The sequence below is a fragment of the Haemaphysalis longicornis genome, unplaced genomic scaffold (genome assembly GCF_048455015.1).
Source record: "Haemaphysalis longicornis isolate Haplotype H1 unplaced genomic scaffold, Haemaphysalis longicornis Haplotype H1 scaffold_6, whole genome shotgun sequence".
NCBI lineage: Eukaryota > Metazoa > Arthropoda > Arachnida > Ixodida > Ixodidae > Haemaphysalis > Haemaphysalis longicornis.
The window spans coordinates 144,898,528-144,970,442 of NW_027526407.1; the positions used below are offsets into that span (position 1 = coordinate 144,898,528).

Sequence of the window (71,915 nt, forward strand, 5' to 3'; positions counted from 1 at the left end):
GGAGAGACGCTGCCAGCCGAGGCGACCATCGCCGAGGCGAACGACCCGTCAAAGAAGAGCGCCCGCCGCCGGAGTCGAAGATTTTCCAAACTTACACCGCGCGCGCTTTCAACACTAAGAGATACGATCATCTGGCCGCCCGTCAGCTTGTTATGCCGAATGACCCTGCCACCCTCGACGCGACAGAGGCACTCAGGCTAATCGCCCCCATCCTTTGACACACAAAAGGACGAGCACAACAGCTCTCCGCGGCTCCGAACTTGGCGTCCGCGCGGCTACATGAAAGGGACACGGGAAAGTAGCCACCAGCGGAGGCGACGCCAATACATGGGCCACCGGCGGCCTTCATTAATTACATGCGGAGCCCGAACTTAACACCTCCGCACTAAGAATGTTGTCCGTACACTAGCTGTACGTACAACATTAACTCTCCTGCAGGTTATGTCTTACGGCAGAGTCAGAACTAAAAAAAAACACACTCAAGCCGTTACGCAAGTGCAATACAACGCGGGTACAATACAGTACAACAAAAAAAATTAACCCGCTACACACCAACTCAAACAGCACAACGCGCCGGCCAACTGCACCAAAAACAGATACAACACGGCATACTCAGTGCCTTTGCCTAGCCATGGCTTGCGCAACATAAAACAATAAACAAAGTTTTTGCCGAGGAGGGTGCGTCGTTAGACCACTCAGACTCCTGCCGCGACGAAGGTGATTGGTTTTCTTTTCTTCTACGAGAAAGTTTACTTGTGAGCGTCTACTTGCTGTCGAAGCCGCGCAATAACGCGTACAGTTAGCAACCCGCAAATTTTAAGCAGTTTCTTCCGACATTTTTGTACTAGACCACCCATTTTCTGCCCAACTCTCCATCGCGTCTGGTTGTCTAGTTGAAAGCACGTCTGGTTCGTGTTTCGTGGAGCACTGATTCAAATCCCGTTCAGCGGCCCATTTTTTTCCCGCCGCTCCTACATCGTCTCCGGGAGAGGTAATCGGAACGGAGCAACCATTCGCCCACTAAGGACGAGCGGCTGGGGGACTGACCGCTCCTTCCCTCGAATTTACACCCGTAGTGGAATATTGGTCGTGGTAGCGTAGTTTGCCGCCCAAATGAGCAATGAAACTCCCCCGTTTCTCTCTTCTGACTGAGAATGAAAACCTACAAAACGAACGCACAAACTGAACGCCTGAAAAAGACGATCGCGGACATGCTATGTACATGGACATTGAACATAAGCACTGGGATGAAGTACTCCGTTATATCGTGTTTGCGTACAACAACGCTATCTAAGAAACTACGTAGATGACACCGTTCGAGCCTGTCTACGGAAGACCGCCGACTACGATTCTAGACACCACACTGCCGCACGTAGAACACGATGACCTCAACGCCAACGTCCATGTATACATACAGCGTGCGGAGGAGACTCGCCAGCTTACTCGAATTCCAGGAGCTTGTAAACGTCGGACGCTCAGCCTCCAACACCGAGACTTCGAGTATCACCCAAGTGATCTTGCTTGGCTTTGGGCCGCGATTCGACGACGCGAACACAGTGAGAAGCTCCTGCGATGGAAAGTCGTAACCTGCAGTATTCTAAGACGTGCTTATAAACTTGCCTGCGAGATTCTCCGTGACGCTATCTCCGATACATTACGGTGATGCACCCGGCCCGAAGTCGTCGACGTGTTTCACCTTACGCTTTACTACGCCAGATGACGGAATTTCCTAATTCATGAGCACTTTATGGGCCAGGCTTTCCGTCCTAGCTCATCCACAGTAACTGTAGTCACCGCGCCACGCACCCCAACAGTGCCTTCGAAAAGATGCCCACTTGCCCTCGTTTGGATCGAATCGTTGCTCATCGCGTTACAATGCTGATGGGTCTCCTTTAGCCCCACACAGGCACACGTTACTCATTTGAAAAGTGTTGGGAGAGATCTCTGCGCTGCGCCGTTGCTAAAGAGGCTACTGCTGCCCGGCCGCAAATACGTACGCAATAATATGAAATGTAGAGGATATCATAAATTAACACATTCATCATCATCAGCAGCAGCCTATCTTCTCCCAATGCCGGTCAAAAGCATCTTTAATAAATCTCCAATTATCCTGGTCCTCTGCTAACTGCGACCAATCCATCCCCGCAAACTCTTCATCTCATCTTCCCAGCTAACTTTCTGCCTCCCCCTGCCACGCTTGCCTTATCTAGGGATCCACTCTTAATGACAAGCGGTTATTTTGTCTTCGCATTACACTCCCGGCTTACACGCATTTCTTCTTAATTTGTACTGATATTTCCTTATCGCGAGTTTGTTCCGTGACCTACTCCGCTCTCTGCTTGTTCCTGAAAGGTACCCTGCAAGACTTTTGATAAATGTTTTCACTCTTTCCTTCGCGTCTGTAAGCACTGCGAAAGCTACAGTTATCGCCAGCACGGAGCGGCACTGCGAAATTTGCTCGTCGCACCAGATACGCCTTCCGTTCCCGCTTTGTTTTTGGGCTTTGTTTTTATTGTTTCTATCGAAAAGCGTCCATTGCTGCAACTGAAAGAAAACCTACCAACGGCCGCTACATGGCCTCAATGACGTAATTCGGGCCATCGAAGAACGTCAAGACAGGGAAAGATAGAAAAATATATTGAAAGAGTTTCCAAGTTCTCTGATGGGCATAGAGCAGTAATTTTTTGGCTGAGGTTCTTTGTGACCCCATAACCTAAGTGTTGGGCATGTTGGCTAGGTTCTTCAAGCATTATCATTTCAAAAAAAGCTGAAACAAGTGTTGCAGGGTCCCTTTAATGTTACACCTATCATCATCCGTTCCGTTGCTCTCTGAGTCGTCCGCAATTATTGTGAACCCTTTTAGTGAGCCTCCAAGTTTCTGCCGCGTAGGTTATTACCGGTAAGATGCAGCTGTCATACACTTTATTATTCAGGGACAATGGTAGGGTGCCATTCATTACCTGAGAATGCTTTCCCAATGAACTCCAGAAGACCAATCTTATCCTTCTAATTATTTCTGCCTCATCAGTGGGTTCTGGGGTCACTACTTTGCCTAAATAGAAATATTCCCTAACCATTTCCACTGCCTCGCAACCTATCTCAAACCGCTGTGCTCCCGCGGTTATTAAGCATTACGTTAGGTACCTACAGACTAATTTTCTGGCCCACAATTCTACTCTGCTTGTTCAGTGCGGTAATCATGTTTTAATTCATTAGTATAACCGCATGAATCCCACCACACAATGAAAACTAATTCGGATGTGTCGTTTTAGGCTTTTTCAGGCGTTCTCGTGCCCGCTCTTGACTACTTTCGGTGTCAACACCTGTCTGATACTCGAACTAGTCAAGACAGGGCACCACAGCCCCCCTGTTTAATCACTGCTCCGCCGTTCGACAGCTTTTACGTTGAGTAGCACTGTTATTATTTCAATTTTTCTTTCGACAACCTGTTTTTTTACTATTCGATCGATGTATTCTTAGACGGTGGTAATGCCGTGCACTATGCCTCCTGTTTTCTTTAATTTTATGTTTTGTTGCCAGCGTCTGACCACGAGCAATTGTCTATACTATAATGGAAGCGAAGCACGTCTTTGCCAGTCGTGTTCTCTATGCAGCAGAAGCTATATTAGCTCATAGGATGAGTGTCGCTCCCTGTCGTCACTTGACTTGTAAGATATCCCAACTTCTTATACGCCCTCCCTCACGAGCCCTCAGGTTACGTAGCGCTCCCGTGCGCATCCCCAATTATGACCAATCCATCCACCAAACTCAACACCTCCGCGTCTTCTGCCTGCACATACAGGCCAAACGCATCAAAATACACGCCATTGTCTACTTCGCACAGACTATACAAACACTTGGCCTCTTGAAACGTACGTCCTCACACAAGTGTCATCACGAAAACCGAACGCCTACTGCTTTTAAAGTTTCTTTGTGAGTCGTTTCTGCTACCACCTCCCGCACATCACCCTCACCAATGCACAAATATGGTTCCTTTGACGCCCGCTCGGCAGAGCGTTCTTGTCGGAACAATACCTACATCCACAGACACCTTCCCAATGACTCCGCTCCCTAGAATTGCATCTCAGGACTTATCGATCCGCATAGAACCTCGCAATACATGCGCCTCTCTCAGTCACCCACACACCGACACCATTGCCGCAATATAGAATTATGCGCCCCCGTCTTTTTCTGGATGATAGCATGCACATCAAGGGTCACCTGCGTCCCTTGATACACATGCGTCCACTATACTACATTATGAACCCCACCTGTCATCAGAGGCGTCGCCTGGCTTGCACTCGCGCTCACAGCTAAAATTACCCTCCCAGTGAGTTCACGATGTACGTGGATGCGGTAGACTACCGAAACCCTTCCGGTTTCGTCCTCGTCGTCATAGGTTAATCCACTATGCAACCAATAACATCCCCCGCATTCCAACCAGACACACCAAGTCAGCAACCAGTGTGAAGGATGCGGCCATTGCTCTACTTTTAATATTCAGAGTTTTCCAGGTGAGAAATTCCCCAGTAGCGTCCACAACTGAATATTTCACTCCAGGTTAGCCCAGTCCTAACTGCTGCTTCCTAAAAGAGCCCGCCTAACTTAAAATTCTAGGAAAACGTTACTTGTTCACATGCAGGGAATAACTACGGATAAGCATGTATTTCATTTACGCCATTTACCAGCGATCCAAATACCCCACTACGGATAATCTAAGATCTACAGGATGAAAACGACGAGTAGGTTCTACCAGCTTTAGCTGATACCGAAGAAGTCGGTTGTTTCCAAGCTCCTTGCAAATACAATATTCAAACATGCTTGCACAAATCTACTGGGCAAACAAAATTATAATGTAGTTATTCTTGTGCACAGAGTGTTTTTCGAAAGAAACTGGGTTACGAGCTTACTCACACGCAGTTTTTTCTAAACAAGAGTGTAAATATTTTACCGTTTTGCAGTTAAGCGGCTTACGCTGCATTTTTACGGTCAGTTCGTGCCGAAAAAAACGCTACGTTACATACGTACCTTACTAACTGCTCTTCCTCAAAGGAGACCAAAAAATTGTTGATAAAATATAGTCAGGCAGATGTTGCCGATTTGAATGATTCTGGAGAGGATATCACCACTGATTCTTAACTTTTGAGTGTTGCGGAAGGCTCCTCGAAGACGCTTAGCCTGCGCAAAGTGGCTGTGTTGGACCACCAGACCAATGCGCGAGCTTTAGTTGGCGCTACTTTACGAGCGATTATTCGAAACCCGGAATGCATCAGGCTGTTTCCGCTTTCGAGAAAGTTCACCATGGCCAAGCCTGAAATTTGTGTGGCGATATGGTAAGCTTTACGGCTCAATTGTGTTTCTGCATACAGCGTGAACGCTGAGTACACTGAGGCAACTCTTGCTAGAAATAGTGAAATATAAAGAATGTGCTTAAAGGGCCACTGAATTAGTCTTTCCACACCAGTGAAAGTTTCAATAAACGTAATGGACACAGCAATGAAGTCTTGGTTTCGGACTCCACTTACAACCGCCCCCGTATCACAGTTATACAGAAATATGCGTTACGTTGCTGTAGTATTGTACTTCGTTGGGTTTTACGTGAAATATTCTCGTGCGGCGTTTCATTCTGAAAAAAGTGAATTACTAACTAGGGAATGCATTGCCTTGAAGAAATCTTGCCTAACCTATCTTTAGCTACCCTAACCTATCCCTAACATAACGTTGAACCTCGATTACCCCAATACTAGAGTTATCATTAACGTAACGTTACACCTAATGCAAACTACTCTTACCCTATCCTAAACCTAACCTGAAAGTACAGCTTCGCGACACTTACCGTATCCCTAAACGTGACGTGGCAATACTCAAGGTGTGTGCTTTACTCCGCCGTACTGTGCCGCACTCTATACGACTACCAGGTCAGGCGCAATAAAGGTCCGCCGATAAGCTACTTTAGCATGTTGCAGTGGCCTCGAATTTTTGTGTTCATTTTTTTGGTTTGGTCATGTGAGGGCTGAAGATTGCCATATTTTATTTCGCGGCCTGATTTTAGGTCAAGTGTTTTTTTTTCTGTTTTGTTTTCGTGGACCAATAAGCTACAGTAGACTATACTTTAACTATTAAATTTGTGACCTCCCCCAGTCATTGATATTTGTGCCGTGACAGGGTGTTACCCGGTTCGTACTCTGGGGCGCCAGGTATTACAAGCTACGTGGATATTATGCTGATCACAAATATAGCAGACAGTCAGTGCGCACCATCATAGCCACACTGTGCCGAGGGCTTTTGTTATTTTCTGGAAGCACCACTTCTCACCCGTAATTAGGTCGCAATGCTCGCTACGTTAAGGTGAATTTCCAGCGTCGAGACGTCTCGACTGCCACAATGCTTCACCGCTTTGCGTTACTCGACCAGACTTAGGGGAAATCCCCAAAATGGAGTGAGACTTTAACAAATGCACTGACTACTCGAAATGAAGGTGATCCTTTTGTGTGTGCTGTTTACGAGAAATTGTGGGCGTTATTTTTTTCATTGGTAAATAAAAGCTGGCCTTGTTTACCTTGTTATAGTGGCCAGCCCCAGTGCCTCAGTGGGTAAAATTTGCTCCAAAAAGAATTAATCCACCGCTACATAAATAATGCTAATTGTGTCCGAATTCAGTCGCACTTGTTCGTCACTCTCCTGTTTTTAGGCTTTTTGAGGTAAGCGTAGCCGTGAATCGCAGACACCAGCTAGACAAAACCTACACAAATCTTGTTCCGATTTTCATCATCCTTAGGTTTCCTTGCTGCAACGAAGGAACGCCTAAAGTGTCGGCATGCACCCCCATGTGCAGCGTCACCGACATTTGCACTCATCACTAATACAAACAAAAGGAGTAATATGTGAGAAAGGAAGATGCACTGACCTCTTTCGCTTGTCCATGTCGGAAACGGGTAGGGGCGTGCTGGCAACCATGGCGCAACCGTGGTCCCTGGGCCCCTCCAATTCCGGCAGTCAGAACCACTGTCGCGGGCCCAGCTGGTAGCGAAGGCAGGAGCCCAGCGGCCGGAGAAGGCCCGTCAGGGTGCGATGGCCGTTTAGTCCACCTGTGAATGCCACGTGAACACCTTACTTATGATCACGTAGATACTGTTCTGAAGCAAATAAATGTGCTCTTACTAAGTGTTATCAGCCCCCGTACTGTCAACTTATTAGAACCTCTGCTTTGAAGAAATACTGCCGGGACGCGTTATCCGCCATCTTGCGTCCTCGAAAAGATGGAGCCTCAAAGCGACAGACAACCGATTTTTGCCGACTATATATTCTCTATCCCAAATGAAAGGGCATCACTTAAAGCACCTTAACGAGAAACGGTTTTGCTGATAACGCCCTAGATCATTTTAAATCGAAACTTTTAGATCTACGAGCCGTATGTGTCCGCTCAAAAATAATGCTGGAAACCATGACATACAGTAGCGCGGCAACATACTTTTGTCTGTATGCGAAATGAAAAGCGATATTTAAAAACTTGTCCCTAGTTAAAAAAAAGTGTGAATCACAGGCTTTGTCATTTTTTTATGGATTTTTTTAATTCACTTGTCTATTTCGCAGGAGGGCGCCATCTGTTGGGATGCACGATAGGTAGAATCTGGTGTCACATTGTGCAGGTCGGATGTTCGATTCTGCCCGGAAGCGTCCTGTTTTTTTTTTTTGTTTTTTTTTTAAGCTGCCATTGGTGCATTTTGAAACTGAAATTAGATATTTTGGCAGAAGAAACGCCCCTGACTCAGGTAAAATCGTCAAACTCCTTCACTGGGTCAGTTTACTGAAGGCTACCGTTGATTCTGGGCACGGAGGCTCAGTTCGCCACACTCAGAGCAACCTAGCGGCGGCGGTCGGCGTGTCTTAAAAATTTTCAACATAATGTTTAAAAATACGTATGCAATTTAAACTTATACAAATACTTGTGTTAGAAGGTTTTCAATAAGTGAGTAAACATTTCAGCAGTTACAGTAGCTGCTAGTTTGCAGGTCACGTGACCGAGACACATATTGTCGACACTACGAACCGCCACCCTTCCGGTTTCAGAAAGTTTGCTGCCAAATTAAAATTATTTCCGCCAATTTGTTTATAAATTTCTTGTGGTTACCGGGCTATATGAAACGTTGGCTTCCATATGAGCTAGAGATCATATACGCGACAAAAAGTGGTTGTTTGTCCTTTAAGAACAAATTTATCTTGCCTGCTTTTTGATCTTTGTGTGACACACACGTCACAATTACCGTACCTCCCCTCATACACACACATGCTTACAGCGGAAACAAAAGCTGTCAGAAATCACGATGCAAAAAAATTCCCTCGCACTTCCCCGAGGGGGAGAGTGTGTAAGTGCGAATGCACGGTTGTTGATTGCGCGATTACGGTGGATATCGTGATCTTGGAGTGGAGAGGATGCGCCCAACACCCGCAGTCACTGAGCGGAGAGAGGAGGAGGAGAGTTGCGCCCGCCGTTACGGCGAGGGCTACACGAGCGCCCTCACGCGTCGGAATGCGGAGCGCCCGCTACGCGAGCGAGAACTCTCCCGCCCGAAGTGGAGAGGAGGCGCCCAACACCCGCAGTCACTGAGCGGAGAGAGGAGGAGGAGAGTAGCGCGCGCCCATCTCCCCCCGTTGCTAGGGAAGACGAGGAGGAAGACGGAGCGCGCGCACCCGCAGCTGTTGCTATGCGGACGACGGCGGCGGACAATTCAGGCTCGCTTAAGAAGTGCATTCGCACTTAAAAGTAGACGTGAGGAGGACTCCATTCACGTTACGATAGTCGAAAGGGAGACTGACAATATCTGGTTGTGGGCTTTGAGAATAAAGAAATGGCGAGGTATTATGGATGGAAGATAGTGCCCTGCATAAAATAATGACCCAGTGAGCTATAAAGTGGCTGGCAATCGAAGCTGAGGTGACACAGAATGTTGAACAGTGGTACGAACTCAGGGCAGTGATGGCATTTTTTCCTCCTAATGGAGTTCCAACCGTGGAACGACACCGGCGATTATCGTGGCACGTGGACCATTCAGTTGAGAAAAATCGCTGCTACTACAACGCTCACCGTGCGGCGGTGTTGTCTCATGCTCGGCGTCCGAGAAAGTTTCTGACCCGGGGGAAACCTCCTACGATACCATCCGCTTATAAGCAAACACGCAAACAGCAAACGCAAACACACGAACGCCAACGCTTCAACGTTATGTGCATCCTCGGGATGCTTCTACAAGAAGAATTACAACACGAGCAAGCAGAATGATCGACACAATGCGCTACAACCAACTGAAACTTTAGTGCACAATGGAAACTGAAAGCGCAAATTAGACACAGACAAAGAAAAAGAACAACAGGACGAGCGCTCGTCCGGTTGTCCCCTTTCTTTGTCCGTGTCTAATTTGCGCTTTCAGTTTCCATTATGCATCACCAACAGGCCCAAACCATGACCCTTTTTGACTTCGTGCACAGTTGGCCGGAATACCGTCTTGTCAGGCAAGAGCACGAACGCAACTCTAAAATAGGGGTCACTGACCAACTAAAAAATATAGCATTTCGACGTTTCGGTACGCCCAATTTACTTTGCAGTAACGTTGGGTCCCCTACGGGTACCTTGTTCACTTTGTGAACGAGGTACTCGGGGGGGGGGGGGGGGGGGTATGCAGGAACGTTTTCTGTTGTTCTCTTTGTGAAAAACAACGTTGTTTACTTTGTGAACACCGTCACAGCTCCGTTTGTGTACAAGGTACACATTCGGGTACAGAAACCTCAAACTTCTATATTTTTGCTACGTCAGTGACCCCAATTTTGGTCCCAAACAACTGAAATTTTATTTCGTGACGGACGCTTATAAACACCAGAACGGTTTCTGTTAACGTAAATAATCAGAAAATCGAGAAACCGTATCAGGTGTCCGCATGTGGAACCAACTGAGTTCTTCTGTTACCAGCCATGCGCCAAGACAAAGTTCAGTTCGTTTAGTTACTGACGCCACACTGACACTGTTCTCATGGCAAGATCTCCCCCTACCAGCATGATTTCTCCTGTGATCTGATTTTTGTGCAAGCCGATGACAGTGAACTTGGGCTCACTGTCGTCGGCTGTTAAGGGGCCTAGGTGTCCTCGGAGATTTCACACCTAAAACATCTGCAGTTGCAGTGCGGGCGAGTGTTCCGCTGTTGATTGTAAGTCGGAGTTTTCCCAGTCTTATTGATTATGTCGACGTCGTCTTCCACGATGGCCCCAGGGTGGTGGTGCCTAGACTGGGGTAGTATGGCGGCCCGATGTCACTTGTCGTCCGCTTCCTCGCACGACACAACGGCACAGCCTGATATCATGCCATATTTGTCCCCTGTAATGTCGCCTACGCCTATCCCCAACTTTCTGGTCCCGAACAAAGTACACATACCAGACTTGCGTAATCTGCGGAGTTCGTTAAGTACGATGCAAAACTCTATCTGTGCCTCTATCGATGCATCTGTGGCTGGGCACAAAATGAACGGGTAAGTTCGATATATTGCGAAAAGTTCAGCTTCCCAAGGCAGATTCATGCCCGAGTTGACAGAGCATTTTTTGCCCTCTAAGACATTTTTTTACGAGAGGCCGTATCACCATGGCATTGTTTTTCACTGTAGTCAAAATCAAATCCAAAGTAGAGGTTATTTACTAGGCCAAAGAAAACTATGTGGGTAGGCCCGGCAAAAAGTAAGCAAAACGACTTGAGGGACACCGGAGCTCTCCTACGCAAGACATATGGCGAAAACGCAGTGGGTATGAGCATCCCTTCTCTCCTTTCATCCGTACCTGGAGAAAGTTGAAGGAAACGTGGAAGCGGCGATTTTCCGCGCACTAAGTGAACGCATCTACGACCAATCTAAACGTTATACCGATACATGCTTCATGCAACAGAGGTATAATATTGTACTCCTTCATATGATCGAAGCGTGTGTTGTTTTATCCACAAATGTTCCTTTTTTCGCGATTTTCAGCAGACCGTTTTAATGCAATAAAACAGTCACACAAACACATACGCTTACCATCGCTGCCGTCGACAGAACGCACGAGTGAGTGCTGCCTCAGCGCACCGCAGCACTCAGGAGTAAGCGCTGAACAACGACTGAGCCCACCGGTGGATGAGCTTCGCGTCCTCCTCGTTGCGTGGCTTATCCAAACCACGTGACTTTGCGCAGAAGGGTCAAACACTATTTACAGCAACAGGCTCGGCGGCGGCGACACGATATGCGATAACGACCGAGTAGCGCGCGCCGCCGTGCGTTCGCTGATCACGTGATCCCTTCCTGAGACGCAGCAGTTATGCCCCGCGACCGAGAAGACTGCAGTAGGCGCTGCACGCAAATTTTGCATTAATCGTCAGCTGCTTTTTTGTATTTCAGGTCAGAACAGTGTTCTCAGCGCGCTTTTTGTTTGCTGTTGTATAAAAATCGAGCACACACCTGCTTTAATTAAACAACACTCCCAGTATAAATAATTATTGATGTGTTGCTTCAAACGTTCCGTAATATTTTCTTTTTGCTCACCAATGATGACAGGTGTCAAGTATGGTACCGGATGTAGTAGTTTGGAAAGGCATTTTTTATATAATAGGCTACTTGTTAAGAAGTACTGTAAAAGTTTGTTAATTGGACACTGGTGGAATCGCGAAATGCTGTCGAATTATCGAATTGTCGAAATATCGAATTGAACAACAAAAACGCGACATTTTCCCCAGCATGACGTACCTTTATTTGCGAAAACATTTTGTAATATTTGTCTGTTTGTTAGGACGAATTGGAGCGGCGAGAATAGCTGCAAATAGCTGCGACGTGCTCCGTGGCAAAGGCATCACGCGGAATTGGGTCACAAAAGTCCTCCAGCACGGACAAGGCTTCTGCGGCTTCGTTTCGATGGTTGGGGCAGTTGGTCACAATTGTCACCGTTCGACGAACCGTCGTTGTCGCCGCCTATCACGTCCTGAATTATGTCATCCTCGGTAAACTGCATGGATAGATGTAGGGGCTTTACCTGTTGTATCGGGCGGCAGCTTGTGCCGCCTAGCCTATGCATCTACCCGTTTCGGATAATGCTGATGACAATGCGGTTAGCCTATGCGGCATTTCTTTGTTCTTTTCAGCTGTGCGGTAGCGTTGCTGTTGGCGGTGGTGTTTTTTTTTTTTTTAATTATTATTGATTGTAGGGTTTAACGCGCCGACGCAACGCAGGTGATGAGGCGCGCCGTATTGGAGAGCTCCGGATTAATGTTGACCACCTGGGGATCTTTATCGTGCGCCGAAATCTCCTACACACGGGCGTTTTTGCTTTTCGCCTCCATCAAAAAAGCGGCCGCCGCGGCCGGGAATCGAACCCGCGACCTCGTGCTCAGTAGCGCAATTGTTGTTTGTTTTTTTGCTTCTTGCTCTTTGCGCATGGACTGGGCGAGCTCTCAGGCGGCGACCCCAGGTCCAATTAACCGGTGCGCGCTGAAATGTGGCCGAATTAACGAGACTTCGCTTGTAGGGACCACGCGCGCAGGTCGAATTAACCGATTTTTCGAATTAACGGGGGTCTAATTAACGAGCTTTCACTGTACTTTAACATTTAACGGCGTGGCTGAATCGGGGAGGAGAAGTAGGAGGAAAAACTTTATTTATCCCATCCGTTGAGCGAAGTCACTCTGGACCAGTGACGGGTGTCCTCAGTCCAGGACTCCCTGGCTGTAGCCGGCCTTCCGTGCCCTATTCACCAGCCGAATCTGGGAGCAGGGGTCGGAGCTGGTCAGCGCCGCCGCCCATTGTGAAGGGGTAGGGTTGGGATTGGGAGGGAGGTCTGGGATGTCCGGGCATGCCCACAGTATGTTGCATAGTGTTCCTGATGTGGGGCAGAAGATGCACTGAGGGGAGTATTTGGTGGGGAATATTTTGTGCCAGAGGGTGTTGTGTGGGAAGGTGTTAGTTTGGAGCTGGCGACGTATAACACCTTCCTCTTTGGTGAGTTGGTTATGTGGGGGAGGAAACTGTTGGCGGGATAGTTGGTAGGACAGGCAGACAGATGAAGAGGAGGCAAATCGTTTATTTGGAAAAAAATAAAACGGTGGGTGGCCGCTGGTCGTGTGGCCCGGTGGACCAGCCTACGCTGCTCCTGCAGGTCCGAGACGGTCAACGCGTATTCTCACTTCTCGGGTGTTGGGGAAGGGAGAGGAACAGGGGTGTTTAGGATAGATTTGATTGATTGTAGGGTTTAACCTGCCGGCGCAACGCAGGCGATGAGGCGCGCCGTAGGGGAGGGCTCCGGATTAACTTTGACCACATGTGTTTCTTTAACGTGCGCCGAAATCTCGTACACACGGGCATTTTTGCTTTTCACCTCCGCCAGAAAAGCGGCTGCCGCGGCAGGGAATCGAACTCGCGTCCTCGTGCTCAGCAGCACAACGCCTCAGCCACTGAGCCACAGCGGCGGCTGTGTTGAGGACACGGGAAGACGAGGTGGACTGTGGCGGCGGAAACACGACAGGCCGGAAAGTTATACTCGAAGCGTTAGGGGGAGATTTGGGAGACGATGGTGCCGTTACAGAATGTGCCGGTTTGTGGTCGGCGTCACGTTCAGAGAATCCAAAATTTTCGGGTTTACGTTGCCGAACAAACCACTCCGTGTTTGAACACACGCGCTTGAGGCTGCGAGACTGAAAGTCTGACCTTGTGTCGCCACCTCTTGGTACTCGCTAACAGCATTAGGGCGCTGTGTCTTCGTGCGTTCGCCGGATGGCAGCACAGGTTGCAAATTTGTTTCAGCATTCGTTTTACGCGCTCTTCTTTTTTGTTCAAGGATTTTGTTCAATTTTTATGTTGTTGTTTTTTTGCCGACGGGCTGCGCCGGGCTATTTTATCTGTGTTATCCGTGGGCCAAGTGAAGCCCGTGTTTATATTCTTTATGCCGCACGTGTTATCTCCTTTGACAGAGAAAGTGTCGCGAGCTAACGTCACCAGCCTAGAATAATCTATGATCTACAGTGTTCTGGATGCCATTAGACTGTTCGAGAAGCCCGCGCACCGAGAGATAAATGACCGCAGATCAGACGCTTGTGCTAGGAGTTAGAAGAATTAAAGGAAGCTCACACCAACTCATGGCATCTCACGTCTAGTACGTCAATGTGCTTAAGCCGGTGGCCTTCAGTGTTCAGGTAAAAAACCCAGCTCCTTCTAGTCCGCCCTCACGCCAAACGGCACATCAAGGAACACATTCGACCACGGCTTGATGGCCAGACCATCACTCTAAGCCCCAGCATCAAGGTCCTAGGCCTACATCTCGAGGCTAACACCAAGACTGACGCATCCTTGTATCGCCTCAAAAACAAGATCAATCAAATCATACACGTGATCAGGCGAGTTGCCACCAAGAAGCGAAGCCACAAGGAATCCGATACCTTTCGATTATATCAAGCTTTTGTCCTCTCGAGAATTACTTAAGTCAACCCCTGTCTTCTTCTCGTCAAGGAGGACATAAAGATGATTTATATAATGATTAGAAAAGCGGTTGAGCAGGCCATTGGTCTTCCCATGAGTGCGTCCACAGAGAGGCTGCTTAGCACGGGGCTCCACAACACGGTGGAAGAGCTGATAGAGGGCCATCTTTCTAACAAGAAGCTCCGAATGAGCAGAACTGCGGCGGGTCCCTTCATCCTTCACCATATTGACTGGGCAGCACAGAATGTCACTCCGCTTGATGTACTCCCGGACGTTTGGCGACAAGAACTACAGATGCTCCCTTTGCTTAGAAATATGAACCCCTCACACAACGAGGGTCGCCGAGAAGCACGGGCTCGAGCGCTCAACACCACCCTCGGTGGGGGATCATGCAGTTATCTACACGGACGCCTCCCAACATCGAGGGCAGCAGTACGCCATCATCATGGCTACCTCCACAACGAACCTCCTTTAGTGTGCCTCACTGAAGACCCAAGACATCACGACAGCAGAAGATGCAGCCATCGCCTTCGCTCTCAATCAACAAAGGGATCGGAAGGTAGTCGCCGATTCACAACAAGCCTACCAGAATTCCTTGTCGGGTTCGGTGTCCCAACCAGCCCTGCGTGTGCTAAAAACCACTCCCTAAACGGTTCCATTCACCTCATCTGGACGCCCGCTCAGGCTTCCATGGAGGGAAACACATGCGCCCACCCAACAAGCCTGCGCTATTGCCTCCCGTGCTATGGAGCTGCACGAGGACAGTCGCCCGCTTGTCTGGTTTAGGGAAATAACCCAGCATTATCGCCTTCAGAGACAGATCCGTAACTTCGCCTTACCCTAACCTTTCCAGAGAAAACAAACTACCCTACGGCTCATGCAATCCGGCTCTTTCCCACACACGACACGTCTTCACTTAATCCATCCAAATCGCTACGACGCTGAATGTAAACTTTGCTCAGAAGTAGGAACACTCCGCCGCATAATGGGGGTGTGCGACTTCATCCCTGATCACCCTCCTCTCTTTCCGTCAACTACCCAACAAGAGCAACTGGAGATACTGCTGTCCAGCCCCTCTCTGCCTACCCAGCTTCAGCTGGTGGACAGAGCACAAGCGGCGCAGAATATGGGCTCCAGTGAAGAAGGAACTACTCCCCTGGGCCGCACTCTGCGTAGTTCAAAAATCTTAGAAGAATGTCCTCCTCCATCTGCTCATCCGCCTTTTCCTTCGACTCTGCCGCCAATCTCGTCGCCTCTGTCCGCGGCGGCAGATACGGAGAAGTGATATCGTCTAACACAAGGATTGAGCTTCCTTTAATTTTATAAAAAAAGTTTCCACTCATGCGATACACCACTACAACTCCACCAAACACCGTTCATGCATAATGCATTGATTGAATCTTACTAAGAATATCTCTTTGGAGTAATAAAGGGTTTGGGTTACTGCATTCAACTTCTCTCTGGTTTCATAACTTGTAGTGCGACGTGAGTGAATTTTAGTGACGTCGCATAGATAATCGTTGTGGGTGCCGTTTACAGCTTTGCTTTCTAACCACATTCACAGCGTGGATTGGCGCGAATTTTTTGAGCAACCTCTTTGCCACAGCGATGACGACAGTGCCAGGGGAACCGGCCGAGTGAAGCCTGCCAATCTGATTGATAAAACTGTCCTGCATCTTGTGAGCACACGATTTTTGAAAAGCAGATTCCAATTTTAGTGGAACGATTGCCCTTTTCACTGTTTTTGAATGCGCCGATTCATAGGGCAGCAGTTCTTTCTAAGCGCGTGGATTGTACCACCAACAAACATTTTCTTTAGAAAACCTCGTGGTAGTGTCTCAAAACTGCAATTATTTGTCAACCGGCACTTCGTGGGCTGGGCCTTTCCTGTGTCGAATAAAAACGTTTAAAATCTTCCCTACCGTTGCAAGGTGAGTTTTCCGGGGTTAGTTTCTTTAGAATCACCAAAAAGTCACCAACATATCTAAAAACGGTAAGAACAAGGTTAGAGTCAAGTGTATCATTAATGGTTCGGTCTAGACTGCTTAAAAAGATGCTGCAGAGAACCGGCGCGACACAGGACCCGACACAAATACCATGACGTTGTGGGTAATGCTTTCCGTCAAATGAAATAAAAGTGGAATTAAGATAATACTCAAGCAATACCATGAAATTTGCAACGCAAATTTCAGTGAATGCTGGAACTGCCCCGCTCCAATCTCATCGATGCAGGACTGTGTAGAAGCGAGCAAATTTTCATGCGGTATAGAGTAGTACAGGTCTCTCACGTCAACAGAAAAGAAAACCCAACTGAATGGTTATCTTTCAAGACTTGTAAGACTTCAACGCTGTTTCTGCTTCACTTTCCGCTGGGCAAAGTTCTTTGTGATCGCGGATAGGGCTCTTTCGCTGAATTCACCAGACAGCATCACCACAAAGTATCCTTCTTTATCAGACTGCAAAAGCCGCAAGTCGTTTTCTTGAAAAAAGGGGACCACATGCACGTTGGAATTCCGTGAGTTCCGTGGCCGTTTCTCGGCGGTCTTTCCTAAGCAGTCCACCCCATCCAAGATGCATCTTTCACGATCCTCGGTGGCAGCTTTCTTAGAGATTCACCTGTTAATGGCAAGTAGCTCGTGATGCGGTATCCGGGGTTCGTTGCTGTACTTTGAACCTTTTTCGAGTACCATGGACACATCATCCGGAAGGCCAAAATCTCCAAACACAACCATCTTCCCAGCTCTTGGCTGCCTTGCTACTTCGACGTTAAGCAGCTTGAATAGAGGCACCCTCCATAGCATTTCGGTTGTCTGCGCCGTCAAGCACCTCAATGATCTGTACTTGTATTCAGCAACCACAGGCGGGCAGTTGCTAAAGCACAAGACTATGAGCCAGTTATTATACACCCGTCTGTGGTGCCACATTTCCGATCTTAGTATTTTGCACACGCACTTCCAGTGGCCAAAAGAAGGCTGCACAGGCCCAAACATAGCACTCACTTCTTCAGGAATTCTTCCTTTCCGAAGGCAGAAGGACAGGTGTCTTGCGCCGTTTTCCGTTGCAGCGCAGAGAGCGACTAAAATGCTTTCCTGCTTTGTACTGTACGAGGCAGAGTTACAAAAGGTGCGGGCCACAGTAGAAGAGATGTAGCTGAGAAGAACTTCTGATTGGGCTAGTTGGTGAATAGATGCTATGATTTGAAGCGCAACAAACACACACGGACGAAGAACAGAGTAGACGCGACAGGCGCTAACTTCCAACTATTTTATTCGGCTACGCATGTGCTTATATTGTGTAAGAAATCGATGTTATATACGAAATTCCGCTATCTTGCGGAAGGTCTTACGTTGGCCACGCGGGCCGTTGCGTCAATGGCAGAGCTACGGAACATGAATTGTCGCTTGGTAAAGATAATGGAGCACATTTGCCACCCACTCTCGTTCCTGCGGTTGTGAGCCAGGCTTCAAAGAGATAAGAATACTAAACAAAAGCAAGAACAAGGCTGCGAGGGAATTATCCGAGGCGTTTTATATCAGGGAGAGAGCGGATGACTGTGTAAGTGATACCTCGTTTGCTCTGTACAGTAGCGAAATGGTTTTTCTGAAAAACATGCTGTTAACATATCTGGTTTTGTTATCATCGGTGTATGTGTACGCTTCTGTCTCGCCCTCTCTTTTCCTGGGGAATATAACCACATGCTATAGCGAATAAAATAGTTGGAAGTTGGCGCCTGTCTCGTCTACTCTGCTCTTCATCCATGTGTTTTTGTTGCGCTTCAAATCATGGCATCTATTCACCAACTAGCCCAGCAAAAAGTTCTTCTCACCTTGCTTATGACCGCTTTCCCGTAGCAGTGATTTACAATAGGCTCCATTGCATGGCCCAGACACTTCCGCCACAGGATTAAGGCTCATTGCTCTCTGGAAAGCGGTTACTGATACAGTCGAGACCGCTTATAACGAACTTTAGCGTCACGCGGCCTCGTTCGTCATATCCCGAAGTTCGTAGTAAATGGACCACCGTAAAAAAATCAGAAGTCAAAACACAATTTATTTTTCTAAAAGAAGTCCGTGATGGCTTTCTGTTTATGCAGTGCAGACTTGGTGAGGGCGGTCTCCAGTTTATTTAGAGCAGCCGCGTACTCTTCGCCGAGGCCCTTGGCGTAAACAAGTTGTTTAAGGTCATCTATGTAGCCCATTGCAACAGGCGCGCTTATTGGCGCAGGCTCAGAAGTTTCGTCTACATCCGCGTCCGATTCCTCCGCATCGCTCTTGCCCCGCACTTCATTAACGATGCCCTCGGCCGTGCACGGTTCCGCAGTGCAGGCATCTTCATCGGCACAAACGAAATCGTCCCAGCCGAGGTCACGGCCCAGCTCTGCATGTCACAGTCAAATTCGCTCAGTCACTCGGCGAATAAATCGCGCGTCATACACCCCTTAGCGCTGTGCCTCTATAGCGCACGGGCACATAGCTCCTAAAGCAACGCGGCTTCTTCTATTTTCCGATGACGAAGGGCACGCGCCCGTCGCTGCCATCCATGTTAGTGAACAGAAGTGTTGTGACGCGCACTTTGCTTGCTTCCCGCAAGTGCATGTGTCGCCTTTCATGGCGTGCGTTTTATCCGGCAACATCTGGTAAAATAACGCAGTTTCATCCGCGTTATAGACGTCACACATTCGCATAGCTTGAAATAACTTCTCCGTTCACCCGGTTTGCCTGCGAGGAGGTTCGGGAAAGCGACTTGCGGCGGCAGAGCTGGGCAGAGGCCGTCAGTTCAAACAACATCGCAAGGCGGCCGTTCACTGTAACCGATCGGCAGGGCTCAAAGACGTTCGTTGTACGTGGGATTTTATGCCATTGAAATAACATATATTTTGACGGTCACGCGGGTTTTGTTCGTTATAAATGAGAGTTCGTTTTAAGTGGGGCCGTTATATGTAGGCTCAACTGTATTAGTGTTTCGTGAAAGGGGGAGGGAATGGAAATTACGACTTCGCAAGGGAAACGTGCGCGCTTTCAGATTTCCCTCAACACAAGGAACTTCACAGGAAATGTGTGCGCGCTATTCCACAAGAGTACCTATGCCTTTACAGTAACCTACGGAAAGCTACCCGCTGAATTTATTTCGTGCTTCCGAGAGCAATTGGAGCACCAATGTTTTGCCTTCAAAAAGGATATTGTATGAGAAGTCGACGTATGGGTACCAGAAAACGACAGATTTAAACGAGGACTTCTTTTTACGGGTCTGCGAGCAGCTTCAATCTCTGCCCTAAGATGTAATTAAGGGAACTTCGCACGTTGACAAACAAACTATCAGAATTTTGAGAAATGCAGAAAAACATTGACACTTCATAGGGCGATTTCATTAGGGCAGGCAAGCATTATATCCCATCAGAGCGGTTGATCAAGGAGTCCTTGTGAATCCAGCAATGTCTGGTGTAAATACTGTTCCGCGTAATACCTCCTTCGTATAACCATTATCACAACATGAAGTGTTATTGAAGGTATCGAACCAGCACCAAGTGGTTAAAGACCTCCCCTCGGAGCTCCTGCCACGACGGGTAGTCAAATTATGATACAGAAGGCGACGGACAAACCAGCGAGCTAGTTTTGAAGCACGTGTTGTGGGGTAGCACAGACTTTATCCTGAAGAACGTCTGTAGAATAATGCATGACGAGATTTTGATAGCTCGTTCGAAATAAAAAGAAAACACAAAATGGCAAAAGATAGCTAGGAAAGTTCCTTTATTTGCGATTGTTTCTAAAAATCCTCTCAGTTTATAGATCTCGCTTTAAAGCATGCCCAATGTCTTACAAACTACGCACCCTTTGGCAGTGGCATTTGTTTACTACCTGCCCATACCTACCCGACTGCTGGCAATCGCAACGAAGAAAGTATAATGCTTGGCAAATACGCATTATCTCCCTGGGAGAGTCAACCTTTACTTTTGCTAAACTTCGAGTGTCAACGCGCTTGTACAAGTCATTTCTGTTCATTTAGGCTTTTGTGAGTGCTTTTCGTGTCCTTCATTGTTCCCGATATGCCACTACGCGGCCAGACCATTTTTGTCTCATGTATGATTTGGACCGAAATTTTTGTTGCCTATTGGCTACATAACTAAACTCTTAAAGGAAAAATGAGCTTCGGTCATTAGATATCTATTCCTGCTTACTACCGCGTTCCAAACGTGCTGGAAGCCAGACTATAGCGACGTTTTCAAGTGCTTGATGTTCCTTTTGAGCAAGCATTTTTTGGCGGCTAGAAAGCAGTAAAATATTAGAATTAGTGAGGTTTACTTTCCATTCCATATTTCTCCCTGTATACCTTCATTTTTAGCTACGGGTCTAGCCTGTTTGTTAATGCACAGCGTATGGAAAATGCACTACTCCCGGGCTACCGAGCGCGGCTTTTGTCTACCCTTTGTGACGTCACGGCGGAAGCCTTGGGGACTTAAAATGATGGAGGGTGTTGTGCACGTTGAGTCTGAGAGAGTAGGGCGGGGTAGAGAGGTCATCGCAAGCGGGCTTCCCTGGCAAATAACGCAAATGAAAACTTCAGTAGCGTTATGGTACGTCTACTACTGCTGTAAAAAGAATACCGCGGGTCTCTCACTTCGAAGTTGAGGCAGTGAAATTACCTTTTAGGCACGGTTCAATATTGCACGAACCATGTTTTGGGTTTCTTTGTTTATGTTTTGTTTTTGCTGACGGGCTGCGCCAGGCTATTTTATCTGTGTTATCCACGGCCCAAGTGAAGCCCATGTTCTATTCTTTATAGCTAACGTGACCAGCCTAGAATAATCTTCTATGATCTACAGTGTTATGGATGCAATTCGACTGTTCGAGAAGCCCGCGCACGGAGAGATAAATGACCGCAGAGCAGACGCCGCGGTATTCGATTCGCCGACACCAGCCTGAGCACGTTACTTTGGTGGCTGCTGTTTCACCGCCTGTGTATTCTGAGTTGTTAGGGGAGCACAAGTTCGCTCTAATAAACTTGTTTTGCCTTCAAGACAGCTGCGTCGTCTTTGGCTACGTGACAATATTACGTTTACCAGGCCCCGCGATTTCTTCCGCCCCTAAATTATCGGATTGCCGCGGAACATCTTTGAAGACAGTCCAAACTTAAACTTTCAGAACTGTTCCGAAAGCAAGGGAAATGAAAATGTCCCACAGCGCATTCAGACCACTTGTTTCTGCTTTTCTGGGGAGGGTGATTTCTCGATGTCTATTTTACCTGCCTTACAATTCAGAACTGCAGACAGGATGGCTTAAAAAATTCCCCGCATTTCCCCGAGGGGAAGAATGTGAAAGTGCGAATGCACGAGTTGAATTTGCGCGGTTCGGTAATGTTCGCGAAAGAGAGGTCACACACACACACACACACAACTACAAAGAAAGAAAGATGCATTTATTCACAGACACCTATTTGTGTTGTCGTTGTACTTGATTGCTAGAGCGGATCTCAGCTTTGAAATTTCGTGTCAGTACTCCTTTAAGCGGGTGCATTAGCCCTTCTCACGCCCGATTCCTGGCCAATCCCCCACGTGGGTATGTGCCATGTCAGCGGCCAGGCAGCGCGCGCCCATCTCCCCCGTTGCCAAGGAAGACGAGGAGATTCCTGGCCAATCCCCCACGTGGGTATGCTATGCGGACATCGCCGGTGGACGCAGGTTCAGGGTCGCTTAAGAAGTGCATTCGCACTTAAAAGATGGTTGGGGCGCGTACTGCTACATTCGACCATCGGTTAGGGGGAGACCTTACCCCTCCTAGTACTTCATGCAAAGCGGTTCCGGGGAACAACTCCCCTGCCACAATGAAATCGTGCTCCCGCGAAGTAATGTCTTCCCGGTAAAAGCGTTTATAAACGAAGGGTTGGGAATGTTTCTCCAAGTATAATCTAAGAACGTTTGATCCCGCCAGCTTACACATTCGATTAGGCATCGTGTGCCGGGTAGGCGGCTGATCGAACCGAAGGAGGAGGCCATCACCCTACAGTGGGCATAAGTGCGCCGATTGGTCGGTATGGCGGTTTATATAAGAGGTTAATTTAGGTAATGATCATTATAAACAGCAATGCTTCCTATAACTCACACCAAAGAGTTTGTTTTCCAACGTACGTCTTGACCTACACTTCTTGGGTGAGCTACCTGTTATACAGGTAGCTATACAGATATACAGGTTCAGGTAGTTATACCTGCTACAGTAAAAGCGCGTTAATTCGACTCTCGTTAATTCGGAAAATTGGTTAATTCGGACACGTCATCTGGTCCCTGTAAATATACGCATCACTCTATGAGACAGGGCGCTCGTTATTTCGGACAGATTTGACCGCAAATCGGATAATTCGGCGACTTTCAGGCCGCTGGCGAGGCTCAAAAACGAAAAAAGAACAATTCGGAACAAAAGTGAAGCTCAAACTTAAGCGCCATGGACATCAATTATCGACTTGGCTTGACTTGAGACTGGTTGAACGTCTTTTCTTCGCGTGTAGGTTTGGCGGTGCCATCGGTGCCATTTTGTGGCTTTGTTCCCGTTGGAGTGCAGCATCGCTGAACGCCGTTTTAACGTGGAACGATTCAGCGCGGCTCCTTTAGCTTTCTCCTGTGACCGCACTCTCCGCCGATGGCAACGCCGGCGAAGCGGCCCAAGTACGAGGCCAAGATAGTCCAAGTACGAGGCCAAGATGACACTGAAGATAGCATGCGAGCTGCTCAGCACCTTGAAGGGCTCAGAAAAATTGTGTCCGCGCGAATTTCTGCTCGAAAGCAGACAAGCATACGCGATTACTTCGTAAAATAAAGGTATGTAGAAAAAAAAACTTGCATTTATTGTGTTTATTTCGACCATTCGATAATACGGACATTCGGTTAATTCGGACATTTTTTCCGGTTCTTAGAAATCCGAATTAACGAGCTTTTACTGTATACAGATGCCTCTTATACAGGTATACAGGTACCTGGTATACGTTTTACAGGTTATCCATGGATAACCCGTAGCCCTGTTATCCATGGATACATCCCTGAATAAAAATTGAAAAAAAAATGAAGAATGGAAATATTAGGGGAATACAACGCAGTTTGCACACGGACACAAGAGAGAAGAACTAGACACTTCCAGCGCTCGTGTGTGTCTAGTTACCTCAGAAGCCACCAAACTCAATATTTTTACTGTTTTTTTGAAACGCTGTCTCCCTCTGACATGCCACGTGTAGCAGCCAGAAGGGTTTGCAGCGAACACAGTTTTGCGATTTTGCACGCGCACCAACACGCGCGCATCTGTTTACGCCGATTGTGCGTGGGTAGAATATAGTTAAAGGGACCCTGCAACACTTGCCATCGACCACTAGTAATGTATTTTGGGATAAAGTCTATTGTCCCAGAAATCTCCTCCCGCAAGAATTATGAAAATCCGTTCACAATTAACGAAACTACGCGCGATGAGAAATCGCGCATAATCGTTCCCTCTCAACTCGACCGCGGACAACGTGACGAAAGCTGCGCGCTCCCTCCCGGAGAGGAGGGCGGCTCGCGGCGTTCTTTTCGGTGGCCTTCGATATGTCACATGCCGGGTAGTTTTCTCCTTTTCTCCGCAACGCGGAGGGGCCTGTTTCCGGTCTGGTGCCACAAAAAAGCAGGCATGAGTGCCTGCTCGCAAGTGCGCGCTGGGGCTGGTAGGGCGTTTTTGAAGCAATAAACGTTTGTAGTCGAGTGGTCCCGTTGAAAGGGAAGTATTGAGCTCATCAAACAAACTCCGCGCGCACTCAAAACACAAAAGAAACCGCAAAACTGTGCCTACAGGTTCAGGCATAGAAGAGGTTCGTACACAGCGATGACGACGACGGAAATGGGCGAATCTAGCCGCGAAGTTGACCAGTGACAGCCGATCGGGTAGCCATGGCCTATGTGACGTCCCTTAGGCCATGCCAGGGGTTGCATAATGAGGACAACTGAAGAGAGAGCGGTTGATTTTTCCGCGTCTTTCAAATCGATTTGCGCGCTCCCCGCTTCACGTGCACGTGTAATATTTGGCTCAGGTATTCCTGGCAGTGTAATCTAAACGTCGCGCAGGTTTACTTGCACTGCTCAAAGAGTTTTGCAGGGTCCCTTTAAAGGTAGCAGCATCAGCTGCAGCCCTTTGCGTGTTCTCTACGGAGCATTTGCAGCCACCCTTCAGCGCACTTACATACGGCGGCGCCCTTGGTGCCACGTGCCATGAACGCATCACAGAATACCGTGGATAGCGGCTTCGACTGGCCGGTATAAGAGGCACTGGGAGCTGCCGAGAGACTCCAGCACACGCTTGAGGCAGTTCCTCTCGTCGTTAGATTTTTCGTGCCGCTCGGGACGCACCGCCACGCGAGGAATTGCTGGGGCAGCAGAGATCAGCAATCGGTACAGTGGTCCTCGACATTCGTACAATCACCTTCCCGTCCCCTTCCAATCGCGGTCATCTTTTGTTCTGAATGCGAAGCTGCTACTTACAGTAAGACCTGGCTACAACAAAATCGCCGAACTGCAGGCTTTGCTCCATTCGAACTATTTTCATGGCTCCCACAGCAGTGCTTACAAAACCGATCATACCCGCTTTTAACGAATTATCCCTTGTAACAAAGCTTCTGTTATATCCCGCGGACTTTCTTATATCGAATGCTTACGGTATTTTCGCCCCGCCTTTGTTATCACGTCTCCCTAGGCTATTACGTTATGTTGTTTACGTCTATAGGCTACCCCTGCGATAGGAAACACGCCGAGTGAAGCGTGAAGCTGCGTTTTTCTTCAGAGCACACGCACTCGCTCGCCTGGCGGCCGCAAAGCATTTTCCGGCAACTCCTCGTGTAGTAACGCCACTTCTCCTCCTCGTCGTCATACATTATCTTATCTTTTACCTTATCTTTTATAGGTAGAAATAAAAACAGCGCTGCTACTACAGCTTGACCCCTCATCACGTATCGTTAAAGTTCGGGGGTGTGCAAGTGGACGCTTTGGTTTTATACCGGAAAGGAAATTAGTGAGAGAAAAGGAAATTAGCGCCTGGTTTTTCTTTCGTGGAAGACCAGCGCCAATTCGTCCATACTCCCCAGTAACGTGCTGTACGCCACAAACATAACGCGTTCGAAACGTAATTTAGCGCAGACGTTTGGTCAAAGTGCAAATTGGGGTGACGTAACAGGAACGACTTCGTAGGCGGTAGGTCCTTGTTATTCGTGTTAGGGTGCCACTGTTAAATTTATATGGCACTGAATACAATGAAGCTCTCTAAAGTTGTGTGGTTGTTATGGAAGTCATACCTTGTTTAAGAACGACTGCTGTTGGACACAAAGAAAAGATATTGTCTTATCAATATTCCCGTAGGCTTTTATGTATTGACAGCGGGTTTTGAATTCCTGAGCGTTTACAACGCCACTGTGAAACTAGTGGTACAACCTTTCCAAATGTAGCACGAAGGCCTCTGTATTAGTGTAGTGGCAAATCCATTTCCACATTAGTTACTCCTGGCTTCAATATACCGACGGTTTATTTGCATAGCTGCAACGACAATATTGCTGTAAATAGGCAAGCATCTATATTCCCGGTATAGTAACTGCAACCCGAGTTTCTTGAACCTAAACCAACAGCCTTGCGGTCTGATTAAAGCACTTCTAATGACGGAGCCACAAGCTCTCAGCCCGACAAGCACATGTAATACTGGCGGTCTGCAGCCTGCGGGGGGCCTATATGACGCATTATCAAAAGAGTTGGCGTGTTTTAGCAGTGAATCGTGAATTAGTACGTCCATAATTGTGGTATGTGAAACACTGTTAGCTTGAACAGGGAGTCAACAGCCTGCCTGACTCCTGTATATTCGGAAACATTGGCTCATTCGTACCCCTAATCCTGACTTGGTTTCCATAGCGTGTAATATCACTAAAGGCATTGTGTAAGTGGTGTTCTGCCTGACCTAATGGGTTCGCAATCTCTTTTCAGTTCAGCTATGAATACGACACGCTTCCCCGCTTACCAGGTGATCGATGGACTCAAGTTTGCTAAGATGTACGTGCCCGAGAATGTTCGCAAGGCTCGATCCTACGTGCCTCGGGATGAAGACTTGGTGATGGTCTCTTACGTCAAGTGTGGCAACAACTGGCTTGAGCAGATTTTGCAGCTCATTCTTCATAGGTAAAACCCAGGTGCAAGCGCTTCGGGAGCCCCTCATTTCGAACAGCGTGTAGAGGGTTTCAGCATTAGTAGTAGTACGTTTGTGTTTATTGGCGTAAGGGTATAAAAAGCGCCAAGACTATATTAAGTGGCCTTTTAATGTAAGGTTCGGGCATAAAATATGTATGATATGAGTATTCACCGCGGCTGGTGTGCACCTGTACTCACGTGCCCTCGTGTTCAAGTGTCACGTCGCCATACAGAAGAGGGATCCCAGAGCCACATCGCCAAACTGTTTAGCGACGCCCGCTCCGATTATAAGCATACGCACATTAAAAGTTACGCTAAGGGAAATAGTGGCCACTTAGGGAATAAATTGTTAGCCCACGTGCACAGACATCTCATTTTTGCTGACGATGCTTATAAAGCTACAGACGAACATTATGCGGCACCGCAAATCGGGTACAACGGGTACGAAAGCTTGGTCTGCCAGTTGCTAGACATTGTTTGCCGTTTATGCTGAGTGAAGCTAACGGTGGTATTTGCAGAGAGAAGTAACTTGAGGTTGATCAACACATTTTTTTACAAACGAAAGAATAGAAAATTAACATGGAAAAGTCCAGTCGGTACAACAAAAAACGAAATCGACTTCATTTTAATTGACAACCGGAGGTATTGTGCATGACGTAGAGGTGCAAAGTAAGATTCGCAGCAGCAATCATACGAAGGGTAGATGCAAGATAAGGCTGAATCTTAAAAGAGAAAGGAGGAAACTCGCGAAAACTATGAAACCTCGCATGGAGTCCGTCAGAGCCAGATTGCAGCAATTTAAAATAACTATTAAACACAAAGTGGCGCTTCTACACGACCACAACGAGGTCAGTGTGGACAGGCTAAAGTATAACCTAAGATCGGCAATCACAGAATCAGCAGCAGCTGTGGGAGAAGCAAAATGTAGAGAAAAAACTAGAAAACTAACTAAAAAACGAAGGAATTCTAATTGCCAAACGTGAGAACCTGAAAGTGTAAATTTACACTTTCAGGTTCTCACGTTTACGGCTTGTTCAATCTGATCTTCCGTACTTAAGTACGGGAGATCAGATCGAAGAACAAGTCGAGCTGTCGAAACTGATTAACAAAAGTAAAATACAGGACATTCACGCATACAACATTGCAGTCATCGAGGAAACGCTGCAAATAGAGGGAAGCTTGAAAGCAACTCAGAGAATGCTAGCTATCGGGAAATACAGGACGTACGCACTCAGAGAAGAGCAGTACAACCTTAACGCACAACTTGGTCGAGATAATAAAGGTCGCAGAACGATTCTACGCAAGGCTGTATTCCAGCAACGTTATACCAGGAGAGAGAGAGAGAGAATACAACTTTATTGAAGCGCCTGCAGTTTCCCTGCCCCAACTTATTCAGGCGGAGGCTTGGATCGACGTGGCCTAACGTCGTCCTGGCGGCGAGGCTAGCGTCTTGCGGGCGTCGGCTTCCGGGGACTGGCCCCTTCAGCGCTCCGCCCATCCGGTCGCTGCCTCTCGACCGCCGCCAGGATCTGCTGAACGGCCTTGTGTTGCTCTTCGTAGTCATTCGATCTCTTGGCCGCCTCGAACGGCGGTGGGAGAACGTCACCTCTGTTTGTATATTCTTGGTTCACGCAGTCTCTCAGGATGTGAGCCAGTGTGGCCCGTTCACTCCCGCACAGTTTGCACACGTCAGTCACGTACACCTCCGGCCACAGGTGTTTCGCGAGCACTGGGGTAATCACTGAATTGGTTTGCAGCTGCCTAAACACAACCGCCTCGGCTCGGGTCAGCCCTGGGTGAGGTGGTGCCATCGTTCTCCTGCCTAGTTTGTACCATGAGAGCACCTCGCCGTAGCTGGTCATAGTGTCCTTGTCGGGGCAGTCCACGTCGTCGGCGGCCCTTCCCGCGGCGCGGCCGGCTAGTCCTCGCGCCACGGCGTTGGCCGTCTCGTTGTGGTTGGCGAGCCCCAGCGGGCTCGCTACCCCTTCCCCCGCGTGTGCGGGAAACCACTTAATCACGACACTGTCATTGTCACCGTCGGCTTCAGCCTTGCGCAGAATACGCGCGGCCGCACAGCACACCCTGTTCCTCGCGAAGTTGCGCACTGCCGTCCTGGAGTCGCACAGCACCGTCGTGCATCTTGGGTCCGCGATGGCTAGGGCCACCGCCGCTTCCTCGGCCTGACACGGCGTCTTGACTCTCACGCTGGCCGTCGATCTGGTCGCGCCAGTTCTGGCCTCGATTACGCTGACGCTGTAGGCGCCGTCGATGTTCCGGTAACTCGCCGCGTCCACGAACACGGCTCCCTCGTCGTTGGCGTGGGTTGCGATGAGCGCCTTGGCTCTCGCCAACCTCCTGTCCTGGTTGTAGGTGGGATTCACGTTCCGTGGGATCGGGCACACGACGATGCGTCTGCTCGCTCCCTCCGGTACTCGCTCCTCCGTCTCGATTTCCCTTCTTACGCTGACTCCCAGGCGGCGCAGTATCGCTCGACCGGTCCTTGTCTCCGAGAGCCTCTCGAACTGCGCCGTCTGCTGGGCTTCCGCAATCTCCTCCAGGTTGTTGTGGACTCCCAGGGCTTCCAACTTCTCCGTGCTCGTGCTGCCCAAGAGTCCCAGTGCCGCCTTGTAAGCCTTGCGAAGCATCGCGTCGATCTTTCTCCGTTCGCACTGCCTCCAGTTGTGGAAGGCCGCGACGTAGGCAACGTGGCTGACGACGAAAGACTGGACGAGCCTCGTGAGCCTCTCCTCCTTCATTCCGCCTCTTCTGTTGGATACCCTCCTGATGAGTCTCACTGCTGCGCCGGTCTTGGCCGCGAGCTTGGCCACCGTTGCTCCGTTCACCCGGTTTCGCTCAATGAGCATTCCCAGGATCCGGATCTTGTCCACCTCGGGGATGACTCGTCCCCCTTGCGTTCGCACCTTGATCTTCTCGCAGTCTCTGGTGCACTGCTTCTTACGGCCTGTTCTCTTGGGCGGAAGCACCAGCAGTTCCGATTTTGACGGGGAGCATACCAGGCCCGAGCCCTTTAGCTGATCTTCTATCGCCTCCACTGCTTCCTGCAACTTGCTTTCAATGTGACCGTCGCTGCCGCCCGTGACCCACAGCGTGACGTCGTCGGCGTAGATTGTGTGTCGCACGCCTTCGATTCGCTGCAGCCGGTTGGCAACGCCGATCATCACCATGTTGAAAAGGAACGGCGATATGACCGCTCCTTGTGGCGTCCCCTCGCTGCCTAGCGTCTTTTCCGGCAACTTCAGGTCCCCCGCACAGATTCTGGTCGTCCGGTCCGTCAAAAAGTCTCTAATATACTCGTACGATCTTCTTCCTAGGTTCAGGCGCGACGCTTGGGCCAGGATCGCAGAGTGTCGCACTTTATCGAAGGCACTCTGCAGGTCCAGACCCAGCACCGCTCTGTTGTCCTTGGTGTTCGTCTCATCATCCACGATCTCGCGTTTCAACTGGATCATGGCGTCTTGGGTTCCCAGCTTGCCCCTAAACCCGACGAGCGAGTCTGGGTACAGCTCTGCTTCCTCTAGGTACCGCTGCCATCTGTTCATGAGCACGTGCTCCAGGAGCTTGCCCACGCACGACGTCAGGGAAATCGGTCTGAGGTTCTCGATTCCGGGCGGCTTGCCGGGCTTCGGGATCAGGATGGCCTTAGCTTCCTTCCACTGCCGTGGGAGACGTCCGGCCCTCCAGCACTTGTTGAAGTAGTCCGTGAGGGCCGCCGTCGCCGCGTCGTTCAGGTTCCTTAGCGCCTTGTTGCCGATGCGGTCCGGGCCCGCGGCAGATCTTCTGTTTAGGTCTTGCATGGCGTTCCTGACCTCCCACTCCTCGATGTCTCGGTCCAGCTCTGCGTTCTCCGCCCCCTGGTAGTCCGGGTGTTCTTCTCTCGGGGAGACCGGCAAGTACTTGGCGTCGAGTCTTGCCTTCACCTCGTCCTCCCCGTGCTCCGTCGTTGCTCTATGGATGATCTTGCTCAGTCTGTGCTGTTGCGCACCCTTGGTCTGGGTCTCGTCCAGCAGGTGTCTCAGCAGCCGCCACGTTTTGCCGACGTGGAGCTGCCCGTCCGCCTCCCGGCACGCTTGCTCCCATTGCTGCCTGCCGAGTTCTCTGCAATGGTCCTCGATGTTCCTGTTGATTTCGGCGATCTTCTTTCTGAGCCTTCTGTTCGTGCGTTGACGGCTCCATCTCATTTTCAGGGCCTTCTTGGCCTCGATGAGGTGGGCCAGTCGGCTGTCCATCTTGTGCACGTTCTCGTCAGTCTCGATCTCCGTCGTCGCCCCGTCGGTCGCCCTCGCGATCGCCTCGGACCACAATTCGATGTCTTCTATGGCTGTCTGTTGGGCAGGTAGTTTCCTTCGAAACTCCTCCCAATCTGTGTATTTGTGCTTTCTTTTGCCTCGGTCCGCGCTGTGGCCGAGCGGGATCCGCACCTCCACGATCATGTGGTCGCTTCCTAGGTCGGTCCCGGTGTTCTTCCACGTTGCGTCCTTTTCGTCGCTGATCTTTACAAACGCGATACCAGGAGAAATTGCTGAGAGTACAAGCTTAACTTGTGATGTCCCGCTAGCAACTAAAGAGGGCAATAAAGGCTCTCAATTAAAGAAGGCAACAAAGAGGGCAACTGAAGAGGGCAACAAAGCAACAAAGGCTATCAAAGGCATGAAAAGAGGAAAAGCTGGAAGTTGATTGATTGGTTGTGGGGTTTAACGCGCCTACGCAACGCAGGCGATGAGGCGCGCCGTAGTGGAGGGCTCCGGATTAATTTTGACCACCTGGGGATCTTTATCGTGCGCCGAAATCTCGTACACACGGGCGTTTTTGCTTTTCGCCTCCATCAGAAAAGCGGCCGCCGCGGCCGGGAATCGAACCCGCGACCTCGTGCTCAGCAGCGAAAAGCTGGAAGTGATGATGGCATAGCCGTAAATCTTTTGAAGGAGGGAGGAGATACTGTTCTGGAAAAAGTCGCTGTACTATTTTCTGAATGCTTGAAGTATTAAAAGTGCCCATAGCCTGGAAGACGGCATTATCCTGATTCAGAAGAAGGGAGATCCCAAGTACCTCACAAATTACAGACCCATATCTCTGTTTTTACTCCCTGTTACTCTTTCTCTGTTACTTTACTATTTTTACTCTGTGTTACATCGGCCTACTCACTACTACTCTGCTTTTTACCAAAGTTAGTTAGCCGCATTGGTGACAATAAGGATTTCCAACGACGCAGAGGGCAAGCTGGGCTTAGGAAAGGTACTCAACCACGGGTCAAATTCACGTTGCCAATTAAGTTATAGAAAAATCCATAAAATACACTAGTCCCCTTTACATTTCATTTATAGACTATCAGAAAGCGTTTGATTCCGTAATCACCGCAGCCGTGCTGGAAGCACTAAAGCACTGGAGCATAGAGGAGACTTCTAGAAGTCATATAAACAGAACGCTTCGGCACGATAACCTCCACAAGCAAACCGATAAATTCCCGGTGCGGAAAGGAGTAAGACAATCAGAGCTTGCTTCTGGGCTAGTTGGTACATTATTTCTTGCAAAAACACGGCGCTAAATTGAAATTACGAAGACAAAGGACGGCGGAACACACGATGCAGGCTTACGAAGTTGATTGTTGATTGTTGCGCTTTCGTAAGTCTGTATCGCGTGTTCCGCCGTCCTTCGTCTTCGTAATTTCAATTTAGCGCAGTGTTTTTAGAAGGAGTAATACAAGGAGATAACATCTCACCAAAACTATTCACAGCATGTCTGGAGGGGGTGTTTACGAAGCTGACTGGGAAAACATAGGATTAAAGATTTGAGGTTTGCGGACGACGTGACGACGTCGTATTGCTGAATGAGACTGCAGAACACCTGCAAACAATGCTTGAGGGACTACAACCAGAAAGCATGACCATTGGGCTGTAAATAAATATAAAATATCTAAGTTAGTGAGGGTAAGGTAATGAAGCATGCGAAAAACGTCCTCTTCAACTTTGGAAACGAAACGCTAGAAAAAGTAAAAGAATACAAATGCCTTGGACAGATGGTTATTGCTGACCCCAACCACGAAAGAGAAATCCGGCGCGAAAAGGTACGGGCTGGGGAGCACTCAAGAAGCTCTCCCAAATAATAAAACGTTAGCTACCTCTCTCCCTCAAAACAAAATCTACAGCCAGTGCATACTGCCGGTTAAGACGTATGGAGCTGAAACCTGGCGCCTTGCTAAACAACTGGGCAGCAACATTAGGTCGGCTGAACGGGCCATGGAACGAATAATGTCGGGAGTAACACTCAGGGACGGGAAAACCGCTACCAGTATCAGAGAACAAAGTAGAGTAGAAGACGTCATAGTTGAAATAAAGAAAAAGAATTGGACTTGGTCTGGCCATGTAGTGAAACGAACCGACAACCGGTAGACAATTAGAGTGACAGCGTGGATACCAAGAGACGGGTCTAGTGGAAGGGGAAGGCGAGTAATCCGTTGAAGGGATGAAATAAGGAAATTCGGGGGTGAACTGTGGACTCGAGCAGCGCAGGAAAGGAGCAGTTGGAGGTCAATGGGAGACACCTTGTCCTGCAGTAAACCTGTGTAGGCTGATGAGGATGATGAAGCTAGCCGATAAACGTGGTCTTCCTTCTACATGACACCCCCTCAACCAACATCTTGCACCCGAGGTCACGCCCTTCTCTCTTCTTCCCATTACCCGCCACACTGAGAAGTGGGTACGCACTTTTTAAAGGATCCGTGTGTGAAGCAGTCATATCAAAAACAGCAATTAATGACTGCGCGATACGCCATCCGGCGAGTTGGGACAGAATGAGGGACGACACGTTGCAGGAAACCCAAGTCCGTAACCCACATTAATCGAACTGCCTAATTAATTATCACCATCGTTGTTATTTTGTGGTTCTGAAGAGTGCCGCAATTTCCCCCGTGATGATGGTATTGCTACATATTTTCTTGACAGCCTCTGAACGTCGCCGGTTGAGCGCATACCGAACTAATAGTTTGTCACAAGACATGCAATGATTTCGACAGCCAAGCCAATAGGGCTCGTGCACTTCCCAGGCAGCTCTGCATGGCATGAGACCAAGCCTACTTCCGGGTAGTACTTCTGGGTAGCACAAACCTGCGCGGGTCCCATAGCACCCCGTGATTACAGAAGCAAAACGAGCTCGGTACGCCCGATTGTTCTCCGACATGGCTTCCAGCCCATCCCCGGCACGTTCGATCTCTTCCGCCGATGAATCTGGCTTAAGGGAACAAAGCTTTGTAGCGCTAAATGCGTTTACAGTGTCGAGGAAACTGTGGGAAAACCACGCCTCGGCTTTTAGTGGCGCCGAAGAAAAGAGACGCAAAACACGGCATCCATCTCAGCCAGCTTCGAGTTCTTTTTCGAAGACAAAGTCAAGGGGCACAGCACGCGCTGCGTGCTGTACGTACAGATCCTCTTAATCGTCGTCTTCCTTGCGTGGCTCATTCCAACCACGTGTCAGTCCAGCGCGGTGTTCAAATACAATTTACAACAGAAACTGCTGGGACAGTGTCGGCGCTCTGCCACTCGGAGTTTCACCGATGTCCCTATGAAGTGACAAGGGCTTTTCAACAACCTCTGATCAAAAAAAAAAAGAAAGTGTAACGCAATCGGCGACGATCTTGCGTAAAATTCAGTGAGTCCGTCCGACGGCGCACGCTCGTCTGCTGCGTGCACTTGCGTGCACTTTCATTAAACACGCTGGTTTGTGCCGCCATTACGAATTCGTGGTGCAGGGCTAGCTTTGGCTCAGTGACAAGAAACAGCAGGCGTCAGACGCAGGAAATCTGTTGTGTTTTTCGCGAGCAGGGGCCGTAGAGCGAAGGGGTCGCGTGAACTGAGTGACCGTTCTGTGACATTGTTTTCTATCACTTTATTTCATTACGCTCTTTCTTCATCTATTGCCAGTTTCCACTAAGTAGACTAGAACCGTTGGGGCCAGCGAAGTTTTGAGGTGGAGGGCCGGGTTGCATAAAGCCGACATGGCGGAGGGCCGGACGGCAAATTGGGTGGGAGAGGAAGGGGGCTTTGAAGGCAAAGATAAATACTCCAGCAAATTACCAATAATATTTAACAATGATTGATCATCTGGCTGAGTGTGAACATGGGGGACATTGCAACTGGAAGCGGTCAATTCTCTGTGGATGGACCCCGTCTAACACTTATCTAGGTGGTGCTAGTCTAACCCCATTTGAGGTCAAAAACTGGCGCGTCGGTCTTCAGATAGTGACTGGGGGAAGGGTTTGGGTTCTGACGTTGTTCTAGGGGCCGCATGCGGCACGCTGGTGGTAGGTTGCCGAACGAACACAGTCAGTTCGGATTGAATGTAAATATTTGGGCCGCGACAGTGTATGGGGCAGTGTTATGATATGTAAACATAGAAGTACACATGCAAGCAGGCAAAGGACGTGCAATTTGGTGCTTGCTTCTGGCCATTTATTTGCGCTTAATTTAATTTATGCCCTTGCCTCAGCTTGTACAAGCTAGTATACATGTGCCCTGCCGTTGGTGAATCGTCCGGCGTAACATGCTGCGCGGAAAATTATTTAGTTTGAAGAAACACAAAGCAAAATTTACATTTGTCTTTAAGGCATTGCTGGGCCAGTTGTGTCAGCTGAGCCAGCTGCGCTTCTCGCGTCAGCTTAACGCTGCCGCTGAAGCAACCTTTCGCAGTTTCCACAGGCTATAGGACAGCAACGTTCTGTGTTCTATGCTATTTTCTAACTCCTCCTTTGTGGACTTTACGCCGAAAAGGAAAGACCGATAATTATTGCCAGGAAGTTAGACCATCCTACCGGTCGATACTGAATGACGTCGCGACGATTTCGTCAGCTCGCTAGACAGCCGATAAATCGGCTTTTTGTAACGGATACTATTTTGTTAAGCCTCTGGAACTACTTTAAGGGCTACTTTATTCAGTATGCTGTCGTTTCAATGCACCAAAACGCGATTGAATTAAGTGCAACCAAGTTTCTCTCTGGTTTGTAATTGAAAATGCATGGAGGGTGGCGCGGTGTCGTCTGCTTTTGTACTACCCAGCCGCGGCGGGCACGAGGGGGACCTGCGTGGGAGACCTGAGGGGGACCTGCATGGGACCTGCATGAGGGGGACCAGCGCAGGAGCCCTACCGGCATATATGGCGCAGATTCCTGCTATAACTGAATGCCACTTGCGTGTTCCTTGAGCAGTAAAATTAAAAAATGTACTGTTCAGTGCGCCTCAGACTGGGGGAATTAAACCGATTAAAAATTACAGTGAAAAAGGCAATGGGCCAGATTGTTAGCCGCTAATACTGCATCATTTGGCATCATCTTGCCTTTTGACTCCCAACATGTAAAACAATGAGGGGCCGCGTTTTATTTGACCTAACGCTTTTGACCTAACACAGATATACAGCTCAAAACACGAGTACGAGAAAGAGCACAGGTCGGCTGTTGCATCATGTGCATCCAAGAACACAGCGGCAGTCCTGTGTTCTTTCTCGTCTTCGTCTTTTGCGCTGTACATCTGTGTCGAATATGAACCACCAGTTTACCCAAGCTTCCATTCTTGCTTTGTTTACCTAACACGATAGAAATGGGGAAACGCTACTCAGGTGAAGTAAAAGAAGTTTCTTAACGAGAATAGGCAGGCAGTTCATCACCACAGGAACTACCGCGAATCTGCTCGCTGTCTGCAAATGTCGTCGAATACGATAGCCTTCCGCATCCCTGCCACGTAACTGCCTCTTCTCTCCCTCGAATGCTACTCAACCACTCACAGCCAGGAGTACGGGCCCGGAGAGACTACTGGGATCCCCGCAGACGTATGGGAAAGAGTTCAATTGAAGGGAAAGGGAAGGGGAGAAGGAAATGGGTTATGGGATACAGAAAGCCCGTGGGAACAGCGACTTTTGTTGTGATTCGTAACGTCTGACTCCTTTTACGGCCTGATATCTTCAATCAGGGAAGGCGTTCGACGCTGCAAATTGACAATTTTTGCGGCACCTGCAAAGGGGTTGCCGCTCTCCCACAGGTGCTGCTTGCGGGGTTCCGACCGTCGAATACAGGGGAAACTTAACAACAGGTAGCTGCAATGGCCTCTGCCGTGACACTAGGTTCCACAGTCCCTGCGTCCGGCTGCCCCGACCAGCGGTACTAACGATTCGTCGAGGAAGATTTCAAATATTCGGGGCACTTGGCTGCTTCTGCCTTTCTCGGTCTCGGGGTGCCGCAAGTTTATCTTGCGGACTTCGTTTAACGGTACGGGTCACTTCGGTTTGTCGGATCTGTTTTGTAACCTCCTACAGCCAATTCTTTCGCTCACAGCAATAGGAGTCGTCAGGCTGCTGGCCGGACACCAAGCGGTGGAGAATGGTCAGGCAAATACCAGTTAATACTCAACAAGGAGAGTTTCATTCCTTCTTTCCTCGTTAGCCCCACAAGATGGAGACCATGCTTTCGGCACCCACCACTGCTTCCTCCAATGTCATTCAAAATCTGGTTACCATGAGTGCCCCGATTCTCCGGAAATAACCTCGTCGTCGACAGCCACGCTCCCGGTGTAGGAGGGTTGCGGCTCAATTCAATTTTAAGAGGAACGTGTAACCGCAGTTTGGTTTATTCATCATTCCTAGATCCAACCGCGGTGAGCACGCAGACTATTCTGGCCTGCGTCCGCGTCTGGCCTCTGTCTCTTGAAAGGAACTTGAGACCTGCTGCAAGCTCCCACGGGGCGTTTCAACTCTAGAGAGTGTGTCCCGGTCGCCCACTCACAACTGTCATTTCGACGTACCAGTGCTACCCGAAAGCGCCAATGCCGACCAACCCAGCCAACGAGGGGGGGGGGAGGGGGGGGGTGCTCACGTGCAGGCTTACCCTCGGGTTTCCACCCAGACAGACAGACAGACAGACAGACAGACAGACAGGCAGGCAGACAGACAGACAGACAGACGGACCAAACAGGCCACATTTTCGCGCTTGAGTACCCAAAACCAAACTTCTGTCTTGAAAACCTACAGCAACGAAAGTGCCGCCACTGTTTCGCACTCAGCAAACATTGCGCAACCATCTCCATGGCCACCGCCGATGGGCCCCCCAATAAGTGAAAAACACAAAGACGAGAACCCCCTAGCACGAGATTAGTCAAAAAGGAAGGTTCCGCAGTCAGAAAGGAACAACGGTGCCGCAACGCGCCCCTTCTTGTTATTTCCGCGAAGAGCCTGGGCAAAACCCCCGGCATGTGCCTTTATTCACTAGCTTTTGTATGCGCGCGTGTGTGTTTGTAGTTTGGGGGAAGAGGTATCGGCAGTAGTTTTGTTTGGTGGCCGCTACAGCACTTTAAAAAGGATATGTCGTGCTTGTTGTACACAAGGACAAAGTTCGCATACGCGTTTTTTCGAAGCGTGATGGCTCGCCCTGATATCATTGTAGTTTCTGCAGCTTTTACCTCGAGCAGCGACGAGGAAGCTAGGAGCGATGGACAAAAAACGGCGGCGGTGTCGCTGTGGAAGCCACATATTTTATGATACGTCCCAAGACGCGAGCTTAAGCAAATATCGCAGCCTCTGTCATTGGCGCTCATAATAAAAAAACGGACATTTCACGAGACCTTGCTTAGCGTGTTCAAGCAACAATATATGGCGAAAAAATTGACTGGCCTATTTCACTACAATTAATCAAAAAACAGCTCAATATTAACCCCAAAAAACATTGGAATGTTGAGTGGCAACAAGAAGGAAATGAAAGCTACACATTCCAATGGATAAAGAATATTTACAAAATTCCGGACCACTTTCCCACCAATTATTGCACGTCACAGTTTATCACTGGACACGGTAGATTTCCGTTTTATTTTCATAGGTTCGCCATTACAAATAATAACATATGTAAATGTAACCTGCCAGCAGACAGTTTTGACCACTATTTAAAGGAGTGCCCAATAACAAACATATACAGAGCACAACTTCTTGATATCTATAGAAATTATCTCGTAAGAAGGAAACCAGAGCTAATAAAACATACAAAAACATTAAAAATTTTAGGAGAAATGGCAATACTAATTAACGCTAATATTCAACAGTACTAACCCCTCAAATATTTTGTCACAATTTCACACATACGCAGAAACAAAGTCAGCGGCAAATAACAAGATAATAGCTTTTAAATCTTTGTATTTATAATTGCTCTGTAGTGAACATTTTCTGCGTAATTATCTTGTTTAATTACCCTTTACATTTTTTTTATTTTAAATCCAAACATCCATTTTCAATGTATTTAATTTACCCGTTATACTTCGGTGGAACGGGAAGGGTTTCAGTTCATGAGCCCGTTTAATAAAGTAGCGACTAGTGAGGGTGGTCGCCCCGCCAGTATAACCCAGATAAAGTAGCGGAAGAACAAGGAGAGAAATTCTCCGTCGTCGTCAACTCCCTCACTGCACGGCGGCATAAGCGAGCAGCGGCGCAACCAGTAGGAGACAGATCGAAGCCATCTGAAAGCAAAGCTCTTATCCAGCGGCAAGATAGCAGAGCTCTTCGACCATGCCAGGCGAAACAAGGCGTCGCCTGCATTCAGCTGGGGATTATACTGTCAGATTCAGAGCCCGCACACGTGCTTATAGGTGTACTGGGATGCTTTAGTTACTTTACCAGGCGAAATTTTCACCGCAACGTTTGCAAAGCGGCGCTAAATGTTCACTAGGAAACTGTACACTGGGATGCGCTTGACCGTTACTGTCATGGAGTATCTAAGCAAAATGTTTCAAAACTTGAGCCTAATAAAACAAGGCTTCCGCACGTGCTATTATGACCAATATGAAAGGAAACACAGGAAGGCGTAGAAAATACCCTCAGACCCAGCTATGAGTGATACGCAGCGGCCACCGTCGGAAACAAAAAGGAAAAGGGGACGCTGTTCTAACAACTGTTCCCATTCCCGCCGTGCGTCTGATCGGTTGTCGGACGATACCATATTATCGGCGAAATGACGTAGGCTGCGACTTTGTAGAAATGCCAGCGCGGTGGGAGTTCCAACAGTTACTGTAAGAGCATGGAAGGGCGCCCTCCTTTCCCCCTTTGTTTTCAACAGCGCCATTCGCGTGTCGCTCCGAGTCTGTTTCGAGGCTGTTTGCCACGCGTTCCTGTGTTCCCTTTCATATTGCTCATAATAGTACATCAGCAAAATATCGCGTGAATGCGCACACCGGAACGGTGTGGACAACTTCGGTGGTACAAACCATGCAGCCAATTTGAAGCGAATCACGTTAAATAATGGCGTAAAGCAGCAGCGTTTCGCCTCTCGAAACGACTACTCAGCACTTCGCGTGTGTACGAAAACGGCTGAATAACGAGAAATATTGCCTTCCGTGCATGCAGCGTTAGCAGCCTCCACATCCTCTCCACTGTAACATTTTAGACGGTGCAAGCGCCACGAAGCCAAGCACACTTTCCCAGGCCGCGTATTTATAAACTAAAATACCGGTCGATATCAACACGTGTCGTTACCGGGGGCCCATTTTCTCAAACGGTCATCGCCCATCTTTTTTTGCCTGTTTCGCCGCGCAACACCGTAGCGAGCGACCACGGACAAAGGGAAAAGCGGCCAAACATATAACGGAGAGAGGCTCAGATTTCCGGGTCCGATTTTAGCATCGTTGAAAGTTAAGTGGCTTATCGGCATCGCTAAATGTTTATGACTCGTACACGCGCGTGACGGCTCGACTTTGTGATCACAACGTGTTTAACCTACTGCACTGGCAACACTGTACTCACGAGGGCATGCACTCGCGAGTACAGTAGTCATGAGTACAAAACTCATGAGTGCAATACTCGTGAGTACAGTACCCATGAGTACTATTTTTGCGAGTATGTGTACTCACGAGTGTGTACTCACTGACTCATCATCGTCCTCACTGCTGAGTTTGAGTGCAAATAAATGAGTGCAAATGAGTGTAGCCACGAGTGAGCACGCCGACGTATGCCGTCGGGACGTTGAGACTGGGTTTCGCGCTTGCTGTTCAGACATATTGAATCGGACGTTTATATTCCTGTGATTTCGGGTACTGTCCTTTTGTAGGTGTCTTTTTAGGAGATAGTTAAATGCCAGAGATATGTCATATTTGTCGTTCTTGTGGCTTGGCAGCTTCTGAGCACCTTTTCCTGCAGTAAAAGGTATTATAACAAAAAAGAGGAAGAGATTCCCTGCCCTTAAATGTGTTTGCGGAGAGCTTTCCTTACACCTCTTCTTCCAATTCCTGCTTCCAGGGGAGAAAGCGCAGCCAACTACATGGAATTTCACAAATGGACCCTTTATCCGGAACTGACGGGAATGCACTACCTCAACAAGGCGCAGCCACCACGCTTCCTGAAAACTCACTTCCCCTATGAGCACCAGCTAAAGAACCCCAAGGCCAAGTTTATCTACTTGACGCGCAATCCTCTCGACACCTGTGTCTCCTTCTACTACTACGTACGGGGCGCTCCCATGTACGATTTCGAGGACGGCAGCTTCGACGATTTCGTCCAAGCCTTCGTCATGGGTGAAGTCGAACGAGGGGACTACTGCGACCATCTGCTCTCCTGGTACTCCCACAGGACTAAGCCGAATGTGTTCTTGGTCACTTATGAACAACTGAAGGAAGACTTCAGGAACACTGTCCTCTCCATAGCGGGCTTCATGGGGGCCGAGTATAGGAGCATGCTGGAGGAGGACGACACTGTTTACCGAAACCTTGTCGAGAAGAGCAGCGTGTCCTTCATGAAGAAGCTATGTCGAGTGGATAGACCGGTGTTGGAGAAACAGGCGGGCGAGGACCAATTCTTCTTAGATGCAATGAACCGTTTGTACAGGCACGGCCGCTCGATGGAAACTAGGTCCGGCCTGCCGAACGCGGCTCTCCGCCGGTGACGGCGTTAGTTTCCCTTTCCGCCGCAGCGTCAGTCGTAGCGCCAATCATCGGTGAAAGAAGAGCGGCGGCTGCCGGCCGTGGTCACGGTTTCAATGCGGTGTAAGTTGTTCATGACTGCACCGACGGCCGAAGTCAGCATCTTCATAATTTATTACAAAATGCGGTGATACGTGACGCGGAAACTCAGAATATAGGCGTCACGGACTAACTAGTATTTCCGAAGTAGGCTCAGCAGCGCTGCATTTGTTTTCCTTTTAGCGCACCGCATGCGACGTTTGCAGGTGGCGCATTGCTAAGTCAAGCGCAATAGGCGGATTTCTTTCTAAAGACTTTCCCAACGCTTTCAGGAATAATATTTGGCGTGGCAAGCTAGTCTGAGCAACCGCATTTATGTTTATTACGTAACAGCTTATAACCTGCGCGTACGTGAAAATCACGTAAACGTTTCACGCTGTGTCGTACACGGCCATTTCTCAATGCGCGTTTGAGAAATGTGAATGACTATTTTCACACCTTGCTTTAACTGCGTTTTCAAAGAAAACTGGACTAATCTTAATACGTTTTAGGGTCCATTGGTTCATTTGCTTTGGAAAAAAATTACACTGTGCGTTAGGTTACAGGGTACACAAAATGATGAAGGACACGGGAATGAAGTGGACAGAGCGAACGCAACTATGAACTGATTTACTGCAACAAGAACACTATTCACATGGGAACCAAAACACGGAAATGAGTACAGGATGCGGTTGGAATTGTGTAAAACGGCGGCAGTCGTTTTTTGATTTACACTAGTCGCACAACGTAATATACAGCTGGAAGTTAAATTAAACTGTATTAAATCGCTGGAACATAAAAAGGTAAATATAATACAACATTTAAAATGGGATTTGTTGGGTATGTCAGAAAATATGTACGTCATCTTAACCTACGGTTTCCGCGGCAGTCGTTTTACGAGCGGAAAACCTTTGGCAAGAAATGTTTTCGCGAAAGCTGCAGTACATTCTCCAAAGAGCTAGCGGCCTCAATAGCTCTTTCAAGAACATTTCGCACAGCTCGTAACAGTGGTACGGGTCCCTGTTGCTGGCGCACCACATCAGCGGACAGTCTGCGAGGTGCGGGAATACGGTGTTTGAAAGGAGCTTACAAATTTGTCCGCTGTGTCAAGCTGCCTGAACGGCGCGATCCTCCTCGAACTTCTTCACTTGTTCGCGGAATTCGGCGCAGCGTTCTTGCAGTTTTTGTAGTTTTTCGTTTAGTCTGTTTGCTTTCATTTTAAGGCAGCGGCATTTCTCCTGGTGTTATCGAAAAAGCCTGTCAGATCGAACGAAGTCTGGTATTCTCGAGTCTCAAAATTACGTTGGCCGCATGATTGCATGTCCGTGAGAGCGTACAGGATTGGGTCTGCCTCTGTCGGTAAGTGCGGTTGATCTCTTTCTTCATTCACAGTTAGGCCCAAAATTGAACGTTCGATCGTTTCATTTTCTGCAACCATTGTGCTCACTTGCCATTGATTGCGTACTTGAGATGCCGACGCACACGCCTTGAGCACACGCCTCGAGCATTTCATAGCAAGGAGCACACTAGTACGCTATATTACACGCTCGGTGCATAAAATTCTGCGAAACGAAAAGCTCAAAGCGCTCACGCAAACTGCAACACTCCCACCGCTGCTGCTTTTCGCACCCAAACCGGAGTCTGTGCCGATACGTGGCACCCCACCGCCAGTACAAACGGCAACCGTACACTTCGCTTCCAAGCCCTCGCCCGTCGCCGACGCGCGATGCTGCAAGCCGCATTAATCCTACCAACCGTGTTGCTTGCCCGCGTTAATTCCGGTTCCACCCTCCTGGAGTTAACATGTACAGATTATTAAAACTGGAAGCTGAGCTAATTCTGTGTTGTTCATTAAAAAAAAAACGACAAGCAGCGTAAATGCTAGACAACATAGAATCACGCAAAAATACAGAAATTCTTACTGCCAAGCAGTTTTTATTAAAACTATGAATATCCACCCAAGCGGCCTATCAGACTTCCCACATCAGATTTCACACATACGGAAAACTCGACCGCACACGCGAAATCAAACCACGATTCAAACGAAATGTGGAAAGAAGAAAGCAAATCACAAACACAATACCGATAGTACACAGGTGTTCTCTCACGCAAAGCAATCAGGTACGCAGTGCATCTAAGGATTTTACGTCCCTGTTTAACGAGTAAATAACCGGTTTACTAATAAATGTGACCTACAATTTCACGGCATTTCGGGACATTTGGCTCGGAGTAAAATTAACATGCCTGAATTCAAACACGAGATGGGGCTGCTGAGCCTGTGTTTGGCAAAGTTAAAACATGGCCGTTTTAAAATTGTCCTTCAATTAGCATGGTGAATGGCAGCAGTAATGGAGTTTTATATTCCAGCACAAACGGGCGGCAGTGTTTAAACCGAATTAGCGATGCAACATGTTGTACAGTCATATTCCCGAACATGGCGGGAACTGGGTTGCGGGAGCGGCCGCATCGCACTCGTCTTTTTAAACCATGAACAAGAATTACCGCTATCAAACAGATGAAATTCTAAGGCATTGAATACATATCTTTGCCGTAAATTGTGGTATTATTATTTCCCTGATACGTGTGTTAGAACGCGAGTGAACGACGTTTAAAGGAACGATAACCGTCGGTATTCCGTAGGCGCCCCGAAGCGACCGCCGCGGGAGCTGTCACCGATGCGTGGCGCCCCCGCCGAAAGTAGCGGCGGCAACTGACAACTCCGCTCTCACGCCGCCGCCCATTGCCGGCGCGTGAATGAGCAGGCCGGTACACAGGGAAGACGTTGAAGTGAAAGATTCTGCCGTCGTGAGAAAAGGAGTGGTGGGCGAATGGAAGGCGCACTTTTCCCAGCATCATTTGGACTTGGTTAGTGACTGGATCGACAGGAAGAGAGCAGCTGGGGTGATTCGAGAGATCTGGGGTGACTTGGATCTTGGTGGAATAGTATGAACGATTTGCTGGAAAATATGAGACTCGCTAACTGTGATCTCGGGATCTTGCGAGTCTTGAACCCGGCGCGGTGGCTCAGTGGTTAAGGCGTTGTCCTGCTGATCACGAGGTCGCGGGTTCGATTCCCGGCCACGGCAGCGCTTTTGTGATGGGGGCTAATAGCAAAAACGCCCGTGTGTTCGAGATTTAGGCGCACGATAAGGATCCCCAGGTGCTCAAAATTAATCTGCAGCCCTCCACTACGGCGCGCCTCATCGCCTGCATTGCGTCGGCGCGTTAAACCCTACAATCAATCAATCAATGCGAATCTAGATTCTGGAGATTACAAATAAGATTCCTATCATTAAAGTTGTGTTATAAAAGTTTCCTGTTTCTGATGTTCCTGCCCCGGATTCTATAAAGGATGGACTAAAGCGATATGTTTGAAAAGCAACAGATTAAACGAACAACGCAGATGCCGAATATACACACCAACTATGGTCATGTGCGCCAGATACACTCTTAGGCAAAAAGGACTAAAAGTTCGTCCTATGGGGGTCCAACGGCCTTTGCCACAGTCACGACTCCCTTTGGGGGCCAGGGACGAACGGTATGTCCGATGCGGTTCTCCCCAAGGACAAACTGCAGAAAGGGAATCGCAGAAAAATAAACCCGCTCCTGCAGGGATCGAACCACGGACTCCCCAAACCATACACAAGGAACCCAAAACGCCACCTCTAGACCACGCCGCCGGACGAATGAGTGCAAATAATAGTGAAGTGCTGTGCACAACGCGGCAGATTCATTGCAACTGGTGCCCAAATTTCTATCCGTGCAAGCGAACGCGACCGTGATTGGCGCTTAGCGCTTTGCTAACTGTTGGGACTATTGCTCGGATCGTTTCTAAGTACAGCCTCACAACCATAGTTTTTTGTCGTAAAGAACAACCAACTCGTCGCCTAGTTGAGGTGGCTGAGTGATCTGACGACTCATTTGTTCCCGCACAAATTAGCGCAAACTAAGTGTATTCTTAGTGTTCGATACATATGTTCAATGCTCTAGGTATTGCATGTGAAAGCCGTCGTCTGTGTGAGTGTCAGAATACGGAAACAGACCATATTTTCCTGCATCGGCGAAACTAAATTCGGTGTTGCTTAGTCTGAATTCTTCAAGTTAGCGTATATAGCTAGACGATCGGGACTTGGAAATGCAACCGGGTTTTGCAGCAGTTGCACCATTGTCACAGCTTTGGTGCACAAGGCAATTATGTACCGAGTGTAAAAGATTATTTCAAGACGCTTAGCTGTAGCCAGTATTTTTATTTTGCAGTTGTTGTCATCAACAACTAATGCGGTTTTCTCGTCTGTTAATCATATACATATTAATTACGCTTGGATATCAACTTTTGCTATTGTCACTAAAATTTTTGTTATTGTTGACGTGCTTTAAATCTTTCATTGGCCGTTATTACCTCGCGCGAATCGTATGCAATGCAGCTTATCAACATAAACTCCCCGTGAAGCATTTGCCCATCGCGCTTCGCCGCTCCTTGTCATTACCGGCCGCTCTATTAACCACAGGCGCTTTTCTTATATTTAACATCGATATTTTCTACCGTGGCACCATCTAAAGGACCCACTGACTGCACTGACATACGTTTTGGAGATCTAAAACTTTTCACAAACATATGCGCGAAAGGACAACGACGACGCCATTACAGGGGATTAGCGCGTCAGCAAAGAGACTAAATGGATGTGTTTCGCCTTCCCGTTACTCCTTATAGATTGGAGGGGACGAACCTATACTCCGCATTTGTGCACAGAGCACACACTCTGCAACAGATACTTTCCTTCAAGGTGAACAGTTGCCCGCGAAGACTACCGGAAGTATTTTAGTCGCCATTTTAGTCTTTTTTGCTTATGATTTTATTAAAATTACAAGCATTCGTACTAGCGTGGGCCTGCGCCAACCGCTAGAGGCGTTGTTCTGTAGACAAAGTATGAAAGGAAACACGTAGTCTTTGCGGTTAATGACGATTAAGTTCCTGCTACAGTCTCTGCCAAGCCGGTTACCTGTAACCGCTTCTGAAAATCTTTGCTGGTAGTTTGGTAAGCCACACCCTTTTGCAGCAGGGTTAGCATTATGCTAAGCGTAAGGCCGGATTCAGGCTCCTGTCGCTACTGTCGTAATATCTTTAAATAGTGACGTCATTTGACGTCTCAGCCAACCGAACTGCGTGAAACGCCACTTTTAGGGGCGAAGCTCCTAAAGCCATGGGTATGTCCATCCCTTGTGTCTCGTGGTACGTGACCACCGCATGCTTTCGGAGATGTCGCAAAGTTGGCCGCGTTGCACGTGCAAGAACCGGCTGCAACCGGCAGCGCAAACTCGGCACCGGGAGCGCGAGCTTGTCTGTGTTCGCCAACGGAGGCGCGAGCGCACGTGCACTGCGAGGGGGAGATCACGCAAGAGATCACGCCACGAACGCAGGCAGTCGTTCTCGGAGATCGAACGAGACGCAAGGACCTTTGCTCGTTTCCTCTCGTCTTGTTCGGGCACAAGTTCGCCCTAAATAAAAGTTCTTTCTTTACCGTTGTGTCCCATCCTACGTGACAAATTGTGGTGGAGGTGCGGGGTAGTCCTCGATGGCGCGGAGTCTTTCACCAGGTCTGGGCCTGGGAACATTGACTCCAAAAATAAAAGTTGATTTGTACAACGTACGCACACAGTCTTACGTCTTTCTTAATGATGTAATGGGCGAACTTTCACGGGAGAGTTACGGTTACCGATGATCTCCACCTCTCGAGCTTCGCCCCACTTATCATCATTCATTCCGTGGATATGGCGTGATTTTTTTACGTCTAAAGCGCACGATACGGCTGTTACGTCGGTATTCTGAACATAGCATAAGGAATTGTGCTCGCATTTGGTTAAGAGTGACATGCGGAGAGAAAAGAAATGGTGCTGTTAAGCCAGTTGGGATGCGACTGCCGAAGACCGTCTATCCCTGAGGAAACCGAGATGCTCGCGCACCAAACACGTGGCCTTCCGCTTCCCTTGCTCGTTTCACCTTTTGCGTTTGGTGTATATCTGTGTGGCTGGCACGATATTTTAGGTTACGACGGAGATCTGCTTAGAACCTCGTACAGGAAGTTCAATGCAGCTGCGTGATCGGACGTTAAGACCCAATGTGAAGGTAAGGCTTGTGTAGGTCGAACTGCGGGTCAAAGTTTTTACATTGTCAAAGTCGGAGCTTCCGCTCCCACCATGGTATTAACAGGCAATCGGGCGGTAAAAAGAAAGGGTTAATTGCGGGGTATTGCCTACAGCATATGCTAAATACCAGTCTGTGCCGAAATACCTCCATGTACGCTTTAGGACACTCGTCTGTAGCCACCAAGCGGCACGAAAGAGACTAGGCTTGTCCAACTAGCCCAACTGGTCGTCCTTCTGCCACTAAGTAATCTATGCTCAACCTATGTTTGTGTCCTTGGTCACGGCTTATCCGTTGTGTGAGCGAGTATTACGATTACAACTGCAACCGGCCTCGGTGGCTCAGCGGCTAAGCCGTTGTGCTGCTGACCACAAGGAGGCGGGTTCGATTCCCTGCCTCGGCGGCCGCTTTTTTGGTGGAGGCGAATGGTTCGGCACACACCAAACATTTCCAGGTGGGTAATATAAATCCGGCACCGCCTGAAAACATGTTTAGTTTCGGTGCGTTAAACCCCATAATTATCCATCATTATTAAACTGTCGTGTCAGACAGTGTTAAGAAATATCCCTGCTGATGAGCCGTAGTTTGGGTCCGAAAATGCAGAAGGAGAGTAGGAGTATTCGTGTCTTTGTGTCCGGGAGACTCGTCTAGGGGCTAGTGTAACCGCCGATAGAGAACTTCATATATTCATTTTTGTATTTTGTTTATATATTTTTATTTAAAACCACTGGCCAAAGCCAGTAACCATCGCGTGAAGATCTCCAAAATCAAACTTTAACTGGTTCACTCACACTTGCGGAGGTTGGCTTTGCTACTTCTGAAAAGGCAAATATGTTTATCGACACCGCTGCCAGTTTCGGGTTCATGTATCGTAACCAATGCTTTTTACCCCATATGCACACATGTTACGTACATAACGGGCCAAACGCAGCTGATTAGTTGTAGGGATATGGAGCTATGAACAGCGTTACTTGTGTCGAGAAGGCGCGAGTTTAGTGTATATTGGGCATTATGAACACGATTAGTTGTTTATCTACGCCCGAAACAGCCCTTTTCTCTATGCCCGTAGTGGCATCTCCCAACGTTGCAACAATTTGTAACCGAGGCGGGAGCTTTTTTAAGCAATATTCGGTAACCGCTCCCTTTAAATTGACAATGTATATCAGACAGACGCCTGAAAAAATGCTTGCCGTAATTGTCGCCTGAGTGTTGTACACAATGTCGGTTATGAACGCTAAGAAAAAGCCAGGGGCCGAAATTAGGCTTTGGGGAGTGTTAGAAATGACGTCAAGCTCCTCAGATGTAGTTCACTGTCTCCAAGATACGTTTTTAGCAACTTCAGTACATCGTTGTCCATGCCATATTGTGCCAGTTTGTAATCCATGATACGCTGCACTACCAAGCTCCCTAGGCACGTGTAAATGTAATACATTTATGTGCTGGTTATAATTCATGACTCGAGAGGTCATATAATATTTCTGTGAGGTGGGTGATAAGCAAGAGCGTCAGGCCAAAGCCACGGTGGTACTGAAAGAAGCATAAGAATTCTTGATATACGTAGTGATTGATATCAATTTTATATCGCTTAAAAGCTTAAAACATACACAGGTTGAAGAAACTGGCCTCTTACCAATTTTGGGGGGTTCACATGAGTGTAAAACGGGACCATTTTCACAACAAGCCCCTCTTTCTGGCCCGGTTTGCAGAAAACGCGATTTGCAGAAAACAATTCCCAGGTACCGAGAAGTCCACTCTGCATATTTCCGCAAGAAAGCCTTCGATATTCCACGTCTCCCGACAGATTTAGTTGCACAATAAATCTAAATACACTGACGCGATACAAGATGAATTCACTAATGCGGCCGGACAAATTTCTTTGTGGAGGTCAAATCGTGGGTCAATCTTTTTGTCATGTGTAGAACTACTACCATCCAGGCCATAAGTCCGCAAAGACTATGGGCCATGCTACCCCCTGTAGACGACGATGAATCGCGTTGGTTGCTTCAGTCGCCGAGAAGCGGTAGTAAATATTAGATTACCTCTAACAGATCTTTCGCGACTTACAAAAACGGTTTACTCGAACCCTTCGATACGGTATTCTTGAAATAGACACAGGTACAGACTTTTCCGCGGTCACGATGGAAGAGATGATTGAGGTGATTATGCTCCTCCCGGCGCTTCTCCAGTGCCCGATGGTATCTCTACCTCCTGCATAAAGCTTCCTTTTCAGCAATCACCTCAGGATTTGTTAAATATTGTCAATACTTGCTTGGAGAAATCAGGGATTCCTCTGGATAATTGGTTAATTGCGATAAATAAAAAACCTGTCTTGGAACTACAACATTCGTCTGATTCTTTTGACTAGGAACTTATCAAATCCCGTGCTACTCAAGTGGGGTAACTGCGTGAGCGTGTGCGCCGTGTGCATTTTTCACGGAGTAAATGAATGTCCGTCTCCGCCCGCAGATCTGCATGGCAACGGGAAGACGAAGTGCCGCTTTCGCTGCGCAGTTACTCCCCCTGCAATGGCGTCGCCAAATGGGAATTGTAACATCGATCCCGACAAGGCAGTGCACGCTGGGCGCCGGCTACTGGTTAGTTTTGAACACTACTTCAATCTCCTTAGATTAGGCGCTAAAACAAACTTGTTCTGTGGCATAGCATATAGCGTCATGGCTTCTAATGTTTACATCCTTGATTCGAGCTGTAGCAAATCTACCTTTCCATTTCCAGAAATTTATTATCGAAAAAATGCTCCCTGAGATCTATTCTGTGCATTCCTTTAGTAAACGCGGGTGGTTGAGTACCTTCTATGTCAGGTTTGGTGCGGACGAGAGCCTATCACAATTCCGTATCGCACCAGAAGTTCCCGTCCTGCACTTACTCGGAAACGGAATGTTGCAAATCCGTCAGGAGGTTTAAGAAGGTAAGTGACTGGTTGAAAGACCGTCTGGAACAACGCACTGAGGAGCTACGCCTCTGAATTACGGTGGCTTGCTGGAACCATCACAGTGCACAAGCCATGTATAGTATTCCGATGTAGGTTTTGTAAGGTATATTAGGATGGATTGAGATGGAGTAACCATAAATCGGGCATAATCTATCCTGTCGTCCCCTAACCTACCTCTAGACATAACCTTAAACCTTAGTTAACAACTGAAAACTTAGCTCTCAACGCACCTTAAACCTTATTACCTAGGCTATCCTAGCATATCTGTAAAGCTAACCTCAAACTACAGCGAACCTAGTTATACCCTAGAACCTATCCCTTAGGGGTGACGTGGCAACGCTCATCACAAGGACTCCTTGCTACTGCCTGTTGTTCAGCGGCTGACAAACAGATATGCATACCATCCACACCCCTGAACCACCCCCGTCCCCTGGTGGTAAGGAGGTTTGCTAGTTATGCGTATTCGCAGGGCGGAACGGCCTTAAATTTCTTCGCGTTTTTTGAAGACTAGTCTTTTTTGGGCTTTTGGGCTACTTGAACGCGGAAATTGTGGTCTGTGTGTCTGTCTGTCTGTCCCTGGATTCAGCCGCCCGGCCAGGGTTAACGGGGAGGTTGAGCGAAACGTTTATATACCCATAGTCATTTCCAAACATCGCAGTCCGGTTTCAATGTTCATCTTTGCCAACATTGTTGAGCCCAAACAAACCATTACGCATATCTGATGGACAACATCAATACATAGGTGATATTTGCCGGGGTTTCTTATTACGAAATACATGGAGGCTTTATTTTAAAGACAATGTAGAATTCATTGCGCTGCGATGGCAAATAAAATTTAGCCGCATAGTGATGCGGCGCGTGGAGTCTGGTAAGAAAAGACCACGGAGAATTTATCTTGCTCCGTGGAAAAGACCTCCGCGCGGACATGGTGACGCCACCTGGCTTTGCCCTGGGAAGCAAAGCCGTGTGTGTTGCCAGGGCCAGTGCGAGATGGCGCCACATTGTCGCTTCGGCGGCTTCGGTGGCGCGCTGGAATAAATGGGGCCAGATCATGTGGTTTTCCGCCCTTCCGCGTCCAATGCAGAGGTCATGAAGTGCCAGCTGTAGACGCGAAGACATGCTCAGAAAACGCGAAGATACGATGCCTTCTGCAGCAGGGGCGGGACAAGACCACCGTCTTTCGGCGACATTTGCAGCGAAGAAAGCAGATACGCGGCCAATTTTTTCTGCCCGTCGTTGTTTTATTTTTAGTTTCTTAATTTTTACTTATGTTCTAAATGTCTTATGCGAGGAATGGCTTGCATTAGCACTATTTATGGCATAAATATGGTGACGTCGCCAATTAATCCATGTCTGTGCAATTTCAGGGCATTACACAGTTGGGTTAGAGGGTACTCTGTAAAGTATGCTGGCACGTGAAGACCGATCGGGATTTCAGGCTATGCACAAACAGCAGCCAGCGAGTATGCGTCCTCATAGCCGCACCGTCCCGAAAGATTTATTTCCTTCACGCGGCATTTCTCCCCCGTAATTAGGTCCCCGTCGCAACTGCGTCGAGTTGACCTATATAAAGCAGTTCCTCGAAAGGTATAGGCATTCCCCCCGTATTGCTTCTCCACTTTGCAAACAGCCATGATCGTATATTGGTTACTACCTCGCCGCTTGCGTTGTGACTGCAATGACCCAGGTTCGACTCCTGCTCACTGCACCGTTTCTTTTTCGCATTTTCGCATGCACACCACGATCATGGCTCGGACAACAAAGATTAACTGGCAGTGCTGGTACAAATTTGTAGAGATTGTAAAGAATGAAGGAAAGAACAATATACAAGAAAGGCAGGAAAGTTCAGCGATTGTCACCGGAGCCTTTCAGTCTGTAGTCTGTTGTTTAAGTTCGTCGCCCGTAGGAAAAGTAGGAGTTCCTTAGTCGCCGTCTGAGCTGACGACAGAGGATGCCAGTGAAATAGAATTTTCTCCTCCGAAAATAGCCGCGGAGACTCCAGGTTCCATACTGAATGCGAAAATATAATGTACTTGCAAACATAGAAGACCACTTCAGGGCCCAGTATTAGTGTGAACCGCGTGTGAACAGTGTGTGTCAGCATTTTAATGCGCAACACACTTTCCAAAGTAGCGAGTACCACAGCTTCGAAAGATGTAATGCCTTGTATCGGCACACAAATGCGCAATGGGGGAAGTTCCGACATCCCACAGTTATAACGGGTAAGTAGAGCACTTTATGAATAAAATTCAACAAAATAAATGCAGTAACCAGCTCGTATTAAGGTTGGAGCTCATCTCTCTAATGAATAAATATTTATCTCTCCGTAAATAGATTCAACACATGATCAAAGGTTTGCCTCAGCGACCACCCTCATGCATGTCAGACAGAACTAAACAGCTTCCCTCCCTTTGAAAATCAAGAAGCACAAAAAACACCCCAACAGTGCAATGTCTCGCTTGCGGACAAAAATGCCTTGTGGATGAATTTATTTAATCGCTATAATGTGTTCAATGTAATTTATTGAGTTCCATGTCCACAACAGCCTTGTTAAATTTCCTACCACTTATTCCGTCTTCATAGGGAGGGCGCGCCCAGCACAAGAAAGGAGGCAGCACAACGAAGCATGCGACGCTGTCTCGCTGGATGTAATGACTCATTGTATGTAATGACACGTCAGCTACGTCGACGAATTGTATACACTGACTCAGATTGGAGTCCTGGCGGGTTGGATGCTCGGACTAAAGCATGACGTGTCCTGCTGGATGTCCTCACTGAATGGATGGAGTGATTGAACATAAGCGCTCTCCTTTAGCAGACGGTCACCAGGGGGCGTATTCCCAAACCATATCCCGTTGGGAAACGCGCCTTCTTGGGACACGTTTGACAGCCAAAGCAACCCAAAGCAGTTTAAACGCACCATAAATAAAATAGCAACAGGTAAAAGCAACCTAGAACAGAGAAAATCACCAAAAGTAAAAAAGCAATCATGCACACAAGCTCACCGCAGCTAGCCTTCGCTCAGCTGCCTAAGGTACCGCTGAAAACGACCTAAATGGGGCAAGACCACCACGATAAAAAATAAACACCGACCTAACCAGAGATAAAATCACGCTAAAGTACGCAAAGTTTCAAGAGAACTAGCCAAAACCGACTTGAAACTGACGAAACTACTAAAAGCTGCGAAACAAAGTACAAAACAAGAGCTGGAACTGTTCTATTGGGAACAAAACCACCCAAAATTTTGTCTACAATGCACTAACCTGCCGTAATACGATACCACACGAGAAAAAAAATGTTTCTCAAGTAAAACAAACAAATAAAAAATCACCGACTACTGCGGGATTCGAACCTGGTTCATTCGATTCATAGCCAGAGGTGGAACCTAAAAAAAGTCATGCCACGAGAACACAGCCCCAGTTTGTTTACGCAGAGTATAAGAAAAACTTTATATGTGTTCAAACGAGCCTACAGATGGTGCCATGCGTCCTGGGCCCTGCCCGATACATTTCCTAAATGCGTCACGCTGAGGTGATCAGGAAAGAAACGGTGACTGATATAGTCTCACCCTCTCTCCCATCGAACTGGTGATTGTTATCCTTCCCAGTTTTCTGTTCCTGTGATTCATACAGCACGTGTAACGAAGGGTTCAGTGAGCCAGGAGATTGAACTCGGAGAGGGAAGTGCCTCACATTCGTTTCCACAGAGCTGGAAATTTACCAAACACACAGCCCCTAGGCTGAATTCTTTGCGCGTAAAAACCTGGTTAAATTTGGCTCTAACTCAAAGACCATACTGTGACGGTCGCACATCGCCCCTGACTGCCGCGTACAACCCATGCGCACGCAGAAACGTGTTCCCAGGTAGAAGCGGGCGGCAGACACTTCGCGTGGCACGAAGAAAGGCCAAGCACGCGCGGAATGTGCGGAAGCACGCGCGGAAGAATGTTAATCTGCAGAAGAATGTTAATCCCCGAGGGCTTGCGGGGTGACGCGCCCACGCGCAGAGCGATGACCGGCCGGTTCCCCAACGAGCTCGTCCTTACCCCCCCCGTGCGTAACCCAAGGAGGGTATAAGAAGGCTAGCGAACGAGGCCGGGGGGCTCTTTTCCCGACTGGACATCATCTTGCCGGGCCGAACGAGGCAGCCGCCCGTAGGAGTAATCCGATCGCGCGCTCCCCCCACTTCAACCCGGGACCAGCCAGCCAGCGGTCACATCTCGGGTCCGCGTCCACGATCTGCCAGGAGCACGGACCGCCTACGCCGACCGACGCGAGAATTCCGGCACCCTCCCGAACGGCCCTGCTCGAGCACGTGCACCCTGCAGCGCCGCGCCTGAACGACTTCTCGGCTCCACGATCCAGCGCCAGCCGCCCTACAGGGTCCCAGCCTCTCAACGGGTGAGCGCACCGGCACCAGCGCTAACTATTGTTAATTAAATTGTACCTTTGAGCCTGCGTTGTCTCTTTTCCCCTCAACTCTGCGTGGACCCACCTAGTTGGTAGAGTGACGCCATCTCCCCTCCGGGGAGCGTCACAAGTGGTGGCAGCGGTGGGATTCACTTAACTTAAATCGCAGAGTATAGGCGTGGGACTCCACCCCCACGCCTGAGGGGAAACGAGGCATAATGAACGAGGCCACTATGACCCAAGCGAATGTGTTAGGCGCGAGTGTCATGGCGTTAGGGGGGATGGTTCCATCATTTACAGGGGATGGTAACGGGATAACCATCCAGGACTTCCTCCGTGTTCTCGAACAGGTGGGGGGTCTTGGTGGCTGGACAGAGGCGCAGATGACAGGTATTGCACGCTGCAAAATGGTCGGTGCGGCCTATAACTTTGCGTGGCACGAGGAGGCTGTTGCTGCAGCGGCGACTTTCGCCGAGTTTAAAGCTCTAGCCACGAAAAGGTTCGATACAGAGCCAGAGTACGTGAAGCTCCAAAGGTTTTTGTCCGCCGGACAAAAGGACGGGGAAGACGTCCAGTCGTTCGCGACTAGGCTCCGCGCGTTGGGCAACGCGGCCGTTGGAACGCAGGACGGCACCGAGACTGAAGTAAAGCGCGAGCTCCGCAAAGAGCTTCTGAATGAGCAGCTTCGCACTCAGTTCTTGAATGGGCTGCGAGACCCGGTCCGCAGGTTCACACTTTCTCGTGACCCCAAGAATTTCCAAGAGGCCATCGACGCGGCTGTGAGGGAGGAGAGAAATGAGCGAACAGTAAATGGCGGTCGCACGCCGGTCAGAAGCGTGCAGGAAGGCGAGAGGGAAGCTGAAGAGCTCCACGCACGGCTCGAAAGGGTCGAACGCTTGTTGGAATCTAGCATCGCGCTACAAAATGAACAAATGCAGCAAAAAGACAGGCGTCGCGACAACAAGACGGGACGGCCGACTTGCTATTCGTGTGGCGAGCGTGGACACTTTGCTAGGAACTGTAGGCAGCGCGCGCCCCCCCAGGGCCAACCGCGAAGGGACAACCAGGTAAGCGCGGATAATCCCGCGGGAAATTCCGCTTCTCGGTCGAACCAGGGAAACTAGTCGAGCCCCCTTTGGGCGCACGCGCGCTGGAGGGAAGCAAAGGGGGCATTCAAGAGTTCACAGTGAACATTTGCGGAGAGGCTAGCCCGATAATAGAGTGTGAAATAGGGGGAGCAGCTATGAAATGCCTGATTGACACGGGATCAAAAGTAAGCCTCCTCAAAGAGAGCGCTCTAAACGACGTTTTGCCCGACTGGCGAACGAGATTCCGGTCGGTAGAGCAGAGAACAAGCCTAGTGGGCATCACGGGCGACCGTTTGGAAATCGTAACATGCTGTGAAGTGCCCTTGAAATTAGGGGAACGCATTGTTACGGCGACGTTCTTCGTCTGCACAGAGAGAGCCAGGCTGCCGGTGGCTGGTCTAATCGGACAGAACATCCTTTCGGAAGAAAAGGTAGACTTGCTCCTAAGCAGAGGCGCCATCAACCTAGGAGGCATCGACATTCCCATTCTAAACTGGGCGGGGGGAAACAAGAAGGCAGGCGGACGCGACGACTGGCATTCTTGCGACGGCGCGCCTATCCGCCTCACCAAGGAAAGCTTACTGCCCCCATTGAGCGAGTGCGTGCTGGTGGGGGAGGTAACTTGTGAGCTGGCTAGGGGACAGTTGGGTGTAGCGGAGAGCGGCCCCCTTGAGGTGTCTGGAGTTGCCGGCGCTTACGGTTTAGTTAGAGCTACCGAGACTGGCAAGGTCCCAGTGCGCGTCGTGAACACCACGCGTCAGGAGATTAAGTTGCCTCGCAACAAACTCATCGGTGTCCTCAGGCCAGCGGTGGTAGCCGAGAGGCCAGCAGAAGAGACTGTTTGCCGGCGTGTAGACGAGGTCGACCTCTTTAGCCGTTTTGATCTCTCACACGTGGCCGAACCAGATAAATCTAGACTTCGGGAATTAATCTCCGAGTTCGGCCCCGCTTTTTCTACCAGCGGCACAGATATCGGCCACTGTGAGGTGATCAAACACAGAGTTTCGACTGGCGATGCGGCTCCGGTCTACCGCCGTGCGTATCGGATCCCCTACTCCAAAAGAGACGAGATGGAACGGCAGGTTAACGAGCTGCTCGACGCGGAGATAATCGAACACTCTACTTCTCCATGGGGTGCTCCGGCGCTATTGGTCGAAAAGCCAGATGGATCGTACCGCTTCGTCGTTGATTACCGCGACTTGAACCGTGTGACTCGCATCGACCCTTACCCACTCCCGAACATTTTGGAGACATTGTCAGAGCTCGGTTCTGCGAGATTTTTCACGGTAGTGGACATGGCCTCCGGGTATTGGCAGATTGAGATGCATGAGCACGACAAAGAAAAGACGGCGTTCAACACGCCTTCAGGGCATTACCAGTGGCGACGCATGCCTATGGGCCTCGTAAACAGCGCGGCGGTATGGCAGCGTACGGCAGACGTAATCCTCGCCGGTCTTTTGGGGAAAGTGTGTCATGTATATCTGGACGACATAATCGTGTACAGCAGCTCATTCGAGGACCATCTAGACGACCTGCGTAACGTTTTCCAGAGAGTGCGTGCAGCCGGTCTCAAACTGAAACCATCCAAATGTCAATTCCTGCGCCCCGAAGTTAGGTACCTAGGACACATCGTATCAGCGGAGGGAGTACGACCTGACCCGTCCAAAATACAATGCGTTCAGGAGTTTCCAGAGCCCAGAACAAAGACAGAAGTCAGGCAATTTCTGGGTCTTCTGTCCTATTATCGGCGACACATTCCCCAGTTTGCTGAACAGGCGCGCCCTTTAACTCAGCTCACAACCAAGAAACCATTCAGCTGGGGTGAGGAGGAGCAAGCAGCTTTCTCGGCCATGAAGCGCAAGCTGACCGAGGCTCCCTTGCTGAAGTTTCCGGATTTCAGCAGGCCGTTCACACTTGCGACAGATGCCTCCAAGGTGGCGGTAGGGGCGGTGTTATCACAGGAGTTCGATGGGAAGGAACACCCCGTGGCGTACGCGAGTCGGCAGCTGAACCCCGCGGAGCAGAAATATGGTGCTACCGAGCAGGAGTGCCTTGCCGTAGTTTGGTCCGTGCGCCACTTCCGGTGTTTCCTATACGGACGGCACTTTAAGATTGTCACCGACTGCCAGCCGCTCAAGTGGCTCATGAACGCTCGTGACCCCAGCTCGAGGCTGGCAAGGTGGAACCTCCTTCTACAGGAGTACGACTATGAAGTCATCCACAGGGCGGGTAAAACGAATCAGAACGCTGACACTCTGAGCAGGAGGCCAGTCCGGGCACTCGACATTTTCGTGCCATCGGTGGAGGAGGCCCGCATGAAACGGGAGCAGTTCGACGACCCCGGCGTTCAGAAAATTGTCAAATCACTTAAAGCAGGCGACGGTGAGGGACAATATTATGTGGACGACGGGGGTCTGCTGAGGTTCAGGGAAAAGGCGGGAGGAGGTACGGGGCGTTTAGTAGTGCCTGCCTCAATGAAAGGCGAGCTCCTACGTGTGCATCACGATGCTCCGTATGCTGGCCACTCAGGGGCACGTAAAACCCGCCAGAGGATAGGCATGACGTACTTCTGGCCGGGGATGCGGAGGGACGTGCTGGATTACTGTCGGAAGTGCCCCTCTTGCGCTCTCCATAAAACGCCTAAGAACCGAAAGCGTGCTCCTTTGCAGGTGTTCGAGGAACTTAGCGCGCCTTTCCAGCGCACCGCGATGGATATAGTAGGGCCCCTACCAACTACGACTGCCGGAAACAAGTACATACTTGTTTTTGTAGACCATCTGAGCCGTTACGCCGAAGCCTTCCCGCTGGCTGACCAGAAGGCGGAAACCGTAGCACGCGTTTTCGTCGAAGGGGTGGTACTGAGACACGGCGTACCCGAGCAACTTCTAACCGATCAGGGCACCAACTTCGTCTCTCGGGTGATGAAAGAGGTGTACGACCTCTTGGGGATAAAGAAATTACAAACGACCGCGTATCACCCGGAGTGTAACGGTGCAGTAGAAAGGCTGAATCAAACCCTGGTGACCATGTTATCCCATTACGTAGCACACGACCAACGAGATTGGGATAGGTGGCTACCTTTCGCTGTGCATGCCTACAACACCGCAGTCCACGAGGGCACAAATGAAACCCCTTTCTTCCTCCTTCACGGACGCGATGCGGCAATCCCGAACATTGTCGGTGAGACCCCCAGAATGCACTATAACACCATGGAGGACTACCGCGCGGAGCTGGCTCAACGCCTTTCAGTCTCGCACAAGCTAGCGTATGAAGCACTGAACAAAGCGGCGGAGAAGAGAAAGTCGCGTCTTGATAAAAGGAGCCAGGACGCCGGCTTTCAGATAGGCGACAGGGTCTACGTCAAAGTCGAAAGCCAGGCCCGCGGCCTGGCTAAAAAGCTCGCGCCGAAGTGGAAAGGTCCTTTCCGAGTTGTCGAAAAACTGTCCGACGTCACGTGCCGAATCAGAGGGATTCGAATGAAAGACGAGAAAATTGTAAACGTCAACAAGCTGAAAATTGCTTTGGGTGAGGTAGAGGACGAGCTGAGACTCCCCAGGGTGAGTGTTGGTACAGGCAGGCCCCGTCCTTCGTCCCCGGAACGTAGTAGCCCAGCTACGAGCCCATTCACGGACGCTTTACATGGAGCCATGCTCGATGAAATCATTCAGAATTCCCAACCCCCCGCGGTGAACAGCCTCCCTCAGCCGACACACAGCTATGCACTGCGAAGTCGTGGGGCAGCACCGTATCATATTTGACGGGCGTTTGTCCTGTGTATCTGAGGGGCAAAATTCCCAATTTCAGTGTTCATGTTTTGCACCCGTAAACCTGTATGTTGACATTCGCTTGGCTCATGTATATAGAAATTGACAGGATGTTTATGACTAATGTTTACTGGTGCCGACGCGCCTCGCCGTGTGACCTTGCTGACTGCATTCAGTGTGGTGTCGTGATAAGACGGTGCGGTGTGTTTTGCATCGAGCCTTGTGGCCCCACCATAAACCTTTTGTGCTTTTGTGAACAAGACTTTTGCAGTGACAAAAGTCTCCTCTGTGGATGGGCGGGTGTGACGGTCGCACATCGCCCCTGACTGCCGCGTACAACCCATGCGCACGCAGAAACGTGTTCCCAGGTAGAAGCGGGCGGCAGACACTTCGCGTGGCACGAAGAAAGGCCAAGCACGCGCGGAATGTGCGGAAGCACGCGCGGAAGAATGTTAATCTGCAGAAGAATGTTAATCCCCGAGGGCTTGCGGGGTGACGCGCCCACGCGCAGAGCGATGACCGGCCGGTTCCCCAACGAGCTCGTCCTTACCCCCCCCGTGCGTAACCCAAGGAGGGTATAAGAAGGCTAGCGAACGAGGCCGGGGGGCTCTTTTCCCGACTGGACATCATCTTGCCGGGCCGAACGAGGCAGCCGCCCGTAGGAGTAATCCGATCGCGCGCTCCCCCCACTTCAACCCGGGACCAGCCAGCCAGCGGTCACATCTCGGGTCCGCGTCCACGATCTGCCAGGAGCACGGACCGCCTACGCCGACCGACACGAGAATTCCGGCACCCTCCCGAACGGCCCTGCTCGAGCACGTGCACCCTGCAGCGCCGCGCCTGAACGACTTCTCGGCTCCACGATCCAGCGCCAGCCGCCCTACAGGGTCCCAGCCTCTCAACGGGTGAGCGCACCGGCACCAGCGCTAACTATTGTTAATTAAATTGTACCTTTGAGCCTGCGTTGTCTCTTTTCCCCTCAACTCTGCGTGGACCCACCTAGTTGGTAGAGTGACGCCATCTCCCCTCCGGGGAGCGTCACAATACGATTCGTTCTCTTCCTGATTTTTTTTTTTTTTTTTTGCTGAGCAATAAATATTCAGGCCTTGCATTCCTCTCTCGTGTTTCTCCTACATATTTTCGTGACGTTCAACAGCACGTCACAAAATAACCAGAGGAAACCTGGGCGCGATCCATAATTTTACTTCATCTTTGCTAGTTTCCTGGGGGGACCTGTTCTTACTGATTCTTACTTTCATAGCAGAAATCGAAACCCAACCTGAAGGAGGTTGTTCTGTGACGTAATCTTGTAAATGTGGAGGTGAAACAAAGGGCTTCATCAAGCCTCGACAACCTTGACTAATTCTCCAAAGCTTTCCTAGGACATGCGGCCGCCTAGGAGAAAGTGTGAAATATACACGCACAGCTGCAAGATGCAGCTCTCAGCCGTCTCATTTCAAACCTATTATGCTAATAATCTTGCCACTGGCGGTTGATTGTATGTGCACCAGCGACAAAAATGCACGGGAGACTCTGGCCTTCACCCGCATGTATAAATGGGTTTATTTTGCGCAAGGCGAACATTTCAAGGACATCGAAATTGTGCGAAAGCCTACCAGCGGCGTATGACGTCCTATGTAATAATGTTTGCCTGCTTAGATATGTGTTCCCTGAACAGCGAAAAACTAGCAAACACCGGCGCGAACGTTTATTTTAAATTAACATGATCGCGTTTCCTCACAACTTTTACAACGAAAAACCTTATACAATAAACTCCACAAATCGAGCTTCACGAGTCCATTCGTGATGAACACAAAGTTTAGTGGAGGAAATGATTCGCGACGAAGATATGTTTTCATGCTTTTGCAATTAAAAGTAACTACTTGTGCTGCACGTGGGTCATTTGCATTAGGGCACGCTGATCTACTGTTGTAGGCTAAAATGCTAACGCGAAGTTGCGCCCTTTTAACTTCTTGCAATTCTCTATTTGCTGCTGCTGCTGCTTGCACACTCCAGAAGATACTGGAAAGGAACAACTCCCCAATTTGTATACCAATGAGATGAATGCTCCGGTTTATCTACGTCGGCATTTCTTTAACGTAACAGCCGGCTGAAAAAATTAATCGACGAATACAACACAGGGGGTGAGTTTAGAACACATTTTTAGGTGCGGAGTACCTTAGGGCCGCACAATGTCCATCAGCGTCCGTGCGCATAGCATTTACAATCGCAAAATATCACACAGGCACCGGCACTATTTGAGCTTGTGCCTGGTAGACCACACAAAGTTAGTGTCAGACACCTTACCCGTTTGGCTACGACCGTGACTTAGCACCTGAGAGTCAAACGGCTTACTCCCTCGCCTCCAATGATGCGGAGTATCTTAGGACCTCCCAATGTCTGTCCGCGTCCATCCGTGCGCACACACCCATAAAGCGAAAATCAAGCGAAATTCGATTGGAGCCGCGAGTTTCAGTTTCATTTAGGGAATAATCATGGTGCAACTCACGGATCGAATCGAATGACGGTCGGGGCGCAAATCGGATGCCACTCGGGGCGCAACTAGGATGTCATTTCGAGTCTCCCTACTCCGCACCCTCGCCATCATCCACGGAGTAGAGATGCAGCAATTTTTTTATTTTTGCTCAAACATTTTACAACTGAACAACGCTCAGCATGTCAAGCCATTACTGTCCATTACGCAGCAATGAGAACTGTCCCTGGTGGCATAATTACAACGCCTGTTTACGTATTGGCATTAGGTAGAACAATGGCATTCTATTGTGCTGAGTTAGCAGTGCATAACGCACCAAGTAGCCCATTTCCACTGGAATGCAGCTGATCTAGCCGAACTGCCTACGTACGTTGAACGTAAGGAACGCAGCAACTAACGAGAACCGGAGACGGTAGAAGCCACACCTAACATTCCCTGTTGAATCCAAGCAATGAAGCAAAGCATTTACAATCGAGCCACGCAAAGCGCAATTGCCGCGTTCGTTCAACGTGAGCTAGAAGCACACACGTGAGGGAGCAGCCAGAACGTTCTTATTTCCAAATAGACGGGGCACCAGTTTATTTAATTTCGAATACCCTCATGGGTCACTGAGGACGTTACAGAGGGGAGCGGGAAAAAATGTACAATGCACAGGTCACGCAGAACTGAATGCGGACTTAAGCCAATGTCTAAAAACAAATAAGAAAATAGACACGGTTTGCACATGATGTAGGCTTCTATATACCAGACCTACGAAAAATCAGGAAAATAGGGAAGTAGGGCAGCTTTGAGCAAATTGTTATGTATTAATACTACGGGTTCGGGAAAGCGATTCCATTCGCTCACCGTGGGGGGTAAAATGAATGATAAAACGCGGTTGTTTTACAGGGGAAGGGCAACTTTGTAGCGATGATCGACACGGCGTGATATGTAAGATGGGGCCGACATAAAAGAAAATCGCGAAGATGCAAATGAAAAAAAAATTGTGGAACAAAGATAATCGAATTATCTTGCGGCGCAACGGCAGATTAGGCAGAAGCAATGTTGATTTCCATTAGACAAACTAGCAGTGCAATGGTAGTCGGACAGGAAGGAACGAGCTGAAACGGTTGAAAATGATCGGTGCTTCAGCAGGACGAAGACCGCCTCCGGTCGACCCGTGTCCTCGCTGTGTCGTGGGGCAGGGGCAGTGCCAGCGACCCAACGATGGGACCCGGCAGCTGGCAGACTCGGTAAAAGGAGCGGTCGCCGGTGTCCGCCGTGGACGCGGCCAGCACTTCGAGGGGAGCGCACTCTGAAGACGACGTCGACAGCCCGCCCAGTACGTACAGTGTGTCCTCTGCGATCACAACCAGACCGTTCGAGCATTCAGCACCTCGCCCCGCTGGTAGCGAACGGATGCCCGCCTGGCGAACAACCCATTGTCAGTGGCACCATCTCGGTACTTTCCAGATAACTGTATCGCAAAAAGGGGATTTCAAACTTCAAATTCCTCTATACGATCCGCCTAGGCGTCAAATCTCTTATTTGATTTTTGTGGGTTACAAAAAGATATTCCTAACTTCGCGGCCGTTGTCTACAAAGAGAAAACCATTTTGAACCGAATAGATTGTGGAGTTAGCCACGAATCGCGTTCCTTTGTATTTATTTTTCACAAAAGTGTCGATGGAATGTGAACCTTTCCCCTACTGTCCAGAATTACGCCAGTCTCTTTATTCTGCAACCAACCACTTTTTAAAGGAACTTTCCCACTTTTTTTGAAATCTTCAATGCTTGTGTAACATAATCAACCAACCGCAAAAGTATCTCAGAAAAAAACTGCTGCTCTATGCCCACAAAAAAACAAAAACTTGCTCGAAGCATTTTTTTTCTTTGCTTTTGGTCTTGGCGTTCTTCGACCGCTGGAATTACGTCCTTACTGCAGTGTATCAACTACTGGCCGGATTTCCTTCAGTTGCAGGAAGAGAGAGAGAGAGAGATACAACTTCTTTATTGAGCCTGCGTGGAACCGTTAGGTCACCTACTGACGCCGCCCTCCAGCCCCCTGTGGGGGGGTGGGTAGCAGCGATTTCGGCCGCTGGCGCTCGATGGCCGCAAGCGCGAGCTCGGCAGCCATCTTCTGGTATTCGTAAGTTCCGCTGGTCGCCGCGCGCTTCACACGCGGTGGTAGCGGGTCGTCCTCGTCTGCTACTGGTGATTGGTGGCAACCCCACAGCATGTGCTGCATGGTCGCCCGAGCGCTACCGCACAGCGCACACGTGTCCGTTGGAAATAGTTCGGGGCACACGTGCTTGGCGAACACGGGCGTCCATATCGCTCGCGTTTGAAGCTGTCGCACGAGCACCCCTTCCCTTCTGGTAAGGTTCCGGTGTGGCGGCGGGTAGGCTCGTCTGCCCTCCCTGTACCATGCCAGCACGTCTCTGTAGGAGCTAAGTGGGGTTGTCTCCTCTTCGTCATCCCCGTCTTCATCCGTTTCTTGGTTGCCTTCCGCGTTCGATGGAGGGGGCGGACTCGCTGCGGCCGCAGCCGCCACCGGCGCCGCCGCCCCCATTGCGGGTGCGGCAGCGGTAGCAGCGGCCGCGCCGGCGGCACTGCCGTGACTTGTGAGCACGCGCGCCGCGCGGTCCGCCTCCTCGTTGCGGTTGGTCCCGGTCCCCACTGGTCCCACGTGTGCCGGGAACCATTTGAGGACCACCGGTAGCGTCCGTCGGGGCAGGGCCCCGCACACCCTGATCGCGCACTGTGACACCGAGTTTCTGGCGTAGTTCAGCACTGCACTTCGCGAGTCGCACAGCACTGTCGCGCACCGTGGGTCCACTAGGGCCAGCGCGATCGCCAGCTCCTCCGCTTTCGTTGAGTCCCGGGCTCTGACGCTGCCCGCCGAGCACAGCTTCCCGGAGGTCGCTGCAATCACGGCCACAGCGTACGTGCCCCGGCGGTTCGGATATTCCGCCGCGTCCACGTAGTATGCATTAGTGTCCGTCGCGTGCACGGCCGTTAGGGCTCTCGCTCTGGCCGCGCGGCGCTCCCGGTTCTCTTCCGGGTCCATGTGCTTCGGTAGCGGCGGTATCTGCATGAGGCCGAGCAGCCCGCGCGGCAGCGACCGCGCCGGAACCGGCAGCGGCCGTCGCGGCTCCTCTCCGCCGCCGCAATCGCCGCCGCCGCCGCCCCCGCCGCCCTCGCCGCTCCCGCCTTCATTTTCCCGCAGCGTTCCCGATCGGTAGCCTATTCTGCGGAGAATTGACCTACCGGTTCTAGTGAGTGTAAGCCGCGTGAGCTGTGCGGTGTTTTGCGCTTCCGCGATCTCGCTAAGGGTGTTATGTACCCCCAGTTCTAGGAGTCTCTCTGTGCTAGTGTGTGTATACAGGCCTAACGCCGTCTTGTATGCTTTGCGCAGCAGAGCGTCCAATTTCCCGCGCTCCGCCACCGTCCAGTTGTGAAAGGCAGCAACGTACGCCACGTGGCTCACGGCGAATGACTGGACCAGCTTAAGGAGGTTGGCCTCTCTCATGCCTCCGTGTCTGGACGCCACTTTCTTGATTAATCGCATCGCCGTCATGACCTTCAATTCGAGCTTGGCAACGGTGAAGCCATTGTGCCCGTGAGCGTCGACGTGCAGTCCGAGGACTCGAAGCGTCTTCACCCGCGGAATGGCCGTCCCGTCCCGTGTCTTTAGGTTGATGCCCGGCTTCTCTTCTTCTTCTTCTCCTCTCTTGTGGCTTCTTCTTCTTCCCTTTGGTGTTAATATCAGCAGCTCCGACTTGGTCGGGGAGCACGTCAGGCCCGTGTCTTGTAGTTGGTCTTCGACTGCGTCTATGGCTTCCTGCAGGGACGCCTCAATCTCGCCGTCACTGCCGCCGGACACCCACAGCGTGATGTCATCTGCGTATATGGTGTGTCCGACCTTCGGGATGCCCTGGAGGCGCTGGGCAACCCCGATCATTACGATGTTGAACAGCGTCGGCGAAATCACGGCGCCCTGCGGCGTTCCCGTGCTTCCCAGACTCTTCTTCGGCAGCTCCATGTCTCCGGCCACGATCTTTGCGGTGCGGCCCGAGAGGAAGTCGCAAATGTAGGCGAACGACCTCTCCCCCATGTTGAGGCGCGAGACCTGGTCGAGGATGGCTGAGTGGCGGACGTTGTCAAACGCGCCTTTCAGGTCTAGGCCGAGCACCGCCCGGTTGTCCATGGAGCCGGCCGGTCGGTCGAGGACCTCGTGTTTGAGCAGCAACATCGCATCTTGAGTGCTGAGCTTGGCCCGGAAGCCCAGCATGGTGTCCGGGTACAAGCCTTCCTCTTCGAGGTATGCTTGCCACCTGTTTAGCAGGACGTGCTCCAGCACCTTCCCCACACAGGACGTCAGGGATATGGGCTGAAAGTTGTCTATGCTCGGTGCCTTACCCGGCTTCGGGATCAGGACCGTTTTGGCCTCCTTCCAGCTGGCTGGGAGCTTGCCGGTCCGCCAGCACTTGTTGTAGTACCCCGTCAGCGTCCTTATTGCCGCATCGCTCAGGTTACGCAGCGCTTTGTTGGAAACCCCGTCCGGCCCCGGGGCGGACTTGCTGTTTATCGTTTGGATGACTGCCCGAACCTCCCACTCCTCGATGTCGGCGTCGAGCTTGGCGTTAGCCTCGCCCGCGTAACTCGGGAGGGGGGTCGGCGGGGTGGACGGGAGGTACTTGCCGTCTATGCGCCGGCGGACCTCGGCTTCGCCGAGCTCCTGCTTCGCCTTGTGCATCGTCCGTGCGAGGATGTGGTGTTGGGTCCCTTTCGTTTTACTCTCGTCCAGAAGGTGCCGGAGCAAGTGCCAGGTCCTGCTCTTGTGGATTTGGCCGTCCGCTTCTTGACAGACCGCCTGCCACTGCTGTCGGCAGAGCACTGCGCTGTGCTTCTCGATTTGGATGTTTAATAGTGCAATGCGTTTGCGGAGTCTTCTGTTGTGACGTTGCCTCTGCCATCGGGCTTTCAGCGAGTTTCTCGCCTCCAGCAGGTGCGCTAGGCGGCTGTCTATCTGCGGGATCCCTTCGTCCGCCTCGATTTCCGTGGTGGCTGCCCGCGCGGCCGCGTTCAGGGCTCGCGTCCACTCTTCGAAGTCGTCTTCCACCCGTCCTGTCAGGGCGTCCAGCTCCTCTCTGTACTTGTTCCAATCTGTGATTGCCTGTTTGCGGGGGGCCGGGGGTCGGCCGTGCAGCGGCACCGCAATCTCGAGGACGCAGTGGTCGCTGCCGAGCGTCTCGCCCGTGTTCCGCCAGCGGACTCCGGTGGTGGCTTTGTTGCAGAAAGCGAGGTCCGGGTTCGTGTCTCGCTGTACCGACGTGCCGTGTCGCGTGTGGGTGTTCGGGTCGTTGAGCAGGTGGTATTCCGCTTCGAGGGCTTCGTCGTGTAGGCTTCGGCCCTTGGCCGTGGTCTTCGGGTAGCCCCACGCCGTGTGCGGCGCGTTGAAGTCCCCGCACACGAGCGCGGTGTCGTCCCCGGCCAGCTGTTTCGTTTTATGGATGAGTGTCCTGAACTTTTGCTGGAACTGTTTGGGATTACTGTAGACATTAATTATGTAGGTGCTTTCTTTCCTCTTGCGACCCGTCACGACTTCGATTGCCAGGTGCTCGATGGTGCTGTTCTGTAGTAAGCCGTGTTCTACGTAGGTGATCCCTTTCCTTACCAGGGTACACACTCCCTGCCCCGCACCTTTCCCGGCCGTTCTTGCGCTGGGCGGGCTGGCGTAGGAGCGGTATCCCGGCAGGCTCGGGGGGTCTTCTGTGTGTGTCTCCTGTACGAGTATAACGTCCGGTCTTCTGCCGACACTCTTTATGTATTGTTGTAAAGCTGCCTTCTTTGCGCGCAGGCCATTCGCATTCCATTGCCACACCACGAGCTCGCGCGCTAGCGTTGTTCCGGCCATGTTGGGCGAGTGGCTTCGGTTGTTTGTTGGTGTTGTTGTGGCGGCTGCTGTTGCGGCGGCTGTGGCTGTGGCTGTGGCTGCAGTGGCAGCTGCGGCTGCTGTTTTTGTTGGTGGGTGAGATCGGGAATTCTTGTCAGTAGTTGTTGCAGCAGGCGTTCGACGTTAGCCATGCGGGTGTTCATGTCCGCTGTTGTTGCTTCCACCTTTGCTATCCTTTGGTTGATCGCTTCTAGCTCCCTTTCCGTGTGGTTGACACGCTCGTCCAACCGTTGGTGGCGGCGCTCGAGCGCTTCTAGCATTGTTACCCGCCTTTTGGCTCTGGGGCTAGAGTTCTCTGCTTCCTTTTCTTCTTCCGTGGTTGTAAGTTCGCCGCTTCCGCTTGTCGCTGCTATTACTTCTCCCTCTCCTTCTTCTTCTTCCTCGGTGGATTCCGCTGTCTGCAGGCCTGCCGCGTATTCCGGCTCCGACTCCTCCTGCAGCTGCATCTGCTCTTCCTGCTCGTACGCGCGCCTCTGCGCCTGTCTACGCGCGACTTGCGGTAGTGCCTGTAACGGTGGCTGTTGCCGCTGTTGTTGGTGTAGTTGGTTGTTAAGGACCATGTCCAGCTTGGTGCTGAGCTCTTGTATCTGTCTGTCCCTCTGCGCTAGCTGCTCCTTGAGACGCGCAACCTCGCCGCGAAGCTCGATCGTCTCCGCCGTTGGTTGCTGTTGCTGCGCTTTTGGCTGCGGCGGCAGCGGTAGCGGCGGCGCCGCCACTGCCTTGGCCCACGCTACTCCTTCTCGTAGCTGACCGCTGCTGCTGCTCTTTCCGTGATTTCCCGCGCTGCCGGTTGATCTTTCCGCCGGAGCGCTGCCATCTGTTGCAGTTGTTGTTACCGTTGCCGCTCGGATTGACTGTTGCTGTTTCGCGCCTTTTTCGGGCGCGCGCTGCAGCTGCGGGAAGTCGGCCAGGCCTAATGTCGGCACACGCCGCTGTTGCTGCCTTTGTTCTTCCGCACGCCGGCGCTCCCACCGGCGTTGCTTTACCAAGTGGGGGGTCTTGTAGCGGTTACGGCATCCCGCCGCCCCGGTGGGGTGAGCCCCGCCGCACAATTTGCAGCGGGGTTTGCATTGCAGCTCGTGCGCGGGGCCCGGGTTGGGCACTCCGCACGCAAAGCATACTTTAGTGTTCGGGTAGGGGCACACGTCCGTGCGGTGTCCCAACCTGCCGCAGCAGTGACACACTTCGTAGTGCTGCTTATAGAGACTGCATTTGGTAATTAGAGCTGCGAACTTGATTGTACTGGGCACTGTGGTGCCCTCAAAGGCCACGATCACCGTGGTAGTACTACCTATTCTGTGCGCCTCTAGCGCCGTCGGGTTCTCTCCGCTGACTATGATTTCCTGTAACTCCTTCTCCGTGTACGCGGTCGGAATGTTCCTAATAACTCCCTTCACGGTGCCCTCGGGCGCCGGTACGTACGCGCACACCTCGTGCACCCTGCCCGCTATCTTGAGCGAGCTGATGCTCGAGTACTTCTGGGCCCTCTGCTCGTGCGGGGTGCTAATTACTATAATATTCTGTGCGTCGTTAGTGCAAATCGCGTCCTCCCTGGACTCCTGCAATGTAATTCCCGCCACCTCTAAAATGGCTTCCATGAGTAACGGTGCCGCCGTGCGAGCTACGTTCAGCCCGCCACGTGGCCGGAGTATAACCCTAAAATCGCCCTTCGGCAACTCACGCGGCATGCGCGCTGCCTTGGTTAACCTGACCGCGACCTGTTTCGCGAACCTCGCCTGATTCTTAGCGGGGGTTGCGGCGGGCGCGGGAACGGAAGCGTTAGCAGCCGCGGAAACGGCAGAAGAGGGAACCGACTTACCGCCGGCCGTCTCCTCCCCGGTCGCTCGCCGCCGCATTCTCCGTCTTGCTTCTTGCCACCTGCCTTCGCCTCCCTCCTTCGGTGTTGGATCCACGCCGGTAACCGCTACCGACATCCGTCCTTGCGTGAAGTTAACTTCCATCGTCGATGCTTGCTGGTGATTGCCGTCTTCCTCGTACTCGGGAAACTGGATGGTGGTGGTGGTGGTGGTGGTTTCGATGTCGGTGTCCATGGTGGTCACCGCTCCCTCCAGGGTGGTCTCCGTCTTCGCCGCGGCGGCCGCCGTCGGCGCGCCCGGCCCGAAGTCGTGCTAAGCCTAGGTTAGGCTTAGCCGGACGACCACGTTGGCCGATCTGTCGATGCCGATAAATGGGTGAAAAATGATGCAACTTGCCGAAGATTGGTATCAGCCGATTCCCTGGGTCAAGCTGCGCAACCCTATACCAGAATCACTTCGATGTAATCGATTGGCCCGGCACAATTTGTCGAAATCATCGGAGCCGATGCGAAGTGCGTCCGATCCCTTCGGCGACCCTTCAGTTGCAGGAATGAACGCGTTTGATAGTCACTTAAAAACAAAGCCATGTAAACAAAGCAGAACAGGAAGGTGGAGCTGCTGCGACAAGCAAATCAAGCAGTGCCACTTTGTGCTGGTGACAACTGTAGCTTTCGCATTGCTGCCAGACGCGAAGGAGATGGTGCAAGCGTTTATCGGAAGTGTTGCAGTGTCCCCTTAACTGCGCCAGTTAGCCAAACCATGTTAAAACGTAACAGAATATTTCTGCATTTATAGCAAATATTGACCGATGGCTGAGGGGAAATATCTACCCTACTTAAAAAAACGCCCGAGCTGCCCCAAGGAGGTTGTAAAAACTTCTGGAGTGGAGGCCCCCCATAGCCGACAACGCGGGGAGGTGAAGCCGGCGAAACCGGTCGGCGGCCATATTGCCGTGGGTAGAAAGGGCGCTGAGTTGGCAGGGACGCTGAAGAGATTCCGTGTTTCTTTGGATTTACATGGCAAATATCGATAAATAAGCTGGATTTTTCGATTAGGTTATTTGACGGCGGCCTTAATTTCGCCTTTCGCATAAACTAATGACGTGATTCGAGCAGCAAATTAGCGCTTGCGTGTACTTGGGTGGTGAAGAGCCGTGGTGAAGAGCCTAGTTCTGTGCCAGTTCTGGGCTAAAAAGATTACTCGTGCTTTAGTTTCAATAAACCCCGCCGCGGTGGCTCAGCGGCTCTGGCATTGTGCAGCTGAGCTTAAGGACGCGGGTTCGATTGCCGGCCGCGGCGGCAGCTTTCCTGATGGGGGCAAAAAGCGAAAACACCCGTGTGTTCCAGATTTCGGCGCACGTTAAAGATCCCAAGGTGGTCAAAATTAATACGGTGGTCAAAATTAACCCCATTGATTGCACATGCACAAAGCTAAATTAAGGAGCATGCAGAGTTACTATGCGTCCCACACTTTACAATTTTGTGTTTGAGTTAATCTCTGCCATTTCTAGCTTTTCCTTGTGTTTTACAAAATGTATAAGGAGTACCCTTAAAGCTGGTTTAAGCTGCTAGCTTATTCAGGGTACACAGTCCATATCATAGGTGCACTTTACAGAAAGCATGAGACATATTTAAGATATTTCGCTTAAAACGAATTAAACACACTGAGTCGCCGTGTCTCGGCTTCTCGGCTCGCCTTCTCTCGGCTTAT

General features: G+C 50.1%; 1 protein-coding gene across 1 annotated transcript; it reads left to right on the forward strand.

The window, feature by feature from the left end:
• Window positions 1-24,718: 24,718 nt before the first annotated feature.
• LOC144143285 (sulfotransferase ssu-1-like) lies at window positions 24,719-44,979 on the forward strand. Its single transcript, XM_077675059.1, has 4 exons — window positions 24,719-24,864; window positions 26,437-26,628; window positions 40,906-41,490; window positions 44,366-44,979. Exons 2-4 carry the CDS (start codon window positions 26,444-26,446, stop codon window positions 44,550-44,552), a joined length of 957 nt encoding a protein of 318 aa, XP_077531185.1. The 5' UTR covers window positions 24,719-24,864; window positions 26,437-26,443; the 3' UTR covers window positions 44,553-44,979.
• Window positions 44,980-71,915: the final 26,936 nt, after the last annotated feature.

Excerpts from the sequence above, each read along its gene's own strand:
- LOC144143285 (XM_077675059.1), top strand. The coding sequence starts at position 26,444 with ATGAATACGACACGCTTCCCCGCTTACCAGGTGATCGATGGACTCAAG. Across the intron at positions 26,629-40,905 it reads TTGCAGCTCATTCTTCATAG|GGGAGAAAGCGCAGCCAACT; the intron begins GTAAAACCCAGG and ends TCCTGCTTCCAG. Across the intron at positions 41,491-44,365 it reads GCAATGAACCGTTTGTACAG|GCCGGTACACAGGGAAGACG; the intron begins GCACGGCCGCTC and ends GTGAATGAGCAG.